We start from the raw sequence: 72,089 nt of genomic DNA, 5'->3' as shown, positions 1-72,089 counted from the left end.
GATAGCAGTAGAGAAACGTGTAATAGCCCTGGAAAAGAGATCCGCGATAGAGGAACGAAAGTCTAAAAAAGTCGCCTTCAAGGAAGACTCTAAGAAAAAACAAAAAAAAGACCCTTTTGATTTAGAAGGATTGCAGAAAGTATTAAAGACCATGTCTAATGAGATGGTTGACATAAAAAAACAAGTAGCAGAAACTTCTTTAAAAAAGCCCTACAGAGCTTTTAAAAGAGGTCTTTCAACGAATGCAAAACCACCCAATGCCATCTCCAATGCTGAAACTGAGGAAGAGGAAGAAGAAGAAAGTGCCACTGAAGGGCAGACCAATGACGAAGAAGTTGTGGAATTACAAGGAATGTGGGATTTCATCCTCCCACAAGAAGAAGATCAAGAAGTATTTCCGATTAGCACACGAAGCAAAAATCAGCTTGATCCTCCCCAAACTACCCCTAAGCAGAAGGATGCAAGCCCTACAACGAAAGATAAAGTCACAACAAAGAAAACAACTACTAAAGCGACTCAATCTAGCCCAGTCCGAGGAGATCAAACAACCCCATCAAAAACACTGATAGTGTCGGATGAAATGGAGTACAATATTATTGATGACATGAAAAAGACTAGGGCTAATATTACCCTTTATGAATTGAGCAAATTGAAGCATCAACAGAAGATAATGATGAAAGAATTACATGTCGTGCCTATTGTACCTTTGCCTGCCGCTGTACTCTCTCAAGCTTCCCACAACATGGGAAGACCTCCAACTAACGCGATCAATAAGATTGATCCAAATGATATCACCTTGATTGGAGGAAGATCAAGATCTCACACTCCCCTGTTTCTTCTCACTTACGAGATTTTCAACAAAAATGTGCACAATTGTTTGGTAGATTCCAGTGCTTCATCGAATATTTTACCCAGATCAATATGTGCTAAGTTAAATGTTCAACCACAAAAATCCGCAGTACGCATAGTTCAGCTTGATCGATCTCAAGTCGAAGTGGTTGGTGAAATTAATCAAGTAACCATAAGATTGTCATCCAACCCAAAGGTATGTCAAGTTATTGACATTCTTGTGGCTGATATCCCAGAATTCTATGGCTTAATTCTTAGCAGGGATTGGTCCGAGAAACTCCATGGATACTTTGCAACCGACTGGTCGCACATGTGGTTACCCTACAACGGTAAACCGAATCAAATAAAGGTTGAACGAGAGCTACACCATAAGTACATAGTAACGGAATTAGAGGGAGAAAATGAAGCGGTATCGTATAATAGCAGTATCATAGGCAATTACTCGGTAGATTCTTTTCTCGGTAATTTCAATGCTCACACATCACCTTAGAAAATTTAGTTTTGTCCCAAGTCGAAATTTTTTCCCAAACTGATAGTTCAAAGTGTGTTAATTTTGTAGATGAACCTGTAAATACATCTTTGTTTTGGAAATTATATTTCGATGGCTCTAAATCTAACGAAGGAGCAGGAGCAGGATGCGTTCTGATTAGTCCAGAAGGAAACAAAACCATGCTTACTTGCAGACTCGAATTCAATTGCACAAACAATACAACAGAATATGAGGCCTTGGTGCAAGGCCTATACAAAGAAATCGGGTTAAACGTCAAGTATCTTCAAGTCTTCGGAGACTCTGAGATTATCATCAAATAGGTACGTAACACTATACATTGCCTATCAGGTCATTTAAAACACTATCAATCTTTAGTACAAGATCTGACTGAGCATTTCATAGCATTTAATATTTCTTCAATCCCGAGACTCCAAAATGCGAGCGCAGACCTTTTGGCTAACGTAGCCTCTAGGCTTATTCCCTCCGAAGACTTAGTCCAGATAGATTCTCAATAGAATTAATCTTTAGACCGTCCATCCCTGACAACATTACAAATTGGAGAGTATTCAATGACGATCCTGATATTGTAAATTTCCTCACTTCTGAAGGATCCTACTCCAATCAGATAATTGACGAAGAGCATCACGATCGACAGATACAACGAAATAGCACTGATAATGTTATACCTAAATCGGTGGTTAAGTTAGAAGACTTATACGATTTGAAAAACTGGTTTAAAAGGTCTACCAATTCAAAGCTCTACAGTCCAACTCTAAACTACGAATTAGTAAACCTAGGAACCGATGATAAATCACAAAACGTTAATCTAGGCATCAGCCTAGTCCCTGAAGAAAAACTAGCATTTATTCGTCTTTTGAGACAATATAAAAAAAATTTTGCCTGGAATTACGATGAGCTGAAGACGTACGACACTTCTATCATTCAGCATACTATTCCTATGATTGACAACGAAAAACCTGTCCAACAGAAACTGAGAAAGATCCACCCCAATTTAGAAAATCAGATAAAAACTAAGCTAAATAAGTTATTAAAAGCCAGAATAATTTTCCCCGTCAGACATTCCAAATGGGTCTCCAATATGGTACCCGTTAGAAAGAAAAACGGAGATATTAGAATCTGTATCGATTTTCGGAATCTTAACAAAGCCTGTCAAAAAGACAATTTTCCTCTTCCACCTATGGAACAGATATTACAGGCAGTAGCACGCTCAGAACTGATGTCTTTCTTGGACGGATTTTCAGGATATAATCAAGTGCTGGTGCATCCCAATGATCAGTTGAAAACCACATTCAGAACTAAATGGGGCACATATGCATATCGGAAGATGCCATTTGGTTTGATTAATGCCGACGCTACATTTCAAAGAGCCATGGACATCGCATTTAAGGGTTTAGTCAATAAATCTGTAGTGATTTATTTGGATGATATAAAAGTGTACTCCAAGAAGCGAAGCGACCATCTCAAAGATTTAAAACAAATTTTTCAATGATGTTTAAGGTATGGGATTTCACTTAACCCAAAGAAATCTTTTTTTCGCATTAAGTGAAGGAAAATTTCTAGGATTCATGGTGTCAAAATCCAGTATTCACATTGTTCCTGACAGAATCAAAGAAATCTTTGAAATATCTCTACCTCATAATAAAAAAGCCATGCAATCTTTCCTTGGTCAAATCAATTTTGTAAAGAGATTTGTCCCAGATTTTCCACGAATTGTGTCTCCTTTGCAAACCATGATTAAAAAGAATTCAAATTTCAAATGGGGTCAAGATGAACATGAAGCATTCAACCTGATCAAACAAGCTATTATTAATGCTCCATCTTTAGCAACCCCAAATTTTTCAGAATCTTTTGTTTTATACACATTTGCCTCAAAGAAATCATATGCTGCAATCCTAACTCAAGCAAATCAAGAAAAAGCGGAAGCTCCAATTGCGTTTTTTAGCTCAAATTTACAAGGTGCTAAACTCAATTATTCAGACGTAGAAAAACAGGCCTATGTTGTTTTCAAAGCGGTCAAATATTTCAGACCTTTCTTACTCAAAACCCATACTAAGATCATAGTACCGTTTCCAGCGGTAAGAAATCTTCTAGTACAGAAGGATATGGGCGAGAAAAGAGCAAATTGGATCACTGCTTTACAGGAATACGACCTTCAGATTAAACTAGCAAACATTGTAAGAGGTCAAGGCTTCTACAAAATGTTGGCTGGAGCATCACAAATCTCTGAAATTCCATCCGAAGAGATACAAATGTATGAGGTAAGCCTAAACGATGTAGAATCATTGTATGCTGATATCATTTATTGTCTTAAGAATGGGTATGCTCCATCACACCTAGATCACACTAAGAAAAGAGCTCTGAGATTGAAAGCTAAACAATATCAGCTCATAAATGATATTCTTTTTAGAAAGAATTATGATTATGTTCTTCTTAGATGGCTTGAAAAAAACTGAAGCTGAAAAAGTTTTGCAGGAACTCCACGATGGACCAGCAGGCGGACACTATGCTGGAGATGCTACTGCACATAAAATTTTACGTGCAGGATATTACTGGCCTACGATGTTCAAAGATCTACACAGTTACGTGAGGAAATGTCAAGTCTGCCAGACTACTGCTGGAAGACAAAAGAAGTCGTCCCTACCACTACAACCGGTAAACATCGAGCAACCATTCAGCCAGTGGGGCTTGGACATAATAGGTGAGATTGTTCCTCACTCTTCTAAGAAACATAGATACATCCTCATGGCAATAGATTATTTTACTAAATGGGTAGAGGCAGTTCCTCTCAAGACAGCTAATTCTGAAAATATTATCGAATTCATAGATCAATTTATAGTCACTAGGTTTGGATTTTCAACGGCTTTAATGTTTGATAATGCATCATACTTTTCTGGAAATGCAATGACTGAGTTCGCACTTAAAAGAGGGTTCAAACTAAAATATTCGGCCAATTACTATCTGCAAGGTAATGGGTTAGCTGAGTCAACAAATAAAAACCTAATCAGGATTATTAAAAGAACAGTTGACCAGAACTAAAAGAATTGGCATAAAGCTTTGGTAAATGCTTTATGGGCAGATAGAATAACAAAAAAAGCTTCGATTAGCACTTCCCCCTTTCATTTAGTTTATGGGAAAGAAGTGGTTCTTCCAACTCATTTAGTCATTCCCTCTTTGTCTTTAATACAATATATTGATGAAGTACCTACTTCCTCCATACAACTAAGACAAATGGAAATAATCAAATTAGAAGAGAAATGAAAACAAGCTAAGAAAGCCCATGCTCATCATCAAGCGCTAATAAAATCCTCTTTTGATTCAAACATAATGACCAGAAAAAATTTTCAGATGGGAGATTTAGTTTTAAAATGGGATAAGGCTCATGAAGAAAAGGGCAAACATACAAAATTTCAAAAAATGTGGCTTGATCCTTTTCAGATTGTCGAAGTCATAGGTCCATCAACGTTTGTCTTACAGGATCTAGCAGGTAGAAGGGATTCTTTGCCTGTTAATGGTCAAATCCTTAAAATATATTTTCCATAGAAGATTATTCTTCTATTTTGTAGAATAGTTTTGTTTTTTTTCTTTTCTTTTTCATAATAAAACCAGTTGTTAATGGTTACTATCGGTATTCGAAAAAAGACACCAATTCTCCTTCAGATTTTTGAGCTTTTCGCTTGTATAAGTAGATTTTTTTTTAAAATCTGATCTTTATTATTGACAGATACAGTTAAAAGCTTTAGCCTAGATATGATATTTTGTTTTAACTTCAAAAAATTTGATGAAAGCAACCTTTAGCGAAGGAATTGTTTTATATCAGCACAATGAAAGGTATCAATAAAAGAATAAAGATTCTCTGTAAAACTGCTGTTTTCAAACTCTATTATTGTCGTCCAAAGCTTTCTTAAGGAAAACAATGATATCCTCCCTGTTAAAGAAAATTGCAGCATTCAGAGGGACAATCCAAGAAACACTATATCTCAAAGAATAAGAGGTATCATCACGAGCCGGCTTATCATGATCACAGATATTATAACTTTGCTGACTTTGCCAAACACTGTCCATCAAAACAGGGCAATGACTCAAGATTGTTGAAATCAAAAGACAAGGGGTCTCATCACGAGCCAGCTTGTTCAGCAAAAGTGTAAATCAAGTGAATGACTGTATCATAATTTGGCTACCAAACCAAGACATTGTTCTTTAAGAATAAAAAAGGAAAAAGTGTCAATATGGATTTTTCTTTGAAGGTTGTAGATAACCTTAAACAGGATAAAGGATCATTGCTGGGTAACAGGTAACCCTGTCAAGGCTATGGACGCCTGCTGGCAGCAGTGGCTCTACCTACGACAAATGAGCATATTTTAAAGCTATCACACAGAGAAGACTTTATTTTATCTTTACAAGACCAAGTAATGGCTGATGTAGATACAAGGACAAGCTTGAGGAAGCAAACAATTAGAATAGAAAGAGGTTGAAACAAAATATCATTGATAGAATAAGGCATAATGTACTCTATCTATCCATAACAAAGTTTATATTTATGAAATTTTTTCTGCTTTGGAAGTTTGAAGAATTCAATAGAAAAGCAGAGATAATTGGTTCTTCCAAGTGAATCACCATTGTTGTGACCACCAACAATCCCCCTACTTCTTTAGTATTAGCAATAACACTAAAGAAGTGGGGACCCTTTGTAAAAAATCCAAAAAAAATTTATAATATTTTTTGTATTATACTCCTCAAAAAAATACATCACACGGAGAAGAGTGAAACATTTCATTATGAGCACAATAAAAAACTGCGAAGAAGCGACGCGAAATTCATCGCATCACATACATTAAGAAGCGCCCATAAATGAAAATCTTAAGAAATCTCCAATGGCCGATATGCGACACCGCATATCACAACGTCGCATAAACAACACACAAATAACTTAACAAATTGCAACGATCTGCGATCTGCGATCTTGCGATGCTGCGATCTGTGATCTTGCGATGCTGTGATCCTGCGATTTGCGCGATTCTGCGCTAAACTGATCAGGAAACTCTGCGATGACACATCTTGATAATGCAATAAGCGTGATGCTGCGATGCGAGTCGCAGAAATCACCCATCGCAAATTTTCCTCGGCTCAGCATTCAAGAAAAGTTGTCCCTAAACCAAAAATTGGGCGCACGCCTTAAAGAAAATTAATGAATGTATGCCAAGATATTCATGAAGGACAAGTTTTGTGTTTTTCAAAAAGTCAGTTCACTATGAGGTGTCATGATTTTATACATTCGTAGAGCTTAGAGCTTTCGTGTCAAAATTTACTATCATTACTCTTTTCCTTTGCGTGAACTGCAGGAATAAAAAACAGGAAACAACATGAAGCAATGTGCAGGAAACATCTAAGGAAAAAGGGAAAGCGTCAATGCTCGGAGAACAGAGAAGAGATGCCCTCATAAGCGGATACCGCATGCAACAGAAACGCAGATTTCAAAGTATTACTGAACAGATGCTGATATCAATAGGCGATTCGACACTCAAGGTCAAAAGCTCACAAAAGCAACATGTTTACAAAATTCTGAAGCTTATGCCCGGTAAAGGAAAAAGTGCTAAAAGCAGAAAACGCACCAGAAAGGCTCGGATTAAAGAACGGAGGCAGTTTTTGATGTGTGATTAGCGCCTAACGCTAATCGCGCATCGCTAAGAAAATTGTTCAGAAAGCAAAGTCCCTAACTTGCTTAGTCATCCATGAGTCCGAAAACCGAGATAGCAAAAGCAGAGGCAATTTAAGAGGAATTTGGGTTGTTACCAAGTATATACGCAGTAAATTCGCACAGCCAGAAGATGATTCCCAAAAATATTTTCTAGTTTACTAAAAAGTGGTGCCAGCGCTTGCCGTTTCTATTTTCATAGCCCAAGAAAAAGCAGAAGACAACTAGCCGACTCTTCCCAGGCAAATGTTGCATGCTCGCAGCACTAAGGAGCAAATACAGAAATAGTTAGGAATTAGATTCAATTTTTAGAAATAAGTTTACTTAGATAAAGGGCGATCATTTAAACCGTATCCTAAATTTATATAATTAAGTTATTTAGTTAGCAGTATTTAAACCCTTCTCAGGCATTTAGAGAAGGGTCCAGAAATTTGTCAAAAACTTGTCCTCAGAACATGCACTTCTGCACCCTTAGAGGAGGTTTTGATGAATGAATGGATCAAGGTTTATTAATGTTTGCATTTGATATCTGCTACTGATGTTGCACTTATGTACTCTTCGTAGATAATAGAACAAGTAGAGATAAATCATTGTTGCTTGAAGCTTATGAGTAGGACCAGTCATAAATGGTACTTTTATCTCTTGATCATTTCTTCTTATATTCTTAAAGTGATATACAGTTTTTAGTTGTTTATATGTTATTGCATGAATGTTTGAGTTACCATTTGGCACTTTTGTACGGTGGAGTCATTTATTTATGTTTGATATATGAATAACTTATTATGCGATATGCTGTTCACAACTGTTTTGCCTAACTTTTTATGCAAAGTAGTTCATCTTAATTGATTTCCATTCTTATGATAAATAAATGATCTTTATTACCAGTTATTATTTGAAATCTCTTTAGATCGCATAATAGAATAAATACATCCCGGGTTAGCATAGATTAGATGTGTTGTTTTCATTAGATTACAATAGCATAGAATTAGATTAAAGTAGCTTAGATTAGAACTCTTAGATCAACATCATCCAACTCTGCACACACACACACCCTTAGATTGGGAAATTGGTCCCATTATCCCCAGTCGGACCCGCTATACCAAACGGATAAGAAGCTGCCAACCAAGGTCCGGACCGGGTGGGTATCCCCCTTGTTGTAGACCCAATTTTCGGGGCTTCAACAGACTTGAACCTCAAATTGTGATTTTTCCTAAAGAGAACATTTAGTAAAAATTGTAGGTAGATCTTAAAGATTTTGATTGCAAGGATGCCTTATGGAATCAAAAAGAGAAAAATTTGATTTAGAAGACATAAATAAAGTGGGATGTAAGAGTGGGTTATATATATGACATGTTTTATTGCATACACTCAATGGATATTGCATGTGGATGATTTTATGCTTATTATATGAAAATTTGATTGTGAGATGGTATGTACCGTCATTTTTGTTTATACAACTAATGTGGGAATTGTTTGTGAGTTGACAAGATCATTTTTTCTATACAAACCCAAGAGAATGACACAAGAAAGATTATTGAATTCTTTATGCATTAGCTATGGAAAGGACAATCATTTGAAATGTGAGATCATTGTTAAATAATAGTATCTAGATATAACATGCTTGATTAGATGATTCTTTTGATATAGTGTGTATTATAGTGTATGTTAAAATCTATTTAGTATGGAATAACTATACATGGTACTTGATTAATAATGGTATTTTTGGTCTTCATGGACAACCTGATTGGATCTTATCTATATATATATATATATATATATATATATATATATATATATATATATATATATATTGAACGACTATAATAAAACTTTGGGCCAAGTTTAATCCAAGAGGGGGAGTATGTAGTGTTCCACCTTGGCAACGTTAGTTTTGTGACACTTAGAGAGGGTGATTTTGATGTAATGATATAATATTATGCATGATAGACTTATGTACATGCTTATATGCTATAGACCTAGTTTGGGTCACATGGTTGCTATGTTCTTATAATAATATCTATGGTTTTATGTATAAGAACCAATTTTTGTTAAGAGCATATTATCGATGTTTTCTCTTAATTTGGTATCCTAGTTTGGAAATAGGTGTATGACATAGATGGTGATCTGGGATTGAGACACCTAGATCCATGGATGATCATGGTTATGTGGAACATATGGTTAATTATGATTTATGGATGATATGCGTTTTGTATGATTATATATGCATAATCCTATACTAAGAAGGATGTGGCAGGGGACCTGGTTATTTGCAAACAATGATGCTCAAATTATAAATGACTGTGGAAGTCATGATACATGATTTATATGATTATATGTGCCTAATATTGTATTGAGAAAGATGTGGCAGGGGACATGGTTATTTGAAAACAAGGATGCTCAAATTATAAATGACTGTGGAAGTCATGATACATGATTTTTATGATTATATATGCTTATTCTTGTATTGAGTAGGACATGACAAGGGACGTGGTTATTTGCAAACAAGGATTTTCAAATTATAAATGGTTGTGGAAATCATTTCTCCAAAACCAAAATGATTGTGGAAGTCATGCACAATATTTGGTAAAATGTGAATAAGTTAATTATGAAATTCATTTGACTCCTTTGATCTATGAGATTGTGATATGTGCAAGTCTTGGAACAAGGCCTTAGCAATGACCCATCATATGGGTATGAGCTCACAATCAGTACATTAAGGTGAAGCACAAAGTTTTAAAGTAGAGTATATGATAAGCCATGGAAATTAGGGCATGGAGTCCTAAATCCATGAAAGATAAAGACGTGGAGTCTTATATCTATAATAAAAGGATTAGGGCATGGAGTCCTAAATCCATGAAAGATAAAGATGTGGGATTCTTAGATCTATAATAAAAGGATTGGGACACGAAGTCCTAAATATTTAAAAGATCAAGGTGTGGAATCTTAGATCCTTAGAGTAGATCAGGGTGCATAGTCCCCAATCTACTAAGGCACAGTGATGTCTGCAATAGGGATGTGAAATCCCTATTCTCTGGAATAAAAATACCGCTCATGGGAATCTCTGGGATGAATTTCCTAAATAAAATCTCATTTATGACAATTTTGGAGTGACTTTCTAAAAATAGAAAGTCATGTCTTGCATCTCAAGTATGACTTTTCAAAAATAGTAAATCAACTTGCATAAATGTGTAATCAAGCACAGTGGAAGGAAAATCACTTAACTTATCATTAATCAATCCTAATAGTTCAATCTCAACTTCATCCTCAATATTATTAATATTATTATTATCTTTTATGAAACTATGATATTATTATTAAAAGGGAATTACAAGTCACCTTCATCTCCTCAATCACTTCACACCTCTCTCCTTGATGAATCTCATGACTCTATGTAAATCTTTCTCTCTTTTAATAATACATTACACTCTCTTTTATCCACTCATAAAATAATGGCATATTCCTCTTACACTTATTAAAGACATGTCATAAAGGATTCCTCTTACGCTCCCTTTAATGCATAAGTTACACTCTCCTTAACTAAGGCACACAGACCTCTCCTTAATGGCATGAGTTACTTCCTCTAAATGGAATCAAATGCATGCATATTACTCCTCCTTTATGACAATAGTTTGTTTCTCCTCCTACATATGTGTCTCATGTATTCTTACTTAAGGAGAGATAGATTCATTGTAATACCAAGAGTTGGAGAGACTTGAAAATGATTGGGAGATGGAGAGTCTTAGAGAGTGACCGAATGTTGTCGAAACAAATATGAAATTCCTAAATTACTAAGTGTCTCTACCTGGTGGAGTTGACCATGAGTGGTATTGAGAGGAAGTAAAAGTTCCCTTCCTCAGTTTGCCTTGCATATCTCTCTACTGCTATATTTTTGTACTGCTTGTGAGATCGTACAGTTTGGGGGTTCCAGGGGAAGAAGTTCTCCTTGGATATGGTTGGGTGGAAAACCAGATGGTTACAAATAATTTGGTAAAGATATTGGAGCTGGATCATACTTTCATCTTTGGAGTTGTATATATACACCTTGAGGTATATTCATAAACATTCTTGAAATTTTAGTTCATTATTAGTTTAAAGTGTTGTATAAATTTCAATTTATGAGAAATTTCTACTTGTGAATGTTTATGTTATGAGCTAACCAATAATGAATGGAAGCTATAGTTGAGAATGTGCTTGCGCGAGATTAAAACAATAATGTGTTGCCAAAGTTTTCAAGTTCAGTTTATAATGAATCTTTGTCCATAACAGGTCATATCTATTATCCAAATTCAATATTCTATGTTTGATAGCATGGTTTTTTCTTATTGTGAATTGGGCTGTTAGCTGAAACTTAGTTGTATATAAAATGTTGCACACAAAATGTTTGAAGAAATTCTACAATAATTGTAGTTCATTTTATATAATTTTTTTTGTATAGTGTTGTTGCAAACTATTTGGCAGAAGGTCTTACAGGCTGAAGCATTTAAGTTGCCTTGAGTTTTCCAAAAATATAATATTATCATAAATTTGGTTTTTATTTCTCCATGTACAACTGTAGATGAAGTTTGCATACTTAGTGTTTGACAAAAGTGATAAATGAAATAGTAGGGATTTTTTTATTGTTGTTTTAAGAAATCACATCCCTGGGAATTTTTGTTGCGTTTTAACTCAATGTTAAAGGGTATATGTTCCTTGAGGACTTGTAACCCCCGCACCCTATTTGATTCCAAAAAAACACTTTTCAGAACCCAGATCGTAAATTTGGGTGATTTGGAAGATTACTGCTGCCAACTATATGTGTTTGTTGTCGCGTTTTATGTGAAGGATTAAGATGATTTAGTTTTTTTTAATATGCCAATATTTGAAGTTTTAATTTATGAATTATATGAGTTAAATAGGTTGATTACAAATCTTATATTCATGTTGTTAATGGTTTTCAAAATTGTTTTAAGAGATGATGGTCACCAAGTGTTTGACAAAATGTCTCAATGGTTGTATATTGTATTCTTGCAAACTATTTATCAAAAGACCTCAATGGCTATAGCTTTTATGCACATAAATTCTTACAGTAAATGTCTCATTGAATATAGCTTTTATGTACCAGAAACTTATGAATAGATTATTCAATGGATGTAGCTTTCTATGTCTACAAGTTTTTTGTATAAATGTGAAAATAAACTTTAGTAAATTTGCTGAAGTGTGAATGGATGAGAAGGAGATTTTTACTTTTATCATATAACGCTATCATAAAAAAAAGAAGGTGTTTTTGGAAACAATTTTATAATGACAAATTATGTAGGATTTAATTACTTGTGAAAATGAGAATAATAAGTTCATCTGGGTTGCATGTATTTAATGGTGCAACCTTATGCTTTAGTGACTGTAGAAAACAACTATTTCTATCCAATTTTGGCAGGTCTATTGTTTTACTTGGCACTTTTTGAAGAATAATATGTTTTTGAATTGGTAATAGTAGCTGTTCTTGCTACAAAATTCATTATACAATTCTCATGATTGAAGTATTTCCTTAATAATTGAGATTGAGAATTTTTAATTGATGAATTTCGAAATGAAGTTGGTTCAATATAATTTTTTGACTCCATTTTCGAACATATCATATTTATTAGATTTATTAATGAAGAGAGGCATATTCTTCCCTCAATTACATTGCTGTAGGTAACTTAATGCTCATACCCTTACATGAGATTTTGGTGATAGAATCATAACATTTTAGGTTTTTGTGGCATATTTTTGTGGTTATGATATCAAAATTCAATAAGTGGAGCTTATTTAGCATAATCTAGGAAATCAAATAGGTTTATGTAGCTTAATTCTCACGCATGGCATTATAGTGGAATTTATTTCCAATCTTACTTAGAGCTCAAGTATAAGTAGGAAAGAGAACATGTTATCATCTTTTAAAATTGAGAGGAAATATGTGTGGAATTGGTTTTAATGGAAAGTTATCCATGACTTCTTATGTTATGTTCTTATATTTAAATAAATGAAAGAACATGATTACATGAAAACTAGGTGATATTATGAAAATATAAAAAAAACAACAAAACACAATTAAGTAATATTGTTCAATGTGCCATTTACTTCTATATACTATTAATGGTTGGTAAGGTGGGACCTTACACTATTCATCAACCACATAAAAGTAGATGGGGCATTAGTCAAACTAAACAGAACTACAACAAACTCATTATTCCCATACCTAGTCTTAAAAGAAGTCTTGTAGATGTCCTCTTATTTGATGTGTACCTAATGGTATCCTGATCTCAAATCAATCTTCAAGAATATTTTTTTTCTCTTCAATTAATCAAACAAGTCATCTATCTTCGGAAACAGGTACCTGTTTTTAATCATCACCTTGTTCAGCTACCCGTAATCAATGCACAATCTGAGAGTACCATCCTTCTTCTTCATGAACAATACTAGTGCACCCTAAGGTGATACACTTGGCCTAATATATCCCTTATCAAGCATTTCCTTCAACTGCAACTTTAGCTCTACTTACTCTGGTGTGCTCATCCTGTAAGGTGCCTTTGATGCTAGTGTCGCTCCTAGTACCAAATGAATATGAAAGTCTAGTTCCCTATAGGGAGGAAAATCTAGAATCTCTGTTGAAAACACATCCTGAAACTATTGTAATACAGGGTACCTCTTGAAGATTTATGCATCCTCAACATCCTTACCCTTGTCACTAGAAATATGAACTGCAAACATCACACACCCTTTCTTGCAATTGCGCTTAGCCTGCATAGCTATAATCATCCTCACTGATGTAGGCATCTTCTTTCCCTGCAAGATTACCTTTTCCCCATTATCATCCAGGTACTCAATATCCTTGTCATAACAATTCACTTTGGTCCTATGAAGATACAACCAATCCATACCCAAAAGCATACTATATGATCCTAATGGTAGTACATTCAAATGTGTTGTTATAGGCATACCATTCAGTTCAAATCCATAATCTCTTTCCAATGATGAACTCTCTTCTTAGTACTTATATCCAACTGCACCAACCAAGATTTTGCATGCACTTATTTCCTCAAGCCACACTTATCCACCGGGTCAGGATTAACATGACTATAATTATATCCATGCTCAGTCAAAATAGAAATAACTCGACCATAGAGCTTACCCTCCATCTCAATAATAGATGACCAATGATCTGCCTTCTTGTTTTCCATGGCTGCATAAATCCAAGGAATGCTATGTCCAACATCCTCAATTGTCTACGCCTCCTTAGTACTATAGATCTGTGGCCTACCACTATGGTACAATGACAAATCCTTATTGCAATTATCTTTGCCATATATCCAACAATGTAATGGCCCCCTACAATCACCTATGTTCTGCTACTCTCTAGTCTATGACCCATATCCCTTCTCAACTACATTGAACTTCTTATAAGGAGCAAAATTTTATTTCTCACCTTCATTCTGAGGTCTTCCCAACTTTGGTCAGCACTCCCCTTTAACTTTCTCATTCCCCTTAAAATCACTCTTAGGCTCAACTTTTCACTTTGAATGATCATAACAATGCTTCAACTTTCAAATGGCCTCTTCCAATGATCTAGGATCATCAAACTCAATATGTTCTGTAAATGTTGCTGGTAAACCACTAATGAATCTATGAATCATCGTTTTCTCATCCTTGAGGTAAGGCACATACCTTCACAGCTTTAGGAACCTTCTAGTATACTCGTCATCTATCATAGAACCCATATACATCTCATAAAATGCATTAGCTCTGTCATCATAGTATCTCTCCAATAGGTACTTCTTCTTCAAGAGTCTCTCAAACTCATCCCAAATCAAATCTTCTGCCTAAATACCCTTGAAATTCTTCACATATTCCCACCAAATATATGGTTTTTATTTAAGACTAAAGGTGGTTGTTTTGGCTTTCATGTTCTTTGAATAGTTATGAAATCTGAAGAATTTCCTCATCCCAAGAAACCGTGCCTCTGCATCTTCTTAAATCTTCATCTCTCCATTGAATGTAGGATGCTTGAATTTATTGAACTCCTTAGGCAAGTACTCACTCCTCCTATAATGATGATGACGATGATGATGGTGATAATGTCTCTTGGATGAGGAGCTAGAATGATGCCCATACATACCAGTCCTCCTATCAGGTGTATCCAGTGATATGTCACCTCTGACTATATCCCATCTATCTAACTTGTATCCAGACTGAGACCTGCTACCATAGGCTCCATTAGTTTTCTCTTCCTTCTATTGACTGATCCTCAACTATCCTTGTTTCTGCAAATTTGAAAAGCTCTAAAGAATCACTGCATTGACTTCTTCCTACCATTCCTGAGCCTTTGCAAGCATTTCCTTGAGCCTCAACCAACCTGTCATTGTCTTCTTTGCAACTTCTGATCTCTGCCCTCAAACTCCTCAATGTATCTTCTATACCGGGAGAATACTCATCTCCTTGCTACCCAGCTTATCTGTAAGGAGAGTCACGGTAACTGTAGTATACCATTTTTCTAGTCATCTCTAATTCTCTTCTTCCTACAAGTAAGCCATGTTAGATAAGCCAAATAGATACCAAAATGAAAATTGTACCTCATTGACATTCAGGGGAATATTATCCCATTTGCAAAATCAACCTAAATTATCATTATACGTATATAATCATAACCATATCAATATAAAAGAATCATGCATGACCATACCAACTATATACCATGACCCCATGCATGATAACCATAACCTTGAAAACATCGAATTTTACCCAAAGGGAACGTAACTCACTTTGATACCACCCTATAACCACCTCCTCCTACATTTACCCACTTTCACTAGTTTACCTGGCATAAACATGAGATGAGGTTCACTATGATAAGACTCAACCTCCTATATGACCTTAAGTAAATGAAGTTGAAAAATTAAGTCCTTACTGACTTCTCTCAAGTGTTATAGGACCTTAAGGAGTGACCCAACCCCTCCAAGTCTCCCACCCTTGATCTAAATCTCTTTTTCACTAAACTAGAGCCTCATTCACTCCCTTGACAAGGCATTCAAGTGAATGTAGGCCTCTAGTCACTCCTAGAGGTCTGCTTCCCAACAATTATAGAATTTTACAATCAGTTTTGTGCCAGTGACCTTGAATTCTGAGCCACTTTTTTAGGGCTAGGACTCAGGCCTCTGCCCATAATTCAATGAAGCTTCCAGAAATGATAAATAACATAGAAACAAAGCTTCTAAATGAAAACTTGAAGAAGGACTTGACCTAACCCCTCCTAATTAGGACAAGAATTCTGTCAAAAATTTGCTAAGCATGCAACCTATAGGTTATGAATGCATATCTAAACATAGAGATATAAAAATTATTTGAGGTTTAGCAAGAAGGACCATTTCCTTCTCACAATAGTTGTCATAACACCAATTAAGTCAAGAATTCATGAACCAGTCATTTACAAGTAAAACGTGATAAGAGCCATAATTTAAATATGCATAAAACCATGCTTATAACCAACATATAATAAGATAAATAACAATGATAGAACAAACATTAAAGACACATAATAAAAAGTACAATAACTCATGAAATACAATAGGAATGTAGCTCTTTTTAACCATATGACAAATCCAACTAAGTCAGGGACTTCCACGTACCACCCGACCGTAGATTGGCTGAACCAAATATTTCTTTTAGCCAATCACCCTTGTTCCATATTCCAAGCATGAATGTGGGATCTCATGGGATAGAACAATCCATAAAAAACCAAGGGAATCCAAAGGTTAAACCACCTCTAACATCACCATACCGTGATCTCACTTAAACTGGTCCAGGGATCACAAAACCAAACTAACATTGGATGCCTCAAAATTCCTTCACCATCCCTTGAGGAATTTCCCTGTCTCCACTGACTTGTTGAGGGCTTCTTGGAGAAAACCATCTCCACCCCCAACGCTTAGGATTTTCCTAAGACCACATCACCTTGATCCAAAACCTTTCGGTAATCCAAAGCTCAACTGAGAAAGAATCCCATCACACCATGGCCATCCGCAAATGGCAAGGAAAGGTTAAAACTACTTTTGAAACCTAAAAAACCCATGCCAATGATAGAAAATGAACCATATACACACATGCATAAGCCATGAATGCCAAAACCAACTAGGAAATCATACATGCAACCTGTTACTTGCAACTTTCCCATTGAAGCCGCTTGATCCAACCTTTCATTGCATGATCCTTTCTTTCCTTTTCTTTCCTTGTCATTCCTTTGCATGCTTGATTTCCTTCTCCTCCTCTCTGAGACTAATTCCAAATCTCAACTAAAAAAAGCCCCCAAACTTATGCTATAATGTCTTTTTATTATTGATGGCTCTAATTTCTTCATTTCCTTTAATTTTCCTTCAATTTCCTCCTCACATGTAACCTATGACCTTTCACCTTCCTTTTCTCCTATTTTCTTTTTCAAATCCTTTTCCATTGCCTTTGCCAATTTCCACTTAACCATAATAAATAACAAGTGATGCCCACTAGGATAATTCACCCAACATTCATCTGGAATAAGTGTACCATGACCTTGGTCTTATTTTTCCTTTATTAATGTTATTACATGAACTTTTAACCTGGGGTCGTTAAAGAGTGGAGTTTTTAGCCCATGCTACAGAAATCACAAGCCATGTGACAACACTCATGGTCGTGCAAGGAAAAGTCATGTTGCGTGTGAGGAAAATCATGTACCATGAAAGATAAAGCTTGGGAAAGTACAAAAGAATATGTGACACATGTGAGGATAAATATGGATACACAAAGGAAACTCATGACTCATGCAAGTAAAATCATGGGTATGTAAGGAAAGTCATGGAGATGGAAGAATTAAGGAAATACCTTCCCCACTAAGAGGGAGTATTGGAATTTTGGGTAGCTTGGAAGGTATTTTTGAGAGATGAAAACCCACCAAAAGGGGTTTGCTAGGAAAGTTACCCAAAGTTGGAATGTTTCACCCAAATCGGGGGTTTTTCACCTAAGGATTTAATTCTTTATTCTAATTTATTGTTAATTGGTTGAGAGGTTAAAATCCTATGGGATCTAAGGGTCCCCAAACAACCTAAGGAAAAAGTATACATAGAGCCAATGGAGAGGCCTAAGAAAATCTTTCACAACCTTTATTTGTGAGTGATCTTTGCAAGTGGGCCATAGGCCTGTGGCAATGTGAAAGAGGGTTGAAGCCTTTGTGTATCTATCTACACAGAGATAAGTGGAGACTAGGTTTCATGGCCACATGACATCTTTTGTGACATGAAGGATTAAAGCCCATGATGATGTGTGAGCAGAGTTTGAGCTAGTGGCTATGTAGAGGTGTGAGTCCCAGGCTGTAGCAAAGTCTCATTGATGAGAAATATTGATCACTTCTCATGTCGATACTAGCATTGTAGCAGTGGGGAGAGGACCACAGGTCCATGAAATTTGTGCCTAGATAGTATGGATGAGGTCGAGTCTGTGTTGACTAGATCAACGTGGAGCTAGGTTGGTAACATGTGTGATTTTCGTCTTGTGGAAGAATATAGAGTTGGGGGATGATCTCATGGTGTTACGAGATAGGGATAAGGCCCATGCTTGCAGAGAGGCTTGTGCTTGTGGCAGCGTGGAGAGGTGGCCTAATTCAGAGAAGAGGTGAAGGGTTATGAGGCCTCTCAAGATTCAGAATGATGTCAAGAGGACTAGAACATTGGCAGATTGGAGGAAGGTCATAAGGCTCACTATAAACACCCCACCTTAACCTCAGTGAGGTTTTCACTAAGTGGTCACTATACTTACCCAACTGTTGAGGTGCAGCATGGTAAATAATTTTTATTTTTTATTTTTACTTTCCTTCATTTCCTCAAAACTTTTATTGGATATTTTCATCATGTTTGTCTTAGAGAGACAAATCCAATGATATTGATTTGGTCCAATATGGACTCTAGTATTTAAATTAGACTCTTTTAAGTTTCATTCATTTTATTTTTTTCACTTTTCTCCTTACTACTTCATGGCACCTACATAGTCTCATGTAGTGTTAACATGGCATAGTACCCTACTACTAGGCTACTTCATAGCACCCACGTGGTCTCATGTGGTGTTGACATGACATAGTACCCTACTACTAACCTAGGCCTATATGTTATTCCTCATGTGACACCTTTATTTATAGTGTGCAGCTTTAGTTATATATATATATACACACACACACACACATAATTTTTACTTCATAACACCCATGTGGTCTCATGTGATGCTAACATGACATAGTACCCTACAACTAATCTAGGGACACACGTGGCATTCATTGTGTGACAACTTTATTTATAGTGTGCAACTCTAGTTATATATATATATATATATATATATATATATATATATATATATATATATATATATATATATATATATATAATTTTTGTAGTAGTGAACCTCCCAAGCCATATGTTCCACGACCCTCCCATGGACTAAGTCATTTTGTGCATTGTTTTATACTATATAACACATATATGAATACAAAATATATCATACATGATTGACCCGCATAGTGTATTTCATACACATGAACACTCACACATATATATGTAAGCCCAACCTTACATAATGTCACCCATACATATTTTTCCACTGACCATCTGACGACTCTGATCCATCAAACACATGGAGGGTAAGTGGGGCCTCATTCTCTCTCCACTGATGTCATAAGGCCATACCCTCACAATGAGTTCCACTGTCTACTTCACGAGTCTCATACGATGGCCCCTCGCTTACTGATGTCATGGGGAAGAGGCGCTAATGGGGGATTCATCCGTAAATCTCTACATCCTATCCACACTGTCTGTTTACACTTATTCTCTGCTCATTGTCATGGTGCTTGGTTACATGCATGTTATAACCCTTGGGACTAAGCCCCTCCACTCTACTTGTTGTAAACATATTATGTGCATTTGGATTGGGGGTGTTATCACCTGGATTGAACCTCAGGCTGAAGGAAGGAAATGCTAGGGTAACCACAAACCATGCTTAGCCAAGTAGGTAGCCCTACTAGGCCAGGAGAGGGCTCTCTCTGTAAGGATCTCAGCCAAATTGACTAGATCTAGAAACTGATATTAGGCTAGGTATAGTAGCACAAGGTTTGATTTGACTTTGAAGGGTTTTGTTGGATCAGGAGGAACCAAACAGTTAGGGCAAGGAAATTAGGTGAAAATTGCAGGGTGTTCGATGAGGCAAGGTAGGCACAACGATCAGAACCTTAGGGTTTGATGGATGAGGTGAAAATACAGGTGAGGAGATAGGAAGAGCATGTAAACCTCATGGATTCTTCCTAAACTGAAGAAAACACAGACTGTGAAATGTCTACCCAAAACAGAGCATAAAAGTTATGGATTCTACCTTTCAGACTTGTATACATTCACATAAAGAGTATGAAATGATGAAATGGAGTCAAAAATACATTTTAACACATGAAAACATAATAAAAACTGAACTGAGAATCATACCACATGGATACCAAAGAAATAGCTGCAATTTTTCATTAATCTCCTGCTGTAATTGGTACAAAATGATGTCTATCAAAGCCTAAGCATCCCACTAAGTCCAACCCTTTACAATGAGAAATAAAAAGAAGATATAGACCTCAATTCAACCTCCTCCCATCCTCAGGGGTCGAATCCTTAATATGAGGAACTAATCCATCAAAAATTGGACAAGAAACTGGAATCTAGGCAACCCTAACAACTTGCCTCTAAAAGGGAGGAAACTCATTCATTTGACTTCAAGAGAACTTTTGATACAATGAATCTCCCCTCTAGTAACTAATATTCATCTTGTTTACATTCCTAGTCACCATTTACATCAATAAAAACATCATCCATGAGAGAAAACCCAAAAATTACAGTCATGGCACAGTAAAGTGCAAATTTAGCAGAAAATTGTCCTATGCGCAACACCCAAGCTCTATGCATAACACTTTTTGCAGGGCCATTTTGGAGGCCTTCCCGGTGTCCAAATTGGGCCCAAAATAACTTGTTGGAAAGATATTCAAGTCTCCTTTCCAAAAAATCTTGCATATTTTCATTTGTAGTTTATTTGACCCCTAAAAAACTGATTCTCCCGAGACTTCTTCTATGGCTCAAAAAGAGGGCAGAAAGGTCATTTTTTGGGTGTTTTTTGACCTTTTGGTTGACCAGTTTTGCTCCAAAATCTTAGAAAATGCATAGGGTGCATGTAATAATCATTTTGAATGCAAAAAATCTGACCATTTCCTCATTATATGCCTGTGGGAAAAGCACAGTGCAGTGGTTCTGCGCATCGAGCCAAAATTTATGTGTCAAAAATTGCTAAATTCTCCAAAAGGAAAAAATTCCTCAAAACTTACTCAAAATTTGTGGAGAAAACCACCATCAAGTGTCTTGGTAAGCCAAGGAAGCTTCAGCAAGAAACATAAGCCTATCACTCTTCTTTGTTCCTTTGAGTGCTTGTTTTAGCCTTGTCTTCATTTGCTTGACCCTTACATTGCAAATCTTGTTCGGGTACTGTAATGGCAAGCCATGTGCCTAATGATTTGATTGTACCTGCTGGCCTTTTGTAGCAGATTCTCTAAATGAAAATTGACCCTGTCAAGCCAAGTTTCTCTATCCTCCTCAATCTTCTTCTATAGTCTTTGTTTTGTAGTCAAGGTGGCTGGGGTTTCTTCCTCTTGCATTACTGACTTGCCTTTGTCACCTTGCCTCTTTGATTTGAGAATTTCTAGCTCCATAAGGACCTGTTTGTCACTTAGCTGCTTGTTCTCTTGATCAAGGTATGAAATGGCATACTTATCTCTCGCCAAGTTGTCCATCAATGCATCTTTTCCCCTTATGGTTATATTTTTGTTTGTTGCCTCATCTTGAGCCTCCAAGTCAACTATGTCAATGCCATGATGGATATGTGGCTATTTTGGTTCATCATCTTCCATCAAATCAAATTCCCTTTCCTCTTCATTATTGAGGCTTTGCTCCAACATCGTTTCTTTCCCTTTATGCACCTGTTGCACCTGTTGTGTTGCTGAAGATGGAAAAACCCCTTCTACAGTTTGTCGAGCAAGAATTTGCCTATGAAATGATGAAGAAGGCAAGGCCCATTCCATATCAAGTGGAGTAAACACTTGCCTATCCACTGCAAACAAATTTCTAGCCCCTCTCTGATATGTTTTGTAGGATTCTGGCTTCTCAACAACTTTAGTCTCTTTAGCCTTCTCACTTTTCTTTACTTTGGCACTTCTGGAAGGCCTTTCTACTTCTTGGGGCATCGGTGGATGAATCTGAGGACCATTGAAGATGTCATTGGCAATGAATGTATCCCAGGAGATGTTGAGGAGGTTGAGATGATGTAGTGTAATCATCTTAATCAAGGAATAGTGATAGATACTACTCATCTACTCAGGGTATGGATTTTTCTGTACAATCTAGGCCATCTTCTCAATGTTCCTGAATAAGAAATACGGGATGTTAAACATTTTCACTCTTGCAAAGTGAATAAGAAGCCTAATATGATAGGTGTACAATCTAAAAAATCTACCCTCACATGTAAAATACTTCATAATGATCCTCATCATAGGGGCATATTTGTCTTCAAGGAACCTGAAAGGAAAGGTCCTCTTCTTTTCATTCTTGTACCTGGATTTAATGTATGGCTCATATTAGTGCTCGTCTAAATCTTGTTGTTTTGGGGGAAACTAGTGTCTTGTCAAATGACTAGCCCTCTAGGTTTGGCAGCTACCCTAGAAACAACAGCTTAAAGCAATTCAACGATTTCTTCTATGTGTAACAACAATGTAAACTTTGAAACAAGAACTGATACTATTACCCGTTTCGTAGATAGAGCAAAAAAGTGACCTGATTTTGAAAAGGGGTGATGCAGAACGCACATGTTTTTTTTAGAGCATAGTTTTTGGCACTTTAATTTTTTTTATGTACATTACGTTTTAGAATGGTAGTGATTTTCATGCTGATTTAAAAAAGTGAGTATTCTGCATCACACCCTTTTTTTAAAAGACCTATTTTTTGGCTTTAAATTTTTTAATGTATAAAATGTAAATAATTATTTTGTAAATTTGATAATTATTTAAGTTGTCGTTTTCTTCACATTTTCTTGTTTTTTATTTTAATTTTAATTATTTTTTTTAGTGAGGTTTTTATTGTTTTTCATTTTTAAATTAGAAGGTCGATATTTAGAATTTTCGATATTCTACATATTTATACATCCTTAATTAATTTTTCAATCCACATGAAATAATTGTTTCTAAAAAACAATATTTTTTAACAATGGACATAAAAATAACCATTTTTAACATAAATATAACTAAAAAACTACACGTTTTGATAATTTTTTGCTAGAATTGACATGTCAAAATCACAATTTTTATATGATAATTTTAACTAAAAATGGTTAAATAATAGCTTTTTTTATGAATTTCATGTCAAAAAAATAATAATAATCACTTTTTTTTCAAATAATAATGATTAACTTAAAAATCAATGCGAAAATCACATATTACAAATATTGAACGGATAACAACCCTAATTGAGTGTTTATTCTTCTCATAAAATGTCAAAGTCAAAACATTGCAAAGAAAAATATATGAGTAGAAGCGTGGAGCCTTTATATATATTTTTAAACTTCTGAAACTAAAATAATTTAAATACTAATCATCAAATATTCTTCGCAATATTTTATTTCCTATTTTAATAAAAATAATAGATATAATTTGGAATTCCTAACCTCTTTAAATTAATAAAATAAAGATACTTATACTCTTTCATTTCTGGAATAAAGAAAGAACCAAATTTTATTTATCGACTCAAGTAACAGCATAAATCCACCTTCCAAAGACTAGCAAGTTGGAAGCACAACCGTGGATCACATGTCGAGTTGACTTTGACCAATGGGCGTGGACAGGATCACCATTAGTATCACCCTACTCGGCTTAACAGTCAGGGCGCCTTCATTGACTAATGTGTTGTTAGCTCTGAGAGACAGAGCATGGAGACTCCATTGTGTTTGATCACTATTTTCTTGGTACTGTTAATTATCGCTGTAATGGAAGGTGCGGCCGTCTCAGACATGCGGATCCTGTCTGGCGCCCCAGCGCCGAGCTACAGTTGTGAAGGAAAATGTTTCTATACCTACGAGTCCTTCATCCGGGTGATGCCACCCGGCGATTCTCAGAATCACCCCATTTGCTACGAATCGCCCCAAACAATGCTTACTGGGCATCCAATACGATATTATGCAGGGTTTGAACGTGAAATTCTGTTAAATTAGTTTTCCATACTGCTATTTAAATTGATAAGGGGTTTCATAAAATAGAAATCTAAATATCACCCTTGTTCTTCATTTCTGCAGACATCGACTGTGCTTCCGGTTTGAATATTAGGATGCAATTATCTACAAATTGGTCATACAATTGTAGTCAGTGATTCCTTATGACGCTGGTTATGGTGGTTTGAAACTTTGAAATAAGCAGATTTGTTTTGAGGGCTTCATTGCCTTCTGTCCCTGGCAGCCATCTTATTACATCTACTATTAATGTTTATAAAAACATTTTACATATAATTTAATTGCATTATAATACGATTATATATATATAAAATATGTATTGCATATATATTAATAACATCATGTTAATCTATCAATTAGGTTCTATATAATTTTAAAATCTTTGTAATTAAAATATTATATTGTATATTATGTATACAATATTCATTGTATTTAAGTACATTATAATTTTAGAATCTTTGTAATTAAAATATTACATTGTATATTATGTATACAATATTCATCGTATTTAAGTACATTATAATTTTATAATATTTGTAATTAAAATATTTTTTGTAGTTAAAATATTACATTTATAATCTTTGTAATTAAAATATTTGTTGTAATTAAAATATTACATTGTATATTATGTATACAATATTCATTGTTTAAGTACATTATAATTTTATAATCTTTGTAATTAAAATATTATATTGTATATTATGTATATAACTTTAGAATCTTTATAATTAAGATATTATATTGTATATTATGTATACAATATTCATAGTATTTAAGTACATTATAATTTTAAAATCTTTGTAATTAGAATATTTCATTGTATATTATATATATACAATATTCATCATATTTAAATACATCACAAGCTAAGGACAAATGCTCGCAGTAATTGACCGTCATCGCTCGAACCTCAACACTTCACACTACGTTCTCACAATGTTTCTTGGCATATTGGTAATCTCACAGAATATATGAAAGTTGAAAGTAGAACGCAGGTCTGATGTCCATTTTAACGATGTTTTGAAAATGATGAGACATGCTTTTTCAAAAGAGCAGCTAAAGCCCACTCACCTTCAATCGCATTTTCAATTTCTCAACGCAACGGGTGACCTGTTCTGCAGACCATTGCGGCGGTGCAATGCTCAACAATTACATGAAGAGGTGAGCCGCAATTCTGACGTCGCCAGAGTTGGACGGAAACTTGCCATCACAGAAGAAGCTGTTATCTCCCGAGTTATCACACTAGCTATGCGAATTATAACGGCAATTATCATTAGATACGTGAAGTTTCATTCGATATGCGAGTTATCACCATTTTAAATGCGATCTATGAAGGATATGCGAGGTATCAAACATTGTTTGGGGTGATTCTGAGAATCGCCGGGAGGTATCAAACATTGTTTGGGGTGATTCTGAGAATCGCCGGGTGGTGGGGCGATTCTCAGAATCGCCCTGCCACCGCCCCGCCACCGTCGAAATTATGGGTTGTTGCCGCGTTCGCGGTGATTCTATTTATGAGCAGTGCCGGTGCACACACAACCAAATTATGAAAAATTACATTTTGATTTTGGGCATACAAAAGCATAGTTAGTCACCGGGTTGTGGGGCGATTCTGAGAATCGCCCCGCCACCGCCCCGCCACCCGGGTGGTGGTGGTGGGGCGGTGGCGGGGCGATTCTCAGAATCGCCCCACATCCATTTTTGTCAAAATGCAGCTGTCGTCGAAATTATGGGTTGTTGCCGCCCCACATCCATTTCTGTCAAAATGCAGCGCTAGTCAAAATTATGATAACCTCAACAGCCCATCGTGGCCATGGCGTGAACGGTAATTGCAATATATGATAACCTCAAATAAGATAACTCTTGAAACACCAACGAGATTAATGGTTTTCATGAAGGTTCTCTAAATGATATTTTGGGGAATGTAATACAAAATATTGCGGGTTCTCTTGCTCAATCTCCTTGTAACCTCAGCCCCTATCTGAGACCCGACCTCCTCCATCATCCTCCTTACAGTCTCAGACTGTAATGCCACGTCGTTTCCCACAAAGAATACGATGCCATCATGCTCTTCAATGCAACAGGAGGCATTCGTCCATCCAAATCTTTCATGTCGAAGGAAAAGGGATACAGTAACCGGAAGTATGACGATTCATTAATATGCCGGGCCCTTGTGTGTGAGGTAGGTATTACAATGTCTCACGCTTACATGTTTATGTGGCATGAATTTTCCTTTGAAAAAGGGATTGTATGGGCGACAGTTAATGTTTGTTTTAATTGTTCTCACGTTGCCTTATGCTTTTATTTTGGTGTAAATAAAAAGTATTATATTTCGTATATTGGATAGAAAAACTATTTTCATTTCGGATGTTTTCATCATCAAAAGGCACTCTTAAATTTATGAGATGTAGATCAGTTGTTTGTCTTGGGTTTAGTTTTCCCCGGGTTGTGGGGCAATTCTGAGAATCGCCCCGCCACCGCCCCGCCACCCGGGTGGTGGTGGTGGGGCGGTGGCGAGGCAATTCTCAGAATCGCCCCACATCCATTTTTGTCAAAATGCAGCTGTCCTCGAAATTATGGGCTGTTGCCGCCCCACATCCATTTCTGTCAAAATGCAGCGCTCGTCGAAATTATGATAACCTCAACAGCCCATCGTGGCCATGGCATGAACGGTAATTGCAATATATGATAGCCTCAAATAAGATAACACTTGAAACACCAACGAGATTAATGGTTTTCATGAAGGTTCTCTAAATGATATTTTGGGGAATGTAATACAAAATATTGCGGGTTCTCTTGCTCAATCTCCTTGTAACCTCAGCCCCTATCTGAGACCCGACCTCCTCCATCATCCTCCTTACAGTCTCAGACTGTAATTCCACGTCGTTTCCCACAAAGAATACGATGCCATCATGCTCTTCAATGCAACAGGAGGCATTCGTCCATCCAAATCTTTCATGTCGAAGGAAAAGGGATACAGTAACCGGAAGTATGACGATTCATTAATATGTCGGGCCCTTGTGTGTGAGGTAGGTATTACAATGTCTCACGCTTACATGTTTATGTGGCATGAATTTTCCTTCGAAAAAAGGGATTGTATGGGCGACAGTTAATGTTTGTTTTAATTGTTCTCACGTTGCCTTATGCTTTTATTTTGGTGTAAATAAAAAGTATTATATTTCGTATATTGGATAGAAAAACTATTTTCATTTCGGATGTTGTCATCATCAAAAGGCACTCTTAAATTTATGAGATGTAGATCAGTTGTTTGTCTTGGGTTTAGTTTTCCCCGGGTTGTGGGGCGATTCTGAGAATCGCCCCGCCACCGCCCCACCACCCGGGTGGTGGTGGTGGGGCGGTGGCGAGGCGATTCTCAGAATCGCCCCACATCCATTTCTGTCAAAATGCAGCTGTCCTCGAAATTATGGGCTGTTGCCGCCCCACATCCATTTCTGTCAAAATGCAGCGCTCGTCGAAATTATGATAACCTCAACAACCCATCGTGGCCATGGCGTGAACGGTAATTGCAATATATGATAACCTCAAATAAGATAACACTTGAAACACCAACGAGATTAATGGTTTTCATGAAGGTTCTCTAAATGATATTTTGGGGAATGTAATACAAAATATTGCGGGTTCTCTTGCTCAATCTCCTTGTAACCTCAGCCCCTATCTGAGACCCGACCTCCTCCATCATCCTCCTTACAGTCTCAGACTGTAATGCCACGTCGTTTCCCACAAAGAATACGATGCTATCATGCTCTTCAATGCAACAGGAGGCATTCGTCCATCCAAATCTTTCATGTCGAAGGAAAAGGGATACAGTAACCGGAAGTATGACGATTCATTAATATGCCGGGCCCTTGTGTGTGAGGTAGGTATTACAATGTCTCACGCTTACATGTTTATGTGGCATGAATTTTCCTTTGAAAAAAGGGATTGTATGGGCAACAGTTAATGTTTGTTTTAATTGTTCTCACGTTGCCTTATGCTTTTATTTCGGTGTAAATAAAAAGTATTATATTTCGTATATTGGATAGAAAAACTATTTTCATTTCGGATGTTGTCATCATCAAAAGGCACTCTTAAATTTATGAGATGTAGATCAGTTGTTTGTCTTGGGTTTAGTTTTCCCTGGGTTGTGGGAATTGCCCCGCTATCGCCCCGCCACCCGGGTGGTGGTGGTGGGGCGGTGGCGGGGCGATTCTGAGAATCGCCCCACATCAATTTCTGTCAAAATGCAGCTCTCGTCGAAATTATGGGTTGTTGCCGCCCCACATCCATTTCTGTCAAAATGCAACGCTCGTCGAAATTATGGGTTGTTGCCGCATTCGCAGTGATTTTATGATAACCTCAAATTAACGCCATTATTTGATTATATGTCATTCTAGATTGATGGTGTTGTATTGGAATCAATGTTATGATGTGCAAGCGGTAGTAACATTATAATATTAAGATCACATTATTACAACTAAGTGTATAAATCATACATATTTAGATAATGATGTAAGAAAAATGTTAATATAGTGATATGTAAGCATTGATTATTTTTATTAGTAAACTGGAGATTGTAAGATATTTTAGTTGCACTCACGTATATAATTCAAGTTTCATTGTTAATAGACCTTAAAAAAACCAATTTTTTTTGTATTTATAATAAACCATTATGAAAAATCAATCTTACTAACTTAACAACCGTGCAGGATTCAAAACTTCTTTTTGGATTTCTAAAAAGTCATAAAAATTAAAAATATATGATTAACTATTAACTAAATATTAATTTCAAATCACAATATCTTATTATTAAAATAAAAAGAAATTAATATTATTATTAAATTTTGATTTTTTTTTAATGATAATGAGAAATATCTAACATGATTAAAAATAACAACATTAAACCCACAATAAAATGTTGAGGATGAGGTTTTAAGTTATTTTTCTATGTAAATATATAAATATGTTTTCTTTCTATCCATATATATTTCAATGAATTCAAATTGTTATTTTCTAACTTAGGAAATATTTCATTTTTTTATATTTGTAAATTATTTAATTTTTTTTGTAAAATAGCTATGCTCTATTTTATCCACTATATTGTATTTTATAAAACATATTCATACTGTATTTTATTAGATGTACCTTATTTTCTTCCCAGTGGTTATACCTTGTTTCTTTCAATAGCCCTTGCAATTATTTCATAAAAAGTAGTTGTAGTAAATTTATATAGCAACATTGTAGCCCTAGTAATAGATTTATTTTCTACAAATAGTATATTTGTTGAATTGAATTTTTGCAGACATAAAAAAATGTTTTATCATTGTAAGAATTTTTAATTGTTAAATTGATTTTAAACTATTGTACATATTAGTATTAACTGTTGACTAGTTTAATTGAGCCAATTATAGTATGTAATTACCTCTATATCACTTGTTAATAATTGGTAATTGTTAATAATTGGTAAATTCACTTAGAGACCAGTAAATGTGAAATGAATAGCCAAATTGAAAGCTCATGACACAACATTGATATATAAAGTAGATTCTATATAAGAGATTGTAGGAGCTTGTCACGTGCAATAGATTTGGATTATTGATCCGACCATTAATTCAATGGATGGTGTTTGATATGAAGAGATTGAAATATGTTACTCATGAAGTAGATGGTGGGATTGAAACCAAAAAAAAAACATAGCACTATTGATGTTGATGTTATGGTTGAAAACATGTTGAATTTATATTAGGAAAGAAAAATGATATTCTACCAAAAACATTAATGTGTTTTTTTTCCTCATAAACAACTTTGTTTGGCACATAAAAATTTGGTTTTACTCGCATTTTTTTAAAAGTTTGAAAATTGACCCTAAAAAAAAAAATCATCATTCTAGTATCATCACTTTTTCGTTTTGAAGCTATATTTTGCACGAAAATTTTGTAGTAAATTTCGTAGTCACTGCCATTTTTAAAACATGTTCAAAATTGACCCCTAAAAAATAAAATCATCGTTCCAGTATACACACTTTTCGTTTTTAGCACTGTTTTTGATGTTTTTTCAAGGTTTTTTGGCCAGAGTTCCCGTTTTGAGTTTATAGTTCCCGTTTCAAAGTTTACATTGTTTAACAGATAAGAGAAAGACAATGGAACCAACCTGAAACTTCTGCTTAATCCCTTGCTTGATCTCTCTCCCCTTTGACAGAGCTTGTAACTCCTCCCCGTACTTAACCCGCTTGGAGAGTACCTGCAGAAACACAGCAACAAAGAACCTTCAAAGCATCTTGATCTATTACAACATAAACATTACATAATCAGATATATAATGAACAAATGATAGCATTAACAAATGATAACATTCACAATTACACAATCATAAGGAAGAAAACTTGAAGAACTTTATTAAATAGAAGAGAGAATTACAACCCAGTTTTCTGATCCAACATCAACCTCCCAGCTTGAATCTCTCTTCACCTCATGAAATAGCAAGATCACACCAACAATACAATGCTCTTTTCCTCAAATACAAACTATCGACGCTTCCTTGCAATTCACAATATTCCAGCCCCTGGATCTCTTAGATGAGGGATCCATGTATAGATGTGTGCAAGGGTGTGAGTCATCTCTGGGGTTTTGATAAGTTCCATTCCACTTATTACAATTGGTCCCACTTGGGGATTTCTTGGATCTCTTACTCATCCCTGGGCGAATTTAGAGAGGCGAGTGTCATAGGAGAAGTTTCTAGAAGATTCCATGAGCAACCACTTAGCAAACTGTCTTGGACATTTTTTCATCCTCACCCATCGCACCCTATAGAAGGCATAATCAGTATACATCGCACCTAGGCAGTGTATCACTTAGTATGCATCACACCTAGCCAGTGTAGCAGTCAGTATGGTTCAGTTTAGGCCATTTCTAGATGGTTTCTCAGGTGGAACTTTTGGGGAATGATGTAATCAGATGACTATGTTCTTTTAGGGTATAAAAAAAACTCTTTTAGGGGTTGATGAGCCCTAGTTTATGGACATATAAGTTTGGGGTTGATGTGCCAAAATATGTCTATAACAATTTCCCCCTAAAGCATGAAGTCATAAATCTTGATGTTGGGTGAAATGCTTTATCACGAGGATCTGAGGTTTCGAACTGGAAGGTGACCTGCATAAGTTACAGTACAATACATCATCATAATATAATTTTCATGATCTAGCTGAGGGAGGCATTCCCATGCTCAGCTTTATAAATTCATTTCATGTACATAGATCAGATAGTTGTTTGTAGATACAAACTAGTGATTCTTCAGATGTAGAGTCATCATCCTTGATTTGAATGACTATCTGTGCAGCACCTTTGTACATTTGATGTTTTTATATCCCTAAATATATCGTAGCCCGGATGGATGAAACTACATCTCAGGTCTTCAAACTCGTTCAATCTTCGCCCGATGTACAAGTCAATCCATGTGAAGAGATGTTCTAAAGTTGAACATGGAAAGGCATCGCCTGATTACCAGCCAATAATGTGAGTTGTTAACAGATGCGAGAGGAATCACCCATAATGATAATGACCCTCAAGGGATTATCCTATGAAAATTTTTGAGTAATTGGCCTTTCCAGCTCGTTAAAGTGATTGGAAATGTCATCCCTCCTATATGATTTTATAATTTTTCAGACTCGAGGGATTATCCTACGAAAAAATCGAGCGCTTGTCTTTTTGTCTCGTTAAAGTGATCGGAAAAGTCATCCCTTTGGTATTATTTTATCCTTTTTCGGACCTAAGGGATTATTTTACGAAAAAGAACTTTTGAAGTTTTCTTTTTGCTCCTTTTCAAACTCTCTAAACATGAAAAGGACCGAGTTATCCTTTTCGTTAAACTCATTAACACAATAGCGACAAACTTGTCCATTCTAGACAAGACCGAGTTTCACTGTCACTAGACTCGTTAAAACATAGCGACAGGTTTGCCCAAATGGAAAATTATAGAACAAGCATATGTTATCCTCCTCAAGCATGACAAAAATAAAGAGGTGCTGCTCAGCAATGACTGGAGAAAAAGGGAAAAGACTTGAAGAACTTATGGTAGCAGGTCGCTCTTGAACATGACATTTTCACTCCATCACCATCATTGAGTCAGGTTGGGTTATTACGTTCACAGGTCATCTCACCATTGGTCTTTCACACCATCCATCTTTTGGGGTTAATGCTACCAATCCATCTCAGTGTCACCGACATGTTCAAGAGAAGTCATTCAGTTGAGCAACCACAAACCAGTTAATGTCCCTTCCACTGCAATACCTCCAACCTTCATTTTTTCGTGACCGCCATTCCTGTACCTCGTATCATCAGTTCGTTTTCACCTCCAGAAATCATTTGCTTCGTTTCATGTCGTAAGAGGTGGGATACATTAAGGCCCTCCTACGATGAGTCACTTCTTGTCGACATCATCTCATTATTTCGGGGAAAACTAGTGTCTTGTCCAACGATTAGCCCTATAGGTTTGGCAGCTACCCTAGAAACAACAGCTTAAAGCAATTCAACAGTTTCTTCTTTGTGTAATAGATAAGAGAAAGAAAATGGAACCAAACTAGAACTTTTGCTTAATCCCTTGCTTGATCTCTCTCCCCCTTGACAGGGTTTGTAACTCCTCCCTGTACTTAACCCGCTTGGAGAGTACCTACAGAAACAAAGCAACAAAGAACCGTCAAAGAATCTTGATCTATTACAACATAAACATTACAGAATCAGATATATAATGAACAAATGATAGCATTAACAAACGATAACATTCACAATTACACAATCATATGGAAGAAAACTTGAAGAACTTTATTAAATAGAAGGAAGAATTACAACCTAGTTGTCTGATTCAGCATCATCCTCCCAGCTTCAATCCATCTTCACCTCATGAAATAGCAAGATCACACCAACAATACAATGCTCTTTTCCTCAAATACATACTATCAACACTTCCTTGTACTTCACAATATTCCAACCTATGAATCTCTTAGATGAGGGATCCATTTATAGATGTGTGCAAGGGTGTGAGTCATCTCTAGGGTTTTGATTAGTGTCATTCCACTTGTTACAATTGGTTCCACTTGGAGATTTCTTGGATCTCTTACTCATCCCTGGGAAAATTCAGAGAGGCAAGTGTCATAGGAGAAGTTTCTAGAAGATTCCACGAGCGACCACCTAGAAAATTGTCTTGGACATTTGTGCATCCTCACCCATTGCACCCTATAGAATGCCTAATTAGTATGCATCACACCTAGGTAGTGTACTGCTTAGTATGCATCACACCCTGCCAGTGGAGCAGTCAGTATGGTTTAGTTTAGGCCATTTCTGGATGGTTTCTCAAGTGGAACTTTTGGGGAATGATGTAATCAGATGACTAAGCTATTTTAGGGTATGAAACAACTATTTTAGGGGTCGAAGAGCCCTAGTTTATCGACATATAAGTTTGGGGTTGATGTGCCCAAATATGTCTATAACAGTTGCCCCCTAAAGCATGAAGCTGTAAATTTTGATGTCGGGTGAAATGCTTTATCATGAGGATCCGAGGTTTCGAACTAGAAGGTGACCTGCAAAAGTTACAATACAATAAATCATCATAATATAATTTTCATGATCTAGCTAAGGTAGGCATTGCCATGCTCAGCTTTACAAATTCATTTCATGTACATAGATCAGATAGTCGTCTATAGATGCACACTGGTGATTCTTCAAATGTAGAGTCATCATTCGTGGTTCAGATGACTATCTGTGCAGCACCTTTGTACACTTGATGTTTTTATATCCCTCAATATATCGTGGCTCGGATGGATGAAACTAGATCCGAGGTCTTAAAACTCATTCAATCTTTTCCCGATGTACAAGTCAATCCATGTGAATAGATATTCTGAAGTTGAACATGGAAAGACATTACCTGATTACCAGCCAATAATGTGAGTTGTTAATAGGTGTGAGAGGAATCACCGATAATGATAATGACCCTCAAGGTACTACAATACAATTCACATGGTGTGAATATATGATCTAATGTCGAACACCACGCAAAATCTTTTGGTCGAAGGTCATTGATGTCAACCTCTCGCCGGAAGTGAGAAACTTGCCATTGAGGCATGCAAGCTTCAAAGCACTGAAAGGGGTGTTTCTAACTCAACTTCTTGGAAAATGAGTTGATGTCGACAAGAAGTGACTCGTCGTAGGAGGGCCTTGATGTATCCCACATCTATGACACAAAACGAAGCAAATGGTTTCTTGAGGTGAAAACGATCTGACGACACAAGGTTCGGGAATGTTGGTCATGAAAAAATGAAGGTTGGAGGTATTGAAGTGGATGGGACATTAACTGGTTTGTGGTTTCTCAACTAAATGACTTATCTTGAACATGTCGGCGACACTAAGATGGATTGGTAGTGTTAACCCCAAAATATGGATGGCGTGAAAGACCAATGGTGAGATGACCGGTGAACGGAATAACCCAACCTGACTTAATCATGGTGATGGAGTGAAAGTTTCATGTTCAAGAGTGACCTACTACCATAAGTTCTTCAAGTTTCTTCCCTTTTTCCCTAGTCATTGCTGACTAGTACCTCTTTATTTTTGTCAAGCTTGAGGAGGATAACATATGCTTGTTCTATAATTCGCCCTTTGGGAAAACCTGTCGCTATGTTTTAACGAGTCTAGTGACAGTGAAACTCGGTCTTGTCTAGAATGGACAAGTTTGTCGCTATTGTTTTAACGAGTATAACGAAAAGGATAACTCGGTCCTTTTCATGTTTAGAGAGTTTGAAAAGGGATGAAAAGAAAACCCCAAGAGTTCTTTTTCATAAAATAATCCCTCAAGTCCAAAAAAGGATAAAATAATACAAAAGGGATGACTTTTCCGATAACTTTAATGAGCCGAAAAAGACAAGCACTTGACTTTTTTGTAGGATAATCCCTCGGGTCCAAAAAAGTATAAAATTATATAGGAGGGGTGACATTTCCAATCACTTTAACGAGCTGGAAAGGCCAATTGCTCGACAATCTTTTCATATTTAACGAGTCTGAAAAGGGTTTAAAGGAGACTCGATTTTGAGGAATGAGTGGTGTCTAGGGTAGTAACTAGTTCTGGTGAATTTGGAACTTCTCAAAACATGGTGAATTCTGTGAAGAGGCTGGCTAATAAGACCACTCATCGCAACTGTTCCTAAAAAGGTGTAAAACAACCAAGTGGAAGCGTATGATCGGCCAAAGGGATGGTGGTGATGAGAGGTACACAACCAAGGTTCAAAAAGCTGATAAAATGGCAATCACAAAGGTTATTTACCTTAAGGGTGGGTTCATTGTTGGCAAGCTTGAACCATGGGGGAACTATGCTTGGTTGCAGTTTTTTATTTTTTATATAAGCTTGAAATGACAAAACTAAGAATTGAAAAAATGGAAAAACTAAAAAATGAAAATGAAAATTGAAAAAATGGGTTGAAAATGGTTTGCCAGCATGATGAAAAGGAAAGTCTCTTGTAACCATATGGGAATCACTGTAGTTAGGTAGGATGGTTTCGTCCAGAACAGACAAAACATCTCCTTTGCTTCATCCAGAATGGACAAAGGTGAATGGTGTGTCAGACCAATCACATAACCTACAAGGAGACTTATCTTTACAACTAGGTGCATCCAGAATAGATAAGGGTGCATGCCCCCTAAGCTTCGTTACATTCACTAGATTACTCCTGGTTATCAAGTGGATGGAATGAAGGTTCAAGTGATACCGTTGATGTAGATGGACCATTTAGGGATGATGATTGACTTGGAGCTATGCTTGGACCAGAAAATGAAAGTTGGTCAACGGTGACAATTTTGCCTTCATGTGGGAAACATATCACTCGGAAGAGTGTTGAAACAATAACTTCCATGTTATAAATGTAGTCACGTCCAAGGAGTAGATTGTAATCCAACAGTCTTGGGACTACCATCACGTTCAGATGAATGGTTTTCCCTCCCAAAGTGATCGGTAACTTAGGAAGGATCCCTAATGGTCAACTAGTTCCTTTGTTAAAGTCTAACAAATTTTGTGTAACAGGGATAAGTGATGACGAACCAAGCGCTTTCCAAGCAGTTGAGGAAAGGATACTCATTGATGCACCTTCATCTATGATAGTGCTAGACACAATCATTTTACAAACTTGTACTATGATCTGGAAGGTACATAAGAAGGAAGGCAGGATCTCTCTAGTCGATTCCAATCAAATGAAGTGACTAGACTACTTGGAGGGGGTACCAAATAAATGGGTGAATTAACCCATTGTGTTACAAGAACTAGAAGGTTTTCCTCTTGTCTAGATGGAACAGGCGGATTACCCCCAAGTTTATTCGAATCTGAAGTAACAAAGATAAATTGAACGGTATCATTCTCACTCTCTTCGGGAAGGATATGATTATCTGAAGGTGGAATTGAGTCAACTATCACCTCGACCTGCTGACTTTGGTCGGGTATAGACTCATAAGATTCACTTTCAGAGAGAGTGGTTTCGACTGACGGTTGATTTAAGTCAGTCGGTTTTTCAACTAGTAAAGGACTTGGGGAGAGTTTCCTGTAGCTAGATGGAAGTCACTGTGGTGAAGCAGGACGGTTATCCAACACTCTTTTGGCTTCATCTAAAAAAGGACAACGGTGAAGGGAATGATTACCTTCACATAACCTACATGGAACTTTGACCTTTCCTTTCTATCCATGAGCTTTACTATCACTAGTCGAAGGAGTGTTACCAACATGATCTCCAGAAGTTGATGACACTGGATGGTTTGAATGGGGGGACCATTCTTTCAAGATCCGAGGAAAGCAAGGAAAATATCGATGAAAATGGTCTCCTCTACAAATTATGCATGGAAATTTGGGTTTGGGAAGTTTAATGTGCGGATTTTCACTAGATGATGCATTCAAAGCAATGGTTGCTTGGTTGCCCTCTTGTTGATTTGGCTTCTTCTTCTTCTCCTTCCCTTTCTTCTTCTTCTTAGCCACCTGGTTACTAGCATCACTACTTTCACTGAGCGAAGTGGAAGAAGGGGAGGGAGAAACAAACGAATAAGAAGGCGAAGGGTCAACTTCCGTATCAACTGGAGGTTGGTTTGATTGCGAAGGAATCACGACATTTTGAACCACAGAGGTTGAAAACAGCTATACTGGTAGGCCAATGGTAATTCTTGGAAGGGATAATGTAGCCATATAAGGAGCACCGATATTTCCCCAAGAGGGAAAGGACTAGGATTCCCCTCTAAAGGGATTCCTTGATCAGTGGACTCCGGATTCGACGCCATATGTCTCAATCTAAGATCAACTAAGGAATATGGATGTTATTCTGATTTTAATTAATTTTAATGATGCTTTGACACAACTTTTATTTTTTAGTTTTTAAGAGTTGAGAAAAGCTAAAGATGACTCTAGCCCCCTTCAATTTTTAATGAGCCTGAAGTGACAAGTGCTCAGATGGACCTTTTCTTTTAAAGAGTCGAAAAGGAACGAAAGTGACTACTCTAGAAAATCTAGACAGAGGGATTACCAAACCAATCGCAAAATTGTAATATACACCTTGGTGATAAATTAAAGAGAAATTACCAAGGACTTATGTATGGCAGTCAATCTTCCCAAATGATGCGTTCAGTGCATTGCGATCAATAAGGCGGCAAATTCGACTTCCTATGGATAAAGGATATAAGCCTATTGTGGTCTCCCAATATATACGCGACGGTATGGGGAACATTAATCCGTGCTAGTACTTGTCGTATCAAGGAGGAGGAATCACCCAACCTTCAATAAAAACGATAGTTACTAGTTTTAATAATGTTGTAACACATCTCTAGCCTATACCTCTAGATGTGTTGTGTTAAGTTCCAAAGCGTTGTTAGGTTCATTGAAATTTATTTTAAAGTTGATCTTCTTTAAAGTATGCCTTTCAATGGTTCACCATGTGATGTTGATTTTCAAATTCCTAAAATGAAATCTACAATGATAAGCAATCTTTGTTTGAGCAATGAAAATCCTAGCTACTAGGGAAAGAAGATTACAATTCTTTCAAACAAAGAGAAAAGAGCACGCACTAGTGCATTCTTCTAAGTCATTTTTCACACACAAACTACAAAATGCTAAATGAAAATGCATGTATTTGTTTTCATTCCCCTTAATGTGAAAAATTCCAAAAAGGAAAACTAAATGTAGCAAAGATTTAAAATATTTTACTCAAAGCGACATTTTTGACAATTTCTTTTTCAAAAGAGAAAGAAAGACTAAACGACACTTTTCAATTTTGAATAAAAATACTTTCGACACTTCCAATTTAAACAAATCAAATCAAATACATAACAAAAAGTACAATTGACTATCCAGGGAAGGAAGAATCCATGACACTTCTCTTTTCGACACAAAACGACAATTACGACACTTTTTGTACCAAAGCGACAGATCGATTTAAGCAACTTTTCGACAAAGGATTGTAAATGATGAACAAATACATAAAAACATTCACTAATCCTAAACTAATGGAGGCTAATCTATGTGATGCAAGTAGGCTTCAGTAAGGAGGTATTGTTCATAAGCAGCAAAACAACTAAACAAAACTAAAAACAAGGTCAAAAACTCCCAATCTCTAGAATGGAAAAAGATTTAGTCAGTCATCGCACCTGGGCTTCATAGAAACAGGGATGCATCACACTTTACACACTCGGGAGGTGTGATGCATACTGGGTTATAGTGACAGATAGTGCGATGGGCCAGGGAGCGCAACTGAAATGGGTTTTGGCTCAGATGTGCAGCTATTTTCAGTGGGTTAAGCTGAGCTTTGATGAACACTAAAGAGCAAAGTATTAAGGAACGTCTTGAGAAGTTACTGAGCTACCAAAAGGGCATCTAGAATGTTTGTAAGTCAAATGTTTAATTCATAAACTAAACCAGAGATTGACTGAAGAAACATTCATCTACTATGCAATTGCAGAGAAAGAGAAGTTTGAAGGCTACCTGGCTAACTTCAGGCTTTGTCTATAGTTTATAAAACAAACAATAACAACAAACAAACATCCATTCTATCCCCAGTGGGGTTGCCAATTTGTTTCGGGGAAAACTAGTGTCTTGTTGAACAACTAGCCCTCTAGGTTTGGCAGCTACGCTAGAAACAACAGCTTAAAGCAATTCAACAATTTCTTCTATGTGTAACAGATAAAAGAAAGACAATGGAACCAACCTGGAACTTCCACTTAATCCCTTGTTTGACCTCTCTCCCCCTTGAAAGAGCTTGTAACTCCTCCCCATACTTAACCCGCTTGGAGAGTACTTGTAGAAACACAACAACAAAGAACCATCAAAGCATCTTGATCTATTACAATATAAACATTACAGAATCAGATATATAATGAACAAATGATAACATTAACAAATGATAACATTCACAATTACACAATCATATGGAAGAAAACTTGAAGAACTTTATTAAATAGAAGGGAGAATTACAACCCAGTTGTCTGATCCAGCATCATCCTCCCAGCTTCAATCCCTCTTCACCTCATGAAATAGCAAGATCACACCAACAATACAATGCTCTTTTCCTCAAATACAAACTATCAACACTTCCTTGCAATTCACAATATTCTAGCCTCTGAATCTCTTAGATGAGGGATCCATTTATAGATGTATGCAAGGGTGTGATTCATCTCTGGGGTTTTGATTAGTGTCATTCCAATTGTTACAATTGGTTCCACTTGGAGATTTCTTGGATCTCTTACTCATTCAGATAGGAAAGTGTCATAGGAGAAGTTTTTAGAAGATTCCATGAGCAACCACCTAGAAAATTTTCTTGGACATTTGTCCATCCTCACCCATCGCACCCTATAGAAGGCCTAATCAGTATGCATCACACCTGGGAAGTGTACTACTCAGTATGCATCGCACCCTGCCAGTGGAGCAGTTAGTATGGTTCAGTTTAGGCCATTTCTGGATGGTTTCTCAGGTGGAACTTTTGGGGAATGATGTAATCAGATGACTAAGCTATTTTAGGGTATGAAACAACTCTTTTAGGGGTCAAAGAGCCCTAGTTTATTGACATATAAGTTTGGGGTTGATGTTCCCAAATATGTCTATAACACTTGTGCCTTATACCATTTTTCCCCCACATTCAGAATCCTTGTAGCATCAACAATGATGGAGGATGAAACTATAAATGTCACCCTGACAAGAGTTACCTTGTTATCACGGAGATTGGCTACAAAAAGCCTGGTCAGCTCAAGATGTTGAACTCTTTGTACCTGCTCACAAAACTCATAACACCCTAGATGCCTGAAATAAGAGACAATCATATGAGAAGCCTGTAACTCTCTGATGTTTGATGGTTCCTCTCTGATAATTTTTCCTCCCTTATGTGGTTTTCTCTGATGCTGAGGTTCATCTCCTATGCTTTCACTGCCACTGTTTTTCTCCTCCTCATAATCTCTATCCTCTTTATCCATGTCTTTTAAATTTGAAGCTTTGAAACCCTAGAGAAGGTAATCAAGAAGTGAGTTATGGTGAATAGGGATAGGGGAAGGGGAGAGGATATTATGCAATGTAGGATGAGATATATATGATATGAGAGTGAGAAGGAGTGTATTTTTGGTAGGGATTATTTAGTAAATAGGGCTTTAAGGATTTTTTTTGGGGATTAGGGTATAAGGGATAGGTGGAGGGATTTGTTTGAGGAAATTAGGGTATAAGGGATAGGTGGAGGGATTTGTAGGCAACCTAGGGTTTTAAATTTTAAATAGCAAGCCAACTTCAAAATCATGAACTGAATGTCGGGAGGATAGTTCAAGGAGTGCACTTACTTGTTTAGAAGTTCTAGGTGGCAAAAGAGAAATTTGGATGATTGATAGCGTGGTTTTGGTTCTTGCTGGCCTTATGCGCAGCACTCTGGATCTATGTGAAGATCCATGCAAAAATGCACTAGCAAACTGGCCCTATGCACAGTGCTCTGTCTGTATGCGCAACGCTCCCTCCTCTATGTGCATCGCCTCCAACTCTATGCGCAGTGATTTTTGTAGGCCACTTTTGGAGGCTTTCCCTGTGTCCAAATTGAGCCCATGATAGCGCGTTGGAAAGGTATCTCTCTTGGCTACATAATGGACCTATCAAGCACTGAAAATGATCAATTATATCCCCTTAAAAGTCAATTCTCCCAAGACTGGTCAAAAAGTGCAAAATGAGGGTGCAAAAATGAAATGTTTGGAAGTCTTCCTCAACTCCAAATTGAGTGCATGATAGCTCATTGGAAAGATGATTTTATTTAGTTATCATTTGACTAATCAAGAAAGTCATTTGGAGAATCTAGATAGAAGAAAAGGTGAATTTTTCAAAGTCACTCCAAAAGTGCAGCAAATCTCATGTAGCAACTGTATTTTTGACATTTCTCTAAAACCATGACACCTGTGTAAAAAGTGAAGGAGGTTTTTCATCCTTGGCCTATTATGGACAAAAAAATCTCTCACTTTTTCCAAATTCATCCCTTTTTGGTCTAAAAAATAGTTTGAATAAAAATGTCACCCATACATATTTTTTAAGCCCAACCTTACATAATGTCACACATACATATTTTTCCACCGACCATCTAACGACTCTGATCCATCCAACACATGGAGGGTAAGTGGGGCCTCATTCTCTCTCCACCAATGTTATAAGGGTCATACCCTCACAGTGAGTTCCACTGTCTACTTCACGAGTCTCATACGATGGCCCCTCTCCTACTGATGTCATGGGGAAGAGGCTCTGATGGAGCATTCATCCATCAATCTCTGCATCCCATCCACACCATTCGTTTATGCTTGTTATCTGCTCATGGTCATGGTGCTTGGTTACCAGCATTATATAACCCTCAAGAATAAGCCCCTCAACTCTACTTGCTGTAACCATATTACGTGCATTTGGATTGAGGGTTAACACTATCGTACACGATGAATTACAAAAATATAGTTATGGTGGTGATCACCAAAAATGACGCGTATATCACTCGTTGACACAATGAATAATGACTTCCTAACTTGTCTTCATTACATTATTTCACCATACAGTTTATATTTGTATAGTGATGTAATTTCTCGACTTTGGCACTATAAAGTGAATATTTGGCCACTACAAAAAGTACAATTAAACAACCTCCTTTCACCCGAATAGCCCAGGTTACATTTAGAGTGGTGACATAGAGGCACCCTTTATATATATATATATATATATATATATATATATATCGTGTGGGTCATACCTGATAGTAACATGTGCAATGCCCAGAAACAAAAAGGTAAACCGATGACCCATGACGTATGCAGCAATTCCATAACATATACAAATATTTAAGATTAAGTGAACAATTTCCTTATACATGTAACAATCAACTTAAAACCCGAACGACAAGCCCATATCTTCGACAATGAATTGACAGACGTCCCATACCTACAAATATATTTATATACTACGTGTGTTCGACTGCACATAGAGGAATTCCTATATATCTGTGGAGTGTTATTATCTAAATATATATATACAGTATACCTAGGCCATCTACCCACATCCATGTGATTTCACTATATGAAAACCATAGAACCTCGGCGTAGGCCCGCAAGTTGAATTGATGGTATATGGCCATTTCAATATTATTTTTAACTATTATCACAGTTATAACCTCATGAATTCAACACTATTACAAACAACATTATGCAAGTAACATGATAAGCTTATTTTCACACCATATGGATTACGGGTAATCCCATTTGCATTTCAATATCTAAATTAAGGTTCCATGAATCATTATATACATTTTTATAAGGGAGTCGGTACACCTCAAAGTACTTGTTCCATGAGACTATTGTGGAACTCTCATATGGCCTTTTGGGTCCTCACATCATCAAGAATTCAGTGCATATTTGTGATCCAACTAATGGGATTAGACTTATTTTATATGAGGTAGTGTTGGTTATTTTGATGCATCCATTAGGTATTGACATATTAATCAACATGTAGAGCACCCATATGAATATTTATATGTATATGAAGTATGTATAAAGGTCATCAACACATTTATTTCTGCATTCAAACAAATAACCAATCCTTAGATTACTACACAGGAATATTGACCATAATTCTTACAAAAAATAATAAAATAACACTTATGTTTAAACTTCCTATGTGAATAGTAATTCTTATGAACTTAAGGTTAATATGTGACAACCAGTGTGGACAACATTCATGTAGTTATCTCTATATGTATGCATATTGTCGGTGGAAAGGACGCAAATACAAGAAATCATAGTACCCTAGCATCAATAACATGAGCTTATTTCTTTAACCATAGGAAGCTATGTAAATCCATATATTCAATAAAAAATAGTTTAACAACATAAATATAACTTCGTAACAAATATTACATAGAAAAATACTTATCTTGAAGTCAACTAAGGATGTGGGATTGAGCTGGAAACCGCAACTCTCCACCCAACCGTAGACAACTGCAGCCAAGATACTTGCAACTGTCACTCCTGAGCAGAATCCCAGGGACTGGGATGGTCTGCTCCAAGGATGAAATACGAACTGCAGGTTGACATAAGGGCTTTATAGGTTCCCTTACCTCCCCCCACCAACCACATAGTAGTCAACCACCTGCATAGGGAATTGAAAGGCCTGTTGCCTCCACCCTGAAGCATATATATATATATATATATATATATATATATATATATATATATATATATATATATATATATATATATTCCACTGAATAATGGGAATCTAGAATCCTCTACCAGAACAAATAAAATGGGCACAAGAGATTGAAGAGTTTTCCTTTACCAAGAATCTAAGGACTAATACTCTAGCCCAAGTGGTCAAGGGACTCTAGACAAGCCCCTCTCTACCCTTGAGCCATAGGGAAACCATAACTTATACCCACCTGAAGGAGTACCTCTTGTGCTCCTAAAACTCAATAAAGATGTATGTGATCTCTCTAAGAGCTTAGAAGTACTAATAAACCCTTCATTCTAATGAAGATGTCTGTAGAATGGATGTATGTCCAACTATGCATTGGTTCTTCCCTTATTTCCTCTTTTTTTTCTATGAGTTCTAATAATCAAGATATGGCATTATTTTCTACCAAGATTCTTCACAAGAGTGTTATTCTCTTCAACTCTCAGCCAATTTGTGTTGTTGGGATTTTCCTCTTTGTAGTGATTTTTTTTTAACATGGAGTAATGTTGTGCATTGTCCACTTGCCATTTTTCTTTCTGAATTGTGTGCTCTTATGAAATTAAATGTTGTTCTCCTCCTGTTTACTTCGAGTATCCCTTTCTTAATTTTTTTCCTTTTTCCTACTCTCACAACCTTTGTCCTAATTCACTTTGTCTTGTCTTTCCCCATCTACCTATGTTGTCCAGTTTTCATTAAATCTCTTGTCCCTTTTTCTTTATTGTCTCCTACTCCAAGAAATATTGGCCTACATCCTTTTGTGTGGTGTGCAAATTCTATGCACCAAATTATTAAATGCAACAACTACTAGTATTCAATGACTATCCCAACTATGTCTAGTTGTCTACAACAAATAAACTAAGCATACCAAGCAAGATCCATCCCTAGTCCCTAGAATTTGTGTCCCTACTTAGCTCATTTTCCTTTCTCTTTTTGAAATACAAAATACTTAAAATGTTTACATAATATTCGTAAGAGAAAAATATAACTAGGGTTTTAACAAACCTCTCTCCTTGGGGGAACACTATCCTCGGTTTTCTTTGTCCATATACATATGAAAAAAACATGTTCAAAACAACACATACTATTGATGGAGCTTTATATATCCAATATATATAGTAGTTACAATCATTTATATGCATTTTATTTAATCAACAAACATACAAGGATATGATTTCCACATAGTATCAACCATTTCCCAAGTGGCTTCCTTGGGCCCAAAGTTTCTCCACTGCACTTTAACTTGCTCTATTGCTCAGTTCTGAAGCATGAGATTCCTTCGTCTAGAATGCATAGTGGCTCTGGCTAGAATTCTACCTCTGGTTCCACTTGTAGCATAGACCAATAGATCACACGATTATAATATTTCACATATCTTTTAAGAAAAAAAGACATGGAAAACATCATGGACTCTAACAAATGGAGGTAAGGCTAACCTATAGGCCACTAGCCCAATTCTTTCAAGTATCTCAAATGGCCCACAAAATCATGGTGCAAACTTGGCACATGACTCAATATTTAAGGAAATTTTCTTGGGTATGACTCTCAAGTAGACATGTTCCCCAACTTGGAACTCTTTATGCGCCCTATGTTGATATGCATAGCTATTTTACCTGTCTTGCGTTACCTTTTAATTATGCCTAATGACTTTCATTTTTTGCTCCATCTCTTTCAACATATCTAGTCCAATAAGGATCCTATTCACTGGATCACTCCAACTTATATGAGTATTACAACTCCTTCCATGGAATGCCTCAAATGGGATCATATTAAAAGATTTGTGGTACCCATTATTATATGCACACTCTACAAGTGGAATATACTCTTACTACTTCTTTTGTTGGTGCATTACATACATCCTCAACATGTATTCGAGGGTTGAATTCACAATTTCTATTTGTCCATTCATCTATGGATGATAAGCTGTACTTATAAAGGCCAACTCTGTCCCTAAGCCTACAAATAGTTCCTTCCAAAACTTGGAAATGAGCTTGGCATCTCTATCTAAAACTATTTTATTAGAAACTCCATGTAACCTCACAATCTCCTTTATGAATATTTGTGCCACTTCACTAACTAAATTAGTGGATTTGACTACTACAAAATGAGCCACCTTGCTCAACTTATCAATAACCACCATAATGGCATCATGTTGCCTGGAGGTCCTAGGAAAACCTCTAATGAAATCCATGGAGATCACCTCCCACATCCATTTCAAAATGGGAATAAGCTGCAATAGACCTACTAGATGTTTACATTTAAATTTGATTTGCTAACACTCCAAGCATCTCGCAACATACTCAACCACTTCCCTTTTCAAATTAGGCCAATAATAAAACTTATTAGTGGCCATAAGGGTCTTTTGGTGTCCTAAGTGACAGGAATATCCTTTGTCATGAAAATCTCTCATTATGAGTCTTTTCAAACCATCATTATTCAGTACATGGATTCTACTCTTGAACCTGACTAAACCATCACCTGAGAGATGATGTTCCTCATCCTCTCTGTTATCACTCAGAAATTACAGTGGTCGTGGGGAGAAAAACTGAGGAAACCTTCAAACTAGACTTTAGAATCGGAAGCTGACCCTTCCAATCTCGAGAGGGATATCTCCTTAATTCTGCTACTCAAGGTCAACATAGTAGCATGTCACTCATATGCTCAGTGGCTAGATTAAATTTAAATAAGAATAATTTTGGTTGGAAAATTGGTAATTTTAACCATTGGACATGGAGTCATGGGATTGATCTTATTGAAATTTCCAAGAAATAGGGGTAATACAGATAGGGATCAAAGGCATATACATTGTTTATTTAGACATCAAAATATTGTGTTGTTGAGCCGAAGGAAGAAGCAGACCATTACACAAAGAAAATAAATGAAATTTGTGTAACTTTATAAGATAAAATTAAATATTTGAAATCGAAAATAGTAGAGCATCAACAATGAATTCCAGTGATTTATAGACTTTATTTCAAACATGAAGAGATAACAACCATGATATTTACTAAGTAAGAAAACATCACTAAGGAAGCTGACTGATAGACACAACAAAGGAATCTTAAATATGCGAGTCTAAAACTTCTACCTTATAAATTTTATTAATAGCAAAATAATATATACACAATAGATTATTTTGTGGAAAAAAACCAACCCTTCTCTCTACTTTTCCATCTAATGTATACAAAAATTACATCAATTTCGAGATCAACAATTTTTGAAAAGTTTAATTGGAAAATTGACAAAATATCAAAACGAAATCAAGATCCAAAAGAAATCAATCTGAAAACCTCCTCATCCATCTTTAGTTTTTTTTTTTGAAACAATGAAGGAGATGGTAAGATCTGATCTCCAAGTGAAATTCATGAGATGGCTCATCAAGAATTGTTTATAAGCTTTTTATGTCATATTTCTTAAAAACAGGGTAAAAATATTCCTTTGTATCTCCAAAACTGCGATAAACATTTAAAAAATGGAGGTTTTTATAAATGAGCCCATTCTAGAAAACACCTCTTTCAAATTTGAAAAATTGATTTTCAAATTCCTAAAAACCATGCCCAAAGTTGATGACTAAAACAAAAAATTATATAATATTTAAATCTAGAAAAACAGGCTACAAATATTCCTTTGAATATTACAAAACATTAGACCTGTGTAAAAACTGAGAGAGGTTTTTGTTAATAGGTCTATTCCTACAAAAAAACTTTTTTGGTTTTCAAAAATTTATTTCCAATTGTTCGAAATTTGCACTTGAATATGGTAACTAAAACAAGGTTTTAAACTAAATCTGAAAATATATTCATAAGAAAAGAAAAGACACGTTAGCATTGAATGATGATCCACGACGAACTGTAGTAGCAAAAAGGTGGAGTTGTAGCTGGAAAGTGTGCTGAAATTGTGGAAATTTTCTATTTTTGTTTTCATGTGCTCATCATAGGAGCTTTTCCTCGGGTCCTTGACTTGATTTTAAAAAAAATGATATTTACTATCTAAAAATTATCTCCAGATAGATTGATCCTAACCAATCTCTTTATCGCAACCTCAAAATATGCATACTATTTATGCGTTGATAGATTGAATGGACATACGCCATGGAGATGAAAAATGCAAAAGTAATGCCAAATAATATGTCAATGCTTTACAAAAACAGGGCAAATTTTGGCCCCAACAAATTAAATGGAAATGATTTGTCAAAACAAAGAAAAAATGTCACTCACGAAACATTTGGCAACGCTTTCTTGAAAAATTTATTTTCATTTTTTTGTTTCCTCTAGAAAGAGTCCCATATTGGTTGTTCGAGCTTGTTTTACCCTATTTATTTTCTTCATCTTGGAGCCCTAACTAAACTATGCTCCAAACTTTGAATGTGATAACAAATGGCTCCAATGGGGATGTTGTCACCTTGAGAGTCAACAAAGGACCCTGTAGACTAGGTGCCTAGTCATTGGGAAGCTCCCAAAGTCCGAAAATCAATTCATTTTCCAAATCTGATACTTGTGACCTGACCTACAACCAACTCATTATGAAAGTGAACCAAACTCAAACTAAAAAATGAACATTGAAAAACTTACTGAAAGATATGCTTGCCTAAACAAGCTTATTGCATACTAGTTCCTACTCTAATATGTTGGATTAATGCTCAATTAAGTGATATGAAATTTCTAGTGTAATCATGAAATGAGATGGGTACTCACTAGAATTATGCTCACACCTTCCTTGAGGAGACAAAAAAGGGTAGAAAGTGGCAACTGAAAACGAAAATTGAATCAAATCCCTATACTGATGAATAACACAAACTCCCTTGATGATTCCAATCAGCTAGCGAAATGGTATTCAAAAACATGAAACATAACTCCATCTTGAAGATCAACAAAAAGACAAGCACTCTATTCATTTATAGCTATTGGTTGTTCAATGTCAACCAACTCAAAATCATTTTCAAAATGCAAGGGGGTCATATGATCATATTTCACATCATCTATGGTAGGAAAAGGCTTTGTATACTCTTGAACGCATTCAAAAGGGACAACAATCTTATGTGTTTGGGAACAACCTAGACATGCTCCTTCACATATTTCGGCAAGAATTTCATTTCGATCTTTAAAAATTTCTGAACATGTCAATTTAAGAGACAAATAATTATGAATAGATTTTGTAGCATCCAAAAGATCTAAAATGCCTTGCTCTTCTTCTTTATTTTTTGGCAAATCAAGGTAGTTATCATCATGGATGGGATTACTCCTTAAGTTTTCCATGAATACAATTTCAAAAATATAATTTTCACTTGTCTCGTCACTAGGAAAAAATTCAATAGATGAATGATATGAAGGACAACTTGAAAGACTGTATTCATCCCAACCTTGGGCATATGAAAATTGAAAAACTTGCTGCAAATCATCTTTAATATCATGGGATGTCACATGGATTTCATCATTGAGATGAAAATATGTTTCATTTTAAGCCAGGGGAGAAATAACTTCTTACTGGGAATGATCCTGAGTATCGTGGTAGTTAGTATCTACAAGTTCTTCATGATGAAAATAGATTTCAAGCGGGACTTTCTTGATTTCAACATCCATAAGGTATTTCTTCATCATCAACATCCATTCCCATGTGTTCATTTTTTTTTTTAAATTTACACATAAATTTTCAACCAACACTATAAAAGGGTATATTTCTTTATAGTTCATAAATAATGTTGAATAGAAATCTTCAAGGGAATATATACTAGCATATGGAAATCCTTCATAACTACATTGTGCACTTTCATCTAAGATTTCAATAAACATCTTCATCAAACATTTTTCATGAAATTCGACCCCTAGCTTATGCATGTGCATGTGAAATTTAACCAAATGAAGAGAAACATCATCCCCATTCTGATCTCTAAATATTGGTGGATATGTCTATCAATCTATGCAAGGAATATGATTTGGAAAACCATGAATATGAGCATGATTCATAGGAGAATACTATTCATATTGTAGATTCATCTTGAACTAGTGGAGTAGTTATTGATACTTTGATTTTTGGATCCTATTGAGAGTGGACTCGTCAGGTGAATGATGTGCATCATTTTTGTGTCTATCCTCTATTCACCATTAGAGATAATATTTGTTCGTTGTCATTCTTTCAGGATGTTGAATCGAAGCTTCACATCCCTAACAGTGGTGCCAAGATGTTATCACCAAGAACTACCCTGGTTGTGGGGAGAAAAACTGAGGAAACCTTCAAACAAGAATTTAAAATAAGAAGGTGGCCCTTCCAATCTTGAGAGGGATCTCTCCTTGACTCTTCTACTCAAGGTCACCACAGTTGTAGGTCACTCATACACTTAGTGGCCAATTAAATGCAGGGAAAATTTTAAGGATGGAAAATTATCTTGAAGTTTAACAATATTGGCAAATCTCACTAGCCCTAATATGAAAACTATAAAATGTTTATTGATGTATTTGTAAATTATTCAATTTTATAATGATTTTATATGTACTCTCTATATAATGTTGGCGATTTTGAAGGTAAAATAATTTTATATTATAAAATTTGGGCAAATCATTTTTCTAAAAAATGGAAATTGGCGAATTTTTTTTTTTGGAAAAATCATGTAAAATTAGCCCACTTATGAATATTAGCCCCCTAAAATTTTCCATGATTAAATGTAAATAAGAATAATTTTGGTTGGAAAAATGGTACTTTCAACCACTAGGCATGGAGTCATGGGATGGATCTTTTTGAAATTTCCAGGATCAAAGGGTAAAAAGATAGGGATCAAAGGCATACACAATGTTTATTTAGACTTCAGAATATTGAGTTGGTGAGAAGAAGGAAGAAACAAACCATTACACAATGCAAATAAATGAAATCTACGTAGCTTTAGAGGATAAAATCAAATATTTGAAATTGAAAAATAGCAGAGCATCAAATATGAATTCCATTGATTTATAAACTTTATTGCAAACATGAAAAGATAACAACCACGAGATTTACTAAGAAAGAACACATCACTAAGGAAACTGATTTATAGACACAACAAAGGAATCTCATATATGCGAGTCTAGAAATTTTGCCTTGGAAAATTTATTAATATCAAAATAACATATACACAATAGAGTCTTTTTGTGGCAAAAAACCAACCCTTCTCTCTACTTTTCCATTTAATTTATACAAAAATTACATCAGTTTTGAGATCCACAATTTATGGAAAGTTTAATTACAAAATTTGACAAAATATAAAAAAACAAATCAAGATCCAAAAGAAATGGATCTAAAAACCTCCTCATACATCTTTAGTTTGTTGTTTGAAACAATCAAGGAAATGGTAAAATTTGATCCCCAAGTAGAATTGATGAGGTGGCTCATCAACAACTGTCTATGACCTTTTTATGGTGAATTTATGAAAAATAGGGTCCAAATATGCCTTTGTATCTCCCATATCATGATACCCATGTAAATATAGAAAGAAGATTTTTGTAAATGAGCTTGTTTAGGCACAATCACCGTACAAATTTGGAAAATTAATTTTCAAATTCTCAAAAAATATACCCAAAGTTGATGACTAAGACGAGAAATTATTTAATATTTAAATATGGAAAAATAGGCTACACATATTCATTCGGATCTTCCAAACCATTACACCTGTGTAAAAACCAAGAGAGGTTTTTGTTGATAGTTCAGTTCCCGCCAAAAACCCTATTTGGTTTTCAAAAAGATATTTCCAACTATTTCGAAACTGCACTTGAATACAATAACTAAAACATGGTTTTAAACTAGATATGAAATATATTCATAAGAAAACAATTGACATGTTAACATTGAATGATGGTCCATGGTGAACTATTGTAGCAAAAAGGTGGAATTATACCTAGAAATTATATTGAAACTATGTGAATTCGCTTGTTTTTCTTTTGATGTGCTCATCATAACAACTTTTCCTCAAGCCCCTAACTTGATTTAACCAAAAATGATATTTAATGTGTAAAAATGATTTTCAAAGAGACTTATCCCAACCAATCTTTTTATCGTAGCCTCAAAATTTGCATATTATTCAAGCACTGACACATCAACTAGGCATACACTGTTGAGATGAAAATTGGAAAAGCGCTAACAAATAATATGTCAACGCTTTCCAAAAACATGGTAGATTCTGGCATTGAAAGATTAACTGGCAGTGCTTTGTCAAAATAGAGAAAAAATGTCACTGAAGAAACAATTGGCAGGGTTGCCTTGAAATATTTATTTTAATGTTTTTTCTTCCTCTATCAAGAGGTCCATATTGGTTGTGAGAGCTTGTTTTACCCTCTTTCTTTCCTTGGTCTTGTAGTCTTAATTGAACTATCATCCAAACTTTGAATGTAATAATACCATCCATTCATACTACCTTGTTGTATCTTTTCTTTTATCTGCTGATACTTCTCATCATGATGCCCTGCATGGTTGACCCGTTCTACAAGGTCCACCGAATAAAATCTTATGGCTTTAATGTCATTCAATTTAATCCTCTTGTTGATTGCATCAACAACCTTGTTTTCTTTTCCCTTGATGTACTTTATTTCAAAGTCAAACTCACTAAGTATAGCTAACCATCTATCTTTTCTTGCACTTAATTAGGTTGAACAAACAAATATTTTAGTTCACTATGATTTTTCATGAGTGTGAATCTTCTACCAAGAAGGTAATTCCTCCACATATGTAATGCATGAACAATGGCCTCCAACTCCAAATCATGAGTTACATAGTTTTCTTCATGCTCATTAAATTTTTGTGACTCATAGAAAACTACTTTCCCTTCCTACATCAAGACTCCACTCGGTCCCTCCTTACAAACATCTATACAAGCTACAATATCCTTGTCTATATCTGCAATCCTCAACATTGGTGCATTAGTGAGCAATTTCTTTAACTACTAAAATCTTGTTGCATATTCAATTGTCCACTCAAAATTATTTCCTTTACTCTGCAAGGATGTGATATGGTGGCCTATCTCAGAGAAATTTCTAATGAACCTCTTGTAGTATCTTGCCAACCCCATGAATGATATGATCTCATTCACGTTATTTGGTGTTGGCCACTCCATTATGGCCTTAAACTTTCCCATTATGTCTCTTAGTAGTAGAAAAAGAAGGCCTACCAGAGTGATGAACCCAAGAACTAGTGATTCCCTCTAGGGTTCTCAATGGGACATTCCCTCTCACAGTGTCTTCACTTTCTCTTTGGTGCTTCTTTCTGGACCCAATACCATCTGTGCCATTTGTTCTCTCTTTTGATCTCAAAGGGCTCTTCTTGTCTCTATGACTAGCCCCAAACTCATGCTGCTTCTGTCTCTCAAGTCAGAAAGTATTTGTAGTATAACTGTATTCACCTCATCTTTCCTTTCCTAAGCCCTTACCAAACTTTTATTATTCTCCTTACAACTCCTAATCTTAGCCTATAGCTCCTCAAGGTATCCATTAAATCAGGATATTTCTCCCCTCCCCTATTCTCCACCAAAGTTTCTTCGTGCCCATGTTATGACCTGTCAGAACTATACTGAACCATCCTACTACTCATTCCTTACTTCTCATTGTCCTTCTACTTCTTGTGATGTGTTGTCAATCATACACAACTATTAGATACATCATGGTATAAATAAATAAATATACATCATCATAACCATAAGCTCGCTTGATGGTGCTACCATGGTGACTAGCCATAACAAAACAAGCCATGTTAGTGCATCAATGTTAATTCATCATCAAGCCACAAGTAATATAATATCTGCATGCATACTCAACAAAATATTTATTAGTCTTGACAAGCTGTTAATTCACACAATGATAGTAAAATCATGTTAATTGTTAATACCATGTTGCATCATCAATTTATATGGTAATATATAGAAACCATGCATTCAATTAATTAATTATGAAACAAATTTTAACACCTAACCATTAGTTTAGTTATTTTTCTAAAAATAATTACGAGACCCCATTGCAAGATCTTGTTGTTACTTGCCCATGATAGAGCACATCCAATCCAAGTGTTGAACCTAGATTCTCTAATACCACTTGTAAACATCCCATCTTAACCTCAGTGAAGTTTTCACTATGCTTACCCAACTTCTCAGGTGTAGTTAGAGAGATGGGCCACCTTTTTTTTTTTACTTTCCTTCACTTCCTCAAAACTCACGTTGGATATTTTCGTCATGTTTATCTCAGGGAGATAAATCCAATGATACCAATTTGGTCCAATATGGACTCCAAAATATTAAGTTAGACTCTTTTCAGTTTCATTCATTTCGATTTTTTTTCACTTTTCTCCTTATTGCGTCATTGCACCCACGTGGTCCCATGTGGCATAGCACCCTACTACTAACCTAGGGGAAGATGCCTATGTAGCAACTTTTTCTTAGTATGCAACTATGGTTTTGTGCACACACACATAAATTTTATAGCAGTGAACCTCCCAAGCCATAGTCCATGACCCTACCATGGACCAAGTCCTTTTGTGCACTATTGTATATTATATAACCCACACACACATATATATATGTAGTCCAACGTTAGATAATGTCACGTTGTACGAGGAATTTGAGGTAGCTCATTTCTTTAACCACGGGAAGTTATGTAACTCCATGCAATTAATAAAAACAATTTAACACCATAAATATAACTTCATAATAGATAGTAAACAAAAAAGTACTTATCTTAGAGTCAACTAAGGATGGGCGATTGAGTTGGGAACCACAACTCTCCACCCAACCATAAATAGTTGCAACTAAGTGATCTAGGTGGATATTGGTGGCCACCTGCCAATTCCACTTGGACCCCCACCATTGCTTATTTCAGTTTTTCAATTTCCTTAATTGTAGTACATTTTACTATTTTTAGTAGTTTTTTGGGTCCTAAACTTCCAGAGCCGTTTTGAGGCCCTAAACGACGTTTTTTTGGAAATCTAACGCCAACAAATTTTTGTCTAAAATCGTCTTTTCCATTGTAGCCCTTGGAGAGATCTTTCCAACAGGTTATCATGCGCGTCAAACAGAGATAATATGACTAAATCATGACCCCGTGAAGTTGGCTGTCTAACTCACCCAAACGAGGCCCGTAAACTCATGGTGTTACATCTCCTCGGGTTAGGGTTTTGGTTTTTTAGGGTTTCCTCTTATTGTTTAATAATAAAAAGGCCCTTGACCCTCATTGTAAGGCAGTTCAAAGGCATGTAGCTGCCACATCTCTTCTCAGAGATAAGCTACCATCGCCCTAGCTGGTTTACTTCCATTTTTGTTTGTAAGCATATTTCAATATTTTACATTTAATGAAATGAAGTATTATTTCTGCTGCGTCTTTGTGTTTATGGTTATCTCTATAATTTGTTGTGTTCCTGTTTAAATCTGGATCACTAAGCTACTTGTAGTTGTCAAACCCAAGATGAATTCCACGGACTGGGATGGTCTGCTCCAAGGATGAAATTCCAACTGCAGGTTGACACAAGGGCTTTAGAGGTTCCCTTACCTCCACCAACCAACAGAGATTCCACCTAGTAATGGGAATCCATAGCCCTCTTCTAGAACAAATAAACTGAGCATGGAAGATTCAAGAGTTTTCCTTTAACCATGAATCTAGGGTCTAATGCTCCACCCCAAGCAATCAAGGGAATCTAGAGAATGCCCTCTTGACCCTTGAGCCTAAGGGAAACCAAAGCTTATCCCCACCTGATGGAGTCCCTCTTGTGCTCCTAAAACGAATTCAAAAGGTTTGTGATCTCTCTTAGAGATGAGAAGTGCTAAAATCCCCTCTGCTATGTTGTAGATGTCCACAGAATGGCTCTACGTCCAACTATGCACCAACTTCTTCCTTTATTTTCTCTTTTTGCGTTGTGAGTTCTACAACTTAAAAGAGAACATTTTTTTATACCAAATTTCTAAATAAGAGTGTTGTTCTCTTCAACTCTTAGCCAGTTCATGTTGCTAGGGTTTTCCTCTCTGCAGTGCAAAATTTTTGAATGTGGAGTAGCGTTGTGTGCTATCCACTTGCCATTTTTCTCTTTGAATTATGTGCTCTTACACAAGTAAATGTTGTTATCCTCCCGTTGACTTCTTATACCCTTTTCTTAATTTCTTTTCCCTTTTTCCTACTCACGCAACTCTATCCCTATTCAATTCATCTGTCTCTTCCCCATCTGCCTATGGTATCCAATTTTAATTAAATTTATTGTCCCTTTTCCTGTATTGTCTCCTTCTCCAAACAATATGGACTTGCATCCTTTTATTCAATCCATAAATTCTAAGCACCTGATCATTAAACACATCAACCACTAGTCTTCAATGGTTGTCCCGATTCTGTCTAATTTTTGATAGCAAACAAACTAAGCATCCCAAGCAAGATCCATCCCCAATCCTTGGAATCCATGTCCCTACTCAACCCATTTTCCTTTCTTTTTTTTTAAATACAAAATACATGAAATGCTTACATAATGTTCATAAGAAAAAAATTATAACAGGGCTATCACACTCTCATAGGTAACATGGTGAGAAGTCTCACACCAACAATGTCACTAAGGTAAATTGATGATAGGGTATAGGAAAGTCCAACCATATTTGTTAAGTATATATAATGCAGTATATTTTGTGAAGGAAAACAAAAAAATTGGTTTTGAAGGCTTGTTATGTAGTCAATTTAAGGGAATAAATTTATTGTGAGTAGTTGTTGGTATAGGGGAAGAAAGGAGCCGTGCTTTGTGATTTTTTTGGGAATATTATAGATCTGAAGAAGCAGATTTGAAGCCCTATATTAGTCAATGGACAAACTATGTATTTTTGTATACTAAGTATGCTAGTTTTTATTACGATTTTATGAATGGCCATTATCCCTGGTATGGGAGCCCTTATGATTCTTTATTGACAGATTAATAAAGGTAGATATTTAAGCCATATTTACTTTCATACTTAATTGATTTCATTGCTATTACATTTTCGCTGTGTAAATCATTTGTAGTTGAGTATCTTTAGTGTGTTTATGTTCTAGTATAGACATAGAGCAAACCTAGGATATAAGGAAAATTCAACAAAATTTGCGTTCCTCCAAAGTAAACTAGACTAATTGTTGTCAAGTGATCAACTCACATCCCATTCTACACCTTCCTCAATTGGCTATGTTGTTAGGAATTCAAGGCTCTATACTCCCCACCTCCTATATTTGAACACACATGCATGCATAGGTGGTAGACTAGGTAGCCTCTAGCATGACCATTGAAGACAATGTCCTAGGTTGGTTCCTATATTTTTCAAAGTTTCCAATATTTTAGGCCTCAATTACTTGCTATATACAGTTGGGAATTTCCATGAAACCATATTTTGCTTAGATGTAGCTCTATATAATTTGAATAAATAACAAACTCTTAGTTTTATTTTATGTAACGTATTACATTTGTATGAGCCATAGATTTGTTCTACATAAATCCTACAGTTATTGTTAATAATAAATGTTGTGTTAAGAGGTGATATATAGCTTAATGTTGTGGAGATGTTGTCACATAACATTATCTTAAAAAATAATTGAAAAAACTAATTACATTAAAAAATAAAAAAATAGAAGTATGCTTTAGGGTAAAAATATGAGTTTGAATTAAGGTAAATTTCGATTTGGCCTTGGGAAGTTTTTTATTTCAAATTAATAGTATGGATATTAAATTGTAGATTTATAGTGCAGTAAATTATTGTAGTTTTCTCCACAAATACAAAGGGGTGCCTCACTAGGGGAAGAATCCAATATACAAGTTCTAGGAAGCTACAAGATGGATGGTGAATTTGGATAATTTTTTGGAGGTAAATAACTAGTTATAATTTTTTGGAGGTAAATAACTAGTTGGATCCGCATTGTGTTTTATTTAGTGAGTGGTCACATGGATTGTTGGGATAAAAAATAATAGAGAAGAGATATGAATAGATGAAGGATTCCTCTATAGATTAGGAATATCAATGTATATTATTATTGGATAAGTGTTGATGAGATCATAACACCATTACTTTTTGTTTTTCCTCCAATTAATTTTTCTAAAAAAGTTCTTGGGATTTGGGGTTTGTGAAAAAATGTTATGCAAGATCTTTGTGTGTGGATAGTCAATCTTGATGATGGGCCCTGATTGTGATTAGAAACATCGATTTAAAATGTTACTATCTCCCATTCAAAATGTTACTATCTCCCATTCAAGATTCTTTAAGACTTAATCATAAAAATCTCCAAACAGTTAAGTAATAACATGTTGATAAAATATTCCCATTGTCCACAAAACCTGTAGGTGAGAGCTTTATAAATAGTGAAAATATTTGGGCTAACCTTTTCCATTATAATTTCATTTTTTAATCTTTTTTTATCTCAATTAAAATGTTTTTATATTTTTGTTAAATCATTAAAAAAGGCATATAAAAAGCTAAAAAAACATTAAACATAGAAATATGTTGGAGTAATTAATCTTAATTGTAATATAATATTGCATAAACAAATATACTAGGAATTTGTTATAATAGTAATATATGAATATTTGTAAAAGTATATTTCTTTTAAAATATATTTGGTATATAAATTTATAAAATTTAATTGGTTATTATGATTATTAATCTTTAGTTTAATAATAAAAAGAAAATTAATCATAAATTAAAATAATATTATTTATTTTTGGTTGGTTCATTTAAATTTTTAAGTTATTTTTAAAATTTTATTGAAATGATATAATAATTAAATTTATTTTAAAAATAAAATGGTCCACATAATATTACATGGAGTTAATACACTTATCGATAAATTAAACATGATAAGAATGTAATCATACCAAGTTTAAAAAAATAAAACAAATTTTATACTCCAATCAAATCAATTTTTTTATTAGTCCAATATTATATAAATTCTATTAGTTTAATATTATGTAAAATTACTTATTCCTCTTATGTAAAGTTACATGTAAAATCACATGATTACTGGCCATCCAATTATTTTATTACCCTACTGGATTGCATGAAATTTACTTTATTTCTGGCCATCGAATTACTTTATTGCTCTAGACAATTCATATTTAAACAAGATGAGCTGCGAGGCAGCAAGTCCCTGCAAATGCACCCACCCAGTAGTATTTTTAAGCTTCACACCCAGTTTCTTTGGCTTTTGGTCACATTTGAGATTCTTTTGTGTGGATTTCAATTTGCAAGAGGTCTTAGAATGTAAGTACCCGGAAGCGAGGCACAGTCATCACATTTATTGAAGATGGATGTATTAAAAGTTTCAATAAATGTATTAAAAGTTTGGTACTTTTTTAATGTAACAAATTTGTATCCTTAATTCATCGATATAATGGAGGTAAATCACCATACGGGTGGCATTCCTGGTGATGTTCCTTGCATAAGTATGAATTCAAATTCTGGCAAAAGAAGAGTGTTTAGAGGTGGAATTCGGGGTCGTTCCCATCAATGACCTGGCATGACATTGGTTCTACCTCATGCAAAACGTACTTTTCTAACTAAATATTATGAATCTGGCACTTTCTCCCTCCTCCCATTGGAAAAAGCAAATGACTTTGAATTACTAAAAAACAAACAGTGATTTGAGGAATGAATCATGCTTCTTGCGAGGTTTAAAAGTTCCTTTATTCTGTTATCGATCGTGCGAAACATCCGCTAACTGCAACAACCCGATGACTTCCAATCACAATCACCGAATAGAAGACATGCACGATATTCATCGATAGGTTTCAAAGTTCTGCAATTCCATTATGGATCGTGGAATGTAAGGTACGCATTCTATGACCTCTGATGTGATCTCTTAATTGACCTATTATATTTCCTGTCGCCCAGGTTTTTCCAAAGGCGCCCACTGAAGCACTTTGAAAACTAGCATCTTATACCCAGCATACTTCTTCTTACGTACAAAATGTCTACATTTGACTATGTCGTGGGATCTTTTTTGTCGTGCACAGTCTACTATATAGTTCTACGATGTTAAATGAAGATCTTGTCCTGGCTGGATGGACAGATCACATTATAAAGCTTCCATCTAAATTAAAATTCATTCCAGACGGCACAATAAAATATGGGGTGCATCTTACGGTTTAATCTCGAAATATCGCATGAGCATGGTATAAGGTCTTTTATGTCCATTGTTTAAAAAGAAAAAGTATTGTGCCCACGTGGACCAAGAACTGAGCACGCAATGCATTACCAGCTCAATGCCAACACCATTACATTGCATGCAAGCCACGCGTTCCACCCTTCCCTGAGAACATGTTGCATGTCAATTTGCATGCGGTTTCCTTGGAGGCCCGCGTCCGTCTGTAAGCAAATTAACCTTGGGCAATGAAGGCATTCTGACTTTTTAATAAGCACAGCAGCTGCCGCAGTTGAGCTTCCTGCTTCAGGCTTTGGGGTGGGTGTAAACCTGGTTCTATTCTTGACGAGAGTGCTTCATCAGAGCAATGCATCGGCAGCAAATAATGTGAGCAAGTGGACTGGAACTGTTTATATATTTTCTTGGGGTATTTGTTAGTGAATCATACCTGGGACGCTATCGGACATGCACTCTGTTTCTCATCATTTTTGTAGTGGTGAGTCAAATTCTTACCTTTTTGCTCACTAATGTGCCTGGAACTGCCTGATACATTTCCAGACAGATACGTCAACTGCCTGATACATTTCCAGACAGATACGTCAAGCATTTAAGGGGGTTGAGTGCTGTTTTGGCTGGACTCATTCTTTTGTAAGCCTGAAAAACCATTAAATTCTCTTAACAGTATTTAATGGTATTGATCTATGAAGAAGTAGAGACTAAATTATGTTCTCTGGCAAACAGGGTTTGGTGCTTTTGGCATTATCATCTCAGCTGATCTTAGTGAAGACCACCAGCAGTCTCTAAGGCAGAGGAATTACGTATATAGCCCAACGCTATCCGGTTTAGTAGGGTTATGCGCTGCGCTATCTGTTTTGCCTGCTTAAGCAAGTGATTCAACCAACACCATTACATTGCATGCAAGCCACGCGTTCCACCCTTCCCTGAGAACATGTCGCATGTCAATTTGCATGCGGTTTCCTTGGAGGCCCGCGTCCGTCTGTAAGCAAATTAACCTTGCGCAATGAAGGCATTCTGACTTTTTAATAAGCACAGCAGCTGCCGCAGTTGAGCTGCTTCCTGCTTCAGGCTTTGGGGTCGGTGTAAACCTGGTTCTATTCTTGACGAGAGTGCTTCATCAGAGCAATGCATCGGCAGCAAATAATGTGAGCAAGTGGCTCCCCATGCTTTCACGATTGCTGGATGGCATGGCTGGCATGAAAAACCTTCTTACCTTTATCCCGTCACCCTAAGACGATAGAGATAGAGTGCTGCCCAATTTCTGATGCTGAAGCCAGGAATACTAAGTAGGTGGGATCATCGGAAGACCTGCCCCGGATAGATTAGAATAAACAGCCATAATAACTTAAGAGACATGGATGGATGAGATGGGTCAGCCGAGGACTTATTGTCTATGCTCCTGCGAGGATGGAGGGGTCCCGAGGAGGCCGGTTTTCCCTTTTAGCAGAGATCGTTGAATTGCCACGTTTCCGTGCGTACAACATACCTGTTAATAGCCAGAGGACTCAATTACAGGAACCTGACACTTATGCTTTCAGATGGTCATCCAAAACGAGTATCGCCGGAAGCACAGAAACTGCGATCAATACTGAGGTTTGTGTTGGAAATTTTTCAATGGGAAAATACCAAAAACCATTCAAGCAAATACCACAGAGGCAATGCTCTGTTTCCACTGTTCCAGAATCATTTGCAGAGAACCTCTTTCAAAAAGAATAACTCAGAACAGAGTATTACACAGTCATAAAATCATTTCAATTCATTAAAACAAAACACTGATACACATTCATCCTCTTTCACTCAGAGGGATCTACCAAAAACTTGCATTCAGCAAAAACAAAAACTCTGTCTTTTCTCTCCACCTGAGAGTTCACTGTGCTGGGTTTACTACTGTAAAACCCATTTTTACATTACTACTGTGAAAAACATTTTACACTTACTGCTGTAAAATATTTTTACATTTACATCTGAGTGAAATCCTTTTTTACATTCCTGGATTTTCACATTACATAAAAACTTATGCGTTCTTTTCTTTTTGCATCTCAATGCAAATCCAATTCATTAATAAAATCTGCTCCCCTCATTTTTCATTTATGCACTGCTGTGCATTCAATACAATACCACACAAAACTTGCTGGAGCTCTGCGCAGTCACTACTCCATTACATTCTTTTCCCTTGCTCTCTCTTGCGCATACACAGCCTCAATGAGCATCACAAAAAAAACAACTCACACAGCGACTACTCTAACGCTGCCACAATCTCTCATATTACAAAAATTAATAATGATGCGCATATTACAACCCATGAGCATATATGTATTTGGCTCATCATATTAAAAACTTAATTCAATACCTTCAACTACCGTGGGTTTTCTTTAACAAATATGGTCAACGTTTCTTTTAAAAACATAACACATATGATATGTGTGCCCATACCACCGTGCATATATAAAAATCATTAACGTGCCCATAACCATTTAAAACGGGCCTCACCAAAACTTACGACCAACCATTAAAGACCATTAATTCTTCCATCGCAGACAGGACGGCAGTCAACCAAGCTTTGTCCTCACTCCACGCAAAAATTCTGACTTGACGTGGACAGGCTGCAACTTCGGAGATCGACGGTGGAGAACACGCAACCAGATTGGACGGCGAAGGTTGATATCGGAAGGCAGCTTGTTGCTGAGCTTTACCTCCCGATGGGTCAAAGTTGCCTACGTCAGGCGAGAGCCACGTGCCTGCACCAAAACGCATCGGAGCAACGAATACAGAAACTGCTTTTCCGGAAAAGCGGTGCGATATGTTTCTGGGCAGTTTTGTGGTTTTGCAGGCGGTTTTGGTTGATAGCGTACGGCAGCGTTGAAATTAGATTTCAACACTCCCCTTTAATTTCAACTGCTGGGCTTTCAATCTTACCCAAGCACTTCCTCACATGGAGGGATTCACTAACTGCTTCTGCTGCAGTTCATAAACAAACAAAGTTGTCTTCCTCTTAATAGAGGGATTCACCTGAAACTGTGCTTAAGAGCACCTTCCTCATGACAGAGGGATTCACCATAACAATGTGCTGAAGAGCACCTTCCTCTTGACAGAGGGATTACAAACAGACACTGCTTTACATGCAGTTTCAAAAACAAACAATCATTGCACTGCTGTGTGTGCAAACTCATTACATTGTTCTTTTATGCTGCTGCATATTCTCTGCTGCACTGTTGTGCCATCTTCTTTACTGCGTCTACTCCACACTGCTGTGTCTACACTTGCTGTTGTGTTGCTGCACTTCACTTACATTTCTTTGCAAACTCTGCATTGCTGTGCCTTCCCTTTCTCACATTCACACTGTTGTGTGAGAATTCTTTACTTGCGCACTTATGCGTGCTTCCCTTCTTCACAATGGGAAAACTTTTCTTCACGCTGCTGCGTGCTCCCCTTCACTCATTACAATCATACTTCTGCTGTGTCTCACTTGCATTTCAGATGCAACCAACACACTCACTGCTGTTGCATTTCAATTCAAATGAACAACAAATTCATTACATTTACCTTTACTGCTGTAAGGAAAATTTCTTTTGCATGTGCTGCTGTTCAAAACTTCTTGCTGCTGCATTTTTTTTTATTTGCATTGCTGTGTGCTTCTCCTTCTTGCCATCATGCTGCTGTCCATAACTTCTTGCTGCTGCATTGCCTCTGCAATTTTCACTGTCGCTGCCTTTTGTTTCATCATACTGCTGTGCCCATACTCTTGGCATTTCATTCTCCACACAAAAAAAATTAACACGGGCTGCTGCCTTTTCTTTTTTTTACATTGCTTCACACAATCTTCATCTTCATTTTTTTTATTTTCATAATGCACTGCTGTGCAATTCCTTTCGATTTTCTGCTGCCACACATATTCTCATTCACCCATGTGCATTAAAAATTTGCTGTCCCTGTTTTTCTTTATGCATCTCTGTGCATGTTGCATTGCATACAAAAAAAATTACATTTTTCACTGCTGTGTATTGTACTCACTTTGCTGTGAGTATGTTCTCTCACATTACATAAAAGAGAACTACATTCCATGCTATGCATTTCAATGCATGTGCACCACAAAAAAAATTTCCAAACTGTTGTTTTGTGTTCTATCTTCCCACTGCTGTGAGGGTCTCCATGCTTTGCATTTTTCTTTTATCTCGCTGCTGCTCTTTACATTTCAGCGCTGCCATCTTTTATTCTTTATGCATTTCTGTGCATATTGCATAAACACAAAGCAAAAACATTGCTGATTTCATCACTGCTGCATATTACCTTTTAGAGGGATTAACCAAAAATTTCATTTGCAACTGCTGCGCTGCAATACATCCTCCATCAACAAATGACTGTTAATACAGTTCAGCAAACAAAAAAAAATTCAAGCTCCCCTTTAGTGTATGCTTTATCTTCTTTCAGCAAAGTTTTCTTAAAACAAACTTAGATCAACTAGGGAGCTCAAGGGGCTTTCAGGCTGTATTTCCTTCTTTCTCCATACTTGTGTAACTTTCTTCTTTTGCATGGGTCTAGCTTGTGTAAGAGCCCATGTTAAGTTACATTTACGTGCCATATGCCCAATGTTATGACACTTAAAACATTCTACATTTTTCATGAATAACATTTCATGATTTCTTCTAAAATTGTTTCTTGGAGGTTGTCGTAGACCACAACATCTATCTCCATGAAATGTTCTACAATCTTTTGCCATATGACCAAAGTTTGAACAAGCATAACAATAACCATAAAATGAACTTTGGTACCTGGAAGATGGAGGTTTCCTTGATGTACTTCTGAAGCCTTGCTGCCTTGAGATCCTTTGATGATCACCATTGCCTCTTGCCTTTTTGCCATCAGCTACATTTCTTCTTGGAGCTGGATTTCTTCTATTGCTGCCTTCATTTTTCTCCTTGCCTTTGCTGGAACTAGGAGCATCACCATCTCTTTCTGGCTTCTTCACATCTCCTTTGTTTAAAGCATCCTCATCCTTGTTTGAGGATTCACCTACATACCCAAGTCCTGATTTATCATATGGAGATCTGTGATAGCTGAGCATGTCATCCAAAGCTTGAGAGCTCTTCATCATCTTGTTCATCCCTTCAACCTTCTTCCTGAGGAGGACAATCTCTTCTTCTAACTTTTCACATTCATTATTTTTCTTTGCTAGTTGTCCCTCAATTTCTTCCTTGCTACGAGTAGCTTCAGCTGCTACTACTTTGAAGGAGATAATCTCTGTCTTCATTTTGGAGATTTCTTCATCTTTTGCTTGACTGCTCTTCATTTTCTTTTCAGCTCCTTGTGCCTGCTTCTTGGCTTCTTGTAGTTCGGACTTAAGAGAGGAGACCTCTACCTTGTACTGTCCAATCTCTTCTACAAGCTTATTCACTCTCATGTGCCTTTGTTCAAGTTGACTTGTCAAGGCATCTGCCTGCTTCTTTGCACTATTCAGCTGATTTGTCATTGATATGACTTCTTCATGCTGTTTCCTCTTGCATTGATCAAGCTCCTTCTTGAGCTTGGCAAGCTCTTCATCCCTTTCTTTTACTTGAAGCTTGATGAGGTCAAGCTTCTCATTCTTAGCTTCTATGATGGGTTCATAACTTTCTTCTTGACTCATTGTCATGGTCAGTGCTCCCTTTGCATGAAGATCATGCAGTCTGTCCCATATATCCTTTGCTGATGTGTATTTTCCTAGATTCCTCTTCACTGAATCAGGGAGACCATCCAAGATAGTCTTTGCTGCCTGTGCATCATATTCCATGGATTCTTTATCCATCTTGCTGTCATCAATCACTGACTCCCAGACTTCAATCCCTTCAAACATTAGGAAAGCCCTCATCTTTATTTCCCATACATCAAAGTTTCCATCAAACTTTGGAACTTCAAATAGAATGTATTCTAATGGATTTCCTTCTGATTTAGTAGAGGGGGAGGACACATTTTTAACAGGCTTGGAGGCTTTCTTCTTTGACCTTGCCATTCTTAACTATACTCCAAATTACTTGACTGTGTTTTTTTTTTAAAACAACTGACTGTTCCTTCAACAATAACTCAAAAACTTGAGAAATACCTGAATCCCTTTGGCTGAAACTTCACACTGCTGGAGAAGCTTTCTCTGCTGCAACAAGAATCTTTCCTTCAGCTTCCTTGACACTTTTAAAGAGCCTGAACCAGCTCTGTCACCATCAAGGAGCCTGGACTAGCTCTGATACCACTGTTGGATATTTTTCAATGGGAAAATACCAAAAACCATTCAAGCAAATACCACAGAGGCAATGCTCTGTTTCCACTGTTCCAGAATCATTTGCAGAGAACCTCTTTCAAAAAGAATAACTCAGAACAGAGTATTACACAGTCATAAAATCATTTCAATTCATTAAAACAAAACACTAATACACATTCATCCTCTTTCACTCAGAGGGATCTACCAAAAACTTGCATTCAGCAAAAACAAAAACTCTGTCTTTTCTCTCCACCTGAGAGTTCACTGTGCTGGGTTTACTGCTGTAAAACCCATTTTTACATTACTACTGTGAAAAACATTTTACACTTACTGCTGTAAAATATTTTTACATTTACATCTGAGTGAAATCCTTTTTTACATTCCTGGATTTTCACATTACATAAAAACTTATGCGTTCTTTTCTTTTTGCATCTCAATGCAAATCCAATTCATTAATAAAATCTGCTCCCCTCATTTTTCATTTATGCACTGCTGTGCATTCAATACAATACCACACAAAACTTGCTGGAGCTCTGCGCAGCCACTACTCCATTACATTCTTTTCCCTTGCTCTCTCTTGCGCATACACAGCCTCAATGAGCATCACAAAAAAAAACAACTCACACAGCGACTACTCTAACGCTGCCACAATCTCTCATATTACAAAAATTAATAATGATGCGCATATTACAACCCATGAGCATATATGTATTTGGCTCATCATATTAAAAACTTAATTCAATACCTTCAACTACCGTGGGTTTTCTTTAACACATATGGTCAACGTTTCTTTTAAAAACATAACACATATGATATGTGTGCCCATACCACCGTGCATATATAAAAATCATTAACGTGCCCATAACCATTTAAAACGGGCCTCACCAAAACTTACGACCAACCATTAAAGACCATTAATTCTTCCATCGCAGACAGGACGGCAGTCAACCAAGCTTTGTCCTCACTCCACGCAAAAATTCTGACTTGACGTGGACGGGCTGCAACTTCGGAGATCGACGGTGGAGAACACGCAACCAGATCGGACGGCGAAGGTTGATATCGGAAGGCAGCTTGTTGCTAAGCTTTACCTCCCGATGGGTCAAAGTTGCCTACGTCAGGCGAGAGCCACGTGCCTGCACCAAAACGCATCGGAGCAACGAATACAGAAACTGCTTTTCCGGAAAAGCGGTGCGATATGTTTCTGGGCAGTTTTGTGGTTTTGCAGGCGGTTTTGGTTGATAGCGTACGACAGCGTTGAAATTAGATTTCAACAGTTTGTGAGAGATAGGTCTGAGATTTATGGCTCGCTAAAGATATCTGGTCCCGCCCTTCTAAAGGATCTATGCCTCTGTTTTCGGTTAATTGTCAAGATGTCTGTCTGCATTCACATTCACCGTATCTGCCCAATTGTTTCTTGCAAAATTTAAATGTCGTGGCCACAAGTATTTGCATGGGATATATTATATTGATCTTGAGATTTTCTTAATTTGTTTTCATGTGCTTCAATCTGGGTTAGTGCAGATCTTGCTACACGATACTGTGGATATTTTGCATTTTCTGTTTGAAGTGGTGTTCTATTGCTCTAGCCAGTACTTGAACTGGGTCATTCTATGTACAAGCAAGTTTGAAACTAATTATATTTTGTTAATTTCCAAAACTAATTATGGCTTTAGATTTGAAATAATGGATTTCTAGTATTAAGCATTAATCGAAAATTTGTTTTCATGTGCTTCAATCTGTTTTCATGTGCTTCAATCTGGGTTAGTCCAGATCTTGCTACACGATACTGTGGATATTTTGCATTTTCTGTTTGCAGTGGTGTTCTATTGCTCTAGCCAGTACTTGAATTGGGTCATTCTATGTACAAGCAAGTTTGAAGCTAATTATATTTTGTTAATTTCCAAAACTAATTATGGCTTTAGATTTGAAATAATGAATTTCTAGTATTAATTTCCAAAACTAATTATGGCTTTAGATTTGAAATAATGAATTTCTAGTATTAAGCATTAATCTTAAGCTAATCCCAATTTTTTTTTGACGTGGCTTCCTTTGTAATCAATTGCAGGCTAAGCAATCCAAAAAGTTTGGAAGCTGCGGTGGAAGTAACAGCAGAATTTCTAAATGCAGCGGTGAAGCCAGTGTTGGTAGGTGGTCCAAAGATAATTGTTTTGTAGGTATTTTATTTATCAACTGACTGGCTTTTATAGCGCATTGAATTTTGCAAGAATTGATTTAAAGCTCACCTTGCCAAGAAGCTAAGCCGGTAGGGCAGCGGAGTGAATACTCTTCTCTTTTTCTCTTCCAATTGCTGTTGCGGCCGGCATGTGTTCGGCATGGAAAGACCCCCTTGTTTTCTTTCCTACGATTCTTCCAGGTGATGATAAAACCCTCCAATTTTTTTTATTCTACTCCAGGTACTTGAAGAGCCAAATTCGAAATATGGTGTAAGGATTTTATGATTAAGTATTACTGGGCCGCTCTGGTTAGACTCTTATAGAATTTATGTTAATAATTAGATTACGGCCTGCTTGACCTTAACTTGCCCATGAGGCTTAACTGTTATTCTCGGCAATCTTGAAAATTCAATGTATTTAACTTTCATGGCCATTAGCGATTTGGACATAGAGTTTATGAAATATATATATATATATATATATATATATATATATTCAAATTGCATTTCGTTTAACCTCATGATATTTAGCTGCATTTTTCTACAGTAAATGTTTATTTATCTAAATCTTTACCGTGAATATGACTCTTGATGAAAGACATTTATCGAACTCTGCATATAATGTTTATTTCAAGACTGATATATTCCTTCATTTCTTTCTATACCGGAAAGGAAAAGGGCTTCGACCTGTACTGTTTAGAAAAGCAGGGCTCAAGGGCTTGGACCTGCTGTGTTGGAGCTGCCAGGAGCACTGTATGATCCTCTTCCACGCAGTATTGAGTACTGACTCGCCGCTCTCGTCCTGACTTCTCAGGTCACCGGACCGTATCAGATAAGACTAACCGTACATGCTCTTTCTTCTTTTCGCTATGATAGAGATAGTATAAGAGATGTAACACAATTATGAACATGCAGACACCGAAGCATGCAACATGCAGTAACCGATGGCAACAAGTGGCAACTTCAGCCACTTATAAATTAGTTCTAGTTCAGATTGACACTTCCAAACTTTGTAATTCTGCTAGCATTTCATACTGCTAAACTAATGTCAACATTAATACGGAAACACCGTTGACGGTCAGTGATAATAAATAGGCGAAAGCAAAATAGGCTATGATCCAGCCTCTTCCGCCTCGGGAAGAGGCCAAATAAGATGGCAAACCAGATTAAATTCGAAGACTTTGGTTTATCTGGGCAATAGCAAACACACGTAGTTGGAAACTTTGGTTTAATCACCGTATAACAGAGTTGAACGGATTGGAACTAATGCTAAAACAGAATGAATCGATTACTATAGTCCCTGGCCATTGCGAGATGGCAAGGACTAATAAGGTTTGGAGGATAAAAATATATTTATGTAACATTGTTATGCTTTATTTCAGCCAATAGTCATTACTTTATTTCTCTACAAACAATTACCACTGTTGATCAACAGGGTTCTTTTTCACATTCATATCTTTCACAAATTTTATTATTTATATCCACATTATCAATCTTTCCCCAAAAAAACATGTAACCATGATTTGAAAGAGTGTTTGTTGACTAAACATTTCTTCGAACACTGTGATATGCAAATTTTATTATTTATATCCACATTATCAATCTTTCCCCAAAAAAACATGTAACCATGATTTGAAAGAGTGTTTGTTGACTAAACATTTCTTCGAACACTGTGATATGCAATGTGAGGCCGTAGCTTTAAACACAATCACTCGATATTGCATTATATAGAAATTAGGTAACAAACCTTTTATCAAATCTTGACCTACAAACTCTGCCGCCCTACAAACTCTACCGCCACGGTATTGCTGATGGCTAGGACATCAGGCTTACGTTCTTCCCACCATCTAACCATCCCCGTTCTTGTGTGTGTCTCCGCGCCGAGACGTCTGTGTGGATCCATAGATGCTCTCGAAGGGTGGCAAATGAAAAGACTATCCCTAAATGGAAGGAAAAATATGATAGAAAATGGAAACAAATTTGAATGTTAACATATTCAGACAATTAATTCATGTTCCACGGAAATGATATCAGTCACAGCATGTATACCGGTTCTTCCAATCTGATCTTTTCAATTCCATTGCGAACTAACCGCGAAACGGTTCAGAAAACTAACACGAAAACAATACATAACCAAGAACGGTTGCACTGATACAATTTCTGAAAACCAAGAACAGAACAGTACATATCGTCAGATTAAGCAATATATATTACGAGACAAATATGAAGAAAACACAATCATGGCGTAGATCCAGCACCAGCCTTGTCCAAGGAACACCATCCCTTTAGAATACCCAACAAAACTTGATGGCTTAAGTACGAGAAAAACATTAAAAACATTGTGGAAGTTTCTCACGCAGAAGGAAATCTCTAATGTGTTCAAAATGCAATCCTGTAATAGAGGCCAGAAGAGCAAGAAGTGTGTATATATATATAGCCATTGGCAGACAAATTATAGAGTGCAGAGTTAACGATATACATAGCATTCCACATAGATAGATATCTATTTTGTTGGGAATTTTGATTATCGTCAACGCTGCGCTCAATAATATGGTTGCCTGGGCTGTCATAGGCTTGCAGCAATCGCTTCCGGGCATTCTCTCCATAACAAAAGCATACTGAGATTATCTTCAAATGATGGACGCCCAGCTTCAAATGATGGTTGCCCAGAATGATTAATTGTATGTACTATATAAGGTCGTGGGATTACCAGAACTAAAGCATCCAGCTCTGGATCGTAACATTGAGTAGAATGTACTGCATTTGGCGTAGTGCATAAAGTCCTTTGGCAGTACGCATAATGTCAATGGACCACATGGATCGTGAAAGATTGAATACGTTAACCATTGGCAGCGCTTGCTTGGGCATTGGGATGCTTGAATCATCAAAGGTTCGAATACGTTAACCTTGAGAAGCGGATGCTACAATATTGGGATGTTTGCACATTCGATAACAACTTTAATATTTAAAAAATGTTCTATTTTCTTAAAAATTCGTGACATTCTCTTATGATTATTAATTTTTATGAGTGTTATTGGGATGATTCGCTAACACTTTTGATTTTAAAAAATATTTCATTCTTTTTAAGATTCGTGACATTCTCCTATGATTAATCTTTGTTACTATAATCGATCAGTGTACCTTTTCTCATGGAGATTATACAGAGCTAAAGAGAAGAAGAAAAGAACGTAGTTTTAAGAATTTCTCTTAAGAATATAAATTGAAATATATTGTTTTTATAATAATTACAAGATATTTTATTGATATCTAAAAAAGGTTAAAGAGAAAAAGAAGGATAAATAAAATATAAATAAATTATATATATATTTATATGCACAGAGTTTATTATTGTTTATTTTGAAGTAAAATTTTTAGAATTTAAATTTAATTATCAATAATTATTAAGTAGGTGATAGAGATTTAATTTCTATAAATATTTTACAATATTTATAATAGTTATATAGTTGAGTTATCTCCAAAATAGTTATGGCATTTTTTTCCTTGTCATG

The sequence above is a fragment of the Pinus tabuliformis genome, chromosome 8 (genome assembly GCF_031772625.1).
Source record: "Pinus tabuliformis cultivar Carrire ecotype Pingquan chromosome 8, CPIR1, whole genome shotgun sequence".
Lineage (NCBI taxonomy): Eukaryota > Viridiplantae > Streptophyta > Pinopsida > Pinales > Pinaceae > Pinus > Pinus tabuliformis.
Note: the sequence above shows the minus strand (reverse complement) of the source record.